Here is a 72,089-nt window from a genome sequence, read left to right on the forward strand (position 1 = left end):
GAAGAATTAATGCCCACCATAAGTCAGCCCAATATATGCCCCAATAGTATGCTCCATTTGGGCCTAATTTTCTTAACTCCAAATAGGTTTAACTCTTTTGCTTTCACCAAGCCCATGCAATCATAATGAAATAGTTTCCCATGTTCTTTCCATCTTACATGCTTATGATGAACATGCTTCAAGGTTCTAAAATTGATGAAAATTCTTGACCCTCTTGCAGGCACATCATACCCCCCTTCTTGAAAAGGATTTTTCCTCAAATCCTCGCCAAGGACACTAAGAACAACATCTGAAAGGTCCACTCCTCTTAATGCTCGGTTCATCATTTGTTTGGACATAAAATGATCTCTTTGGGGTAGAGTAACAAAAGTGCCAAACACTTTTGGTACCTGGACTTGCACCTCTTTGAACCTGCAATTTAACAAAGATAATGAAATTTCATTGGGAATTGTTAGTGATAAAGTCATTAACTCCTCAGGCTCATTATCTTGTGCTATAGAATCCAAGGATAGTAATCCTCCCTCATCAGCATACACAACAATTTCTTCCGTGAGGTCATTTTGCTCCTTCTCCATTAAGACTACTCCATGCTTGTTCTCAATTTCTTCTTGAATAGGTTGCAAGCTTGTCTCCACTTTTAGGTTGGAATTTGATGATGTAGAAGCTAATTTGGTATCACGCACACATTGCCATTCTGCCTCATGTGCAAGTTGAATTAATTCATCCAAAGAATCAAACTGCGGCAATTCAACTAATCCTGCAATATCATCCCTCAAACCCATAAGAAATCTCGCAATTGCTTGCTATTGACAATCATAGCATCCAACGAACTCCACCAAATATTCTTCCACACACTTGTCACCTTGTTTCAATTTGCACAGCCTAGTCATTCTGTCCGAAGCTTGAATGATGTTGTGAAGTTGTGACAACACATCTTCATAACCTGTTGCAAATAATTTTTTTTTTTTTGTATGTATACATAAAACACTCAATTCACACACCCCCTCACGTGTTTGCACTCTGAAGATCACAAAATGCTACCACCTAAGCTCTGATACCAAACTGATGTGCCTTTGTGAGGGAGGAAATAACTCAATTGAATTGAACAAAAGAAAATTCAAATTAAGAGAAAGAAACAAGAAAACTAACGTTAAACAAATAGGAAATAAATAAAAATCAAGCAAGAACACTCAAAATACAAGAATTCAATTGTGTCAGATTTTAACTCTTTTTGTATTTTCTAGTTTTACTTGCAACAAAGTAAAAAAGGAAATGTTAAAAGAAAATCTTTTTTTGTGATTTTGATGTATATGAACTGAAACTAAGAACAAAACAAGAAAGATAAAAGGATAAGTAGAAGAGAGAAATTCTTTGATAAGTTCATAACGCCACAAAGAACCCGATCTTCAAAGGTAGACGCCACACAAGGAACCTTGTGATAAGTCAAGTAATTCGCCACAATCAAACTAGATTGATAAGAATTGAAATTTGGTAGCACTTATGCTAAGCTTTTCTCTTCATTCTCTGAAGTGTCTGAAATCTCTTAATTGTGTTTAAGCATTACCTATGTGAGCCTATTTATAGGCAAAGATAAGAAACTAAAGAGGGAAATTACAAAGAAATTAATTAGGAAATAAAGAAATATAGATTTGGAATAAATCCTAATAGAAATAGGAAAAGAAAAGTAAAAGATTTCTAAGTAATAAAGTGCTAGCCAAGATCTTCCAAGATGGTAATAATCTCTCAAGATTCTATTCTGAGTTGACAAGCCAAAATTCGTCCATATTATTGCTGGCCATAATCTTAAGATCTTGGAGAATATTTGATGGTCAAATATGCCAAATTGACTCCCAACCCATATAGGAACATAAAAGTCATTAGAAACACTAAAATCTCCTCATTATGGGCTTCCAAAAGTGAATAAATAGTATCATATTATAGACCCACGAATTTTGAAGAATTAATGCCCACCATAAGTCAGCCCAATATATGCCCCAATAGTATGCTCCATTTGGGCCTAATTTTCTTAACTCCAAATAGGTTTAACTCTTTTGCTTTCACCAAGCCCATGCAATCATAATGAAATAGTTTCCTATGTTCTTTCCATCTTACATGCTTATGATGAACATGCTTCAAGGTTCTAAAATTGATGAAAACTCTTTACCCCCTTGTAGGCACATCATACCCCCCTTCTTGAAAAGGATTTGTCCTCAAATCCTCGCCAAGGACATTAAGAACAACATCTGAAAGGTCCACTCCTCTTAATGCTCGGTTCATCATTTGTTTGGACATAAAATGATCTCTTTGGGGTAGAGTAACAAAAGTGCCAAACACTTTTGGTACCTGGACTTGCACCTCTTTGAACCTGCAATTTAACAAAGATAATGAAATTTCATTGGGAATTGTTAGTGATAAAGTCATTAACTCCTCAGGCTCATTATCTTGTGCTATAGAATCCAAGGATAGTAATCCTCCTTCATCAGCATACATACACAACAATTTCTTCCGTGAGGTCATTTTGCTCCTTCTCCATTAAGACTACTCCATGCTTGTTCTCAATTTCTTCTTGAACAGGTTGCAAGCTTGTCTTGACTTTTAGGTTGGAATTTGATGATGTAGAAACTAATTTGGTATCACGCACACATTGCCATTTCGCCTCATATGCAAGTCGAATTAATTCATCCAAAGAATCAAACTGCTGCAATTCAACTGATCCTGCAATATCATCCCTCAAACCTATAAGAAATCTCGCAATTGCTTGCTATTGACAATCATAGCATCCAACGAACTCCACCAAATATTCTTCCACACACTTGTCACCTTGTTTCAATTTGCACAGCCTAGTCATTACGTCCAAGCTTGAATGTTTTTGTGAAGTTGTGGCAACAACTTCATAACCTGTTGCAAACAATTTTTTTTTTTTTGTATGTATACATAAAACACTCAATTCACACATCCCCTCACGTGTTTGCACTCTGAAGATCACAAAATGCTACCACCTAAGCTCTGATACCAAACTGATGTGCCTTGGTGAGGGAGGAAATAACTCAATTGAATTGAACAAAAGAAAATTTGAATTAAGAGAAAGAAACAAGAAAACTAATGTTAAACAAATAGGAAATAAATAAAAATCAAGGAAGAACACTCAAAATACAAGAATTCAATTCTATTAGATTTTAACTCTTTTGGTATTTTTTGGTTTTACTTGCAACAAAGTAAAAAAGGAAATGATAAAAGAAAATCTTTTTTTGTGATTTTGATGTATATGAACTAAAACTAAGAACAAAACAAGAAAGATAAAAGGATAAGTAGAGGGAAATTCTTTGATAAGTTCATAACGCCACAAAGAACCCGATCTTCAAAGGTAGACGCCACACAAGGAACCTTGTGATAAGTCAAGTAATTCGCCACAATCAAACTAGAGTGATAAGAATTGAAATTTGGTAGCACTTATGCTAAGCTTTTCTCTTCATTCTCTGAAGTGTCTCAAATCTCGAATTGTGTTTTAAGCATTACATATGTGAGCCTATTTATAGTCAAAGATAAGAAACTAAAGAGGAAAATTATAAAGAAACTAATTAGGAAAAAAAGAAATATAGATATGGAATAAATCCTAATAGAAATAGGAAAAGAAAAGTAAAAGATTCCTAAGTAATAAAGTGCTAGCCAAGATCTTCCAAGATGGTAATAATCTCTCAAGATTCTATTCTGAGTTGACAAGACAAAATTCGTCCATATTATTACTGGCCATAATCTTTGAAGATCTTGGAGAATATTTGGTGGTCAAATATGCCAAATTGACTCCCAACCCATATAGGAACATAAAAGTCATCAGAAACACTAAAATCTCCTCATTATGGGCTTCCAAAAGTGAATAAATAGTACCATATTATAGACCCACGAATTTTGAAGAATTAATGCCCACCATAAGTCAGCCCAATATATGCCCCAATAGTGTGCTCCATTTGGGCCTAATTTTCTTAACTCCAAATAGGCTTAACTCTTTTGCTATCACTAAGCCCATGCAATCATAATGAAATAGTTTCCCATGTTCCTTCCATCTTACATGCTTATGATGAACATGCTTCAAGGTTCTAAAATTGATGAAAATTCTTGACCCCTTTGTAGGCACATCATACCCTTCTTGAAAAGGATTTGTCCTCAAATCCTTGCCAAGGACATTAAGAACAACATTTGAAAGGTCCACTCTTCTTAATGCTTGGTTCATCATTTGTTTGGACATAAAATGATCTCTTTGGGGTAGAGTAACAAAAGTGCCAAACACTTTTGGTACCTTGACTTGCACCTCTTCGAACCTGATAAAGACAATGAAATTTCATTCGGAATTGTTAGTGATAAAGTCACTAACTCCTCAGGCTCATTATCTTGTGCTATGGAATCCAAGGATAGTAATTCTCCCTCATTAGCATGCACAACAATTTCTTCTGTGAGGTCATTTTGGTCCTTCTCCATCAAGACTACTTCATGCTTGTTCTCAATTTCTTCTTGAATAGGTTGCAAGCTTGTCTCCACTTTTAGGTTGGAATTTGATGATGTAGAAGCTGATTTGGTATCACGCACACATTGCCATTCCGCCTCATATGCAAGTTGAATTAATTCATCCAAAGAATCAAACTGCTGCAATTCAACTAATCCTGCAATATTATCCCTCAAACCTGTAAGAAATCTCGCAATTGCTTGCTGTTGAGGCTCTTGACAATCATAACATCCAACGAACTCCACCAAATATTCTTCCACACACTTGTCACCTTGTTTCAATTTGCACAGCCTAGTCATTCTGTCCGAAGCTTGAATGATGTTGTGAAGTTGTGACAACACATCTTGACAACCTGTTGCAAACATTTTTTTTTTGTATGTATACATAAAACACTCAATTCACACACTCCCTCACGTGTTTGCACTCTGAAGATCACAAAGTGCTACCACCTAAGCTCTAATACCAAACTAATTTGCCTTGGTGAGGGAGGAAATAACTCAATTGAATTGAACAAAAGAAAATTCAAGAGAAAGAAACAAGAAAACTAACGTTAAACAAATAGGAAATAAATAAAAATCAAGCAAGAACACTCAAAATATAAGAATTCAATTGTGTTAGATTTTAACTTAAAGTAAAAAAGGAAATGATAAAAGAAAATCTTTTTGTGGTTTTGATGTATATGAACTGAAACTAAGAACAAAACAAGAAAGATAAAAGGATAAGTAGAAGAGATAAATTCTTTGATAAGTTCAGAAAGCCACAAAGAACCCAATCTTCAAATGTAGATGCCACACAAGGATTTTCGTGATAAGTCAAGTAATTCGCCACAATCAAACTAGATTGATAAGAATTGAAATTTGTAGCACTTATGCTAAGCTTTTCTCTTCATTCTCTAAAGTGTCTGAAATCTCTGAATTGTGTTTAAGCATTACATATGTGAGCCTATTTATAGGTAAAGATAAAAAACTAAAGAGAAAAATTACAAAGAAACTAATTAGGAATTAAAAAAATACAAATCTAGAATAAATCCTAATAGAAATAGGAAAGAAAAGTAAAAGATTCCTAAGTAATAAAGTGCTAGCCAAGATCTTCCAAGATGGGAATAATCTCTCAAGATTCTATTCTGAGTTGACAAGTCAAAATTCATCCATATTATTGCTGGCCATAATCTTTGAAGATCTTGGAGAATATTTGGTGGTCAAATATACCAAGTTGACTCCCAACCCATATAGGAACATAAAAGTCATTAGAAACACTAAAATCTCCTCATTATGGGCTTTCAAGTGAATAAATAGTACCATATTATAGACCCACGAATTTTGAAGAATTAGTGCCCACCATAAGTCAGCCTGTAACACCCCTCACCTGACTACAGCAGCCGAGCAAGTGCTACATTCAAAGGTCGAGCACCCTAACTTATCTTACTTTATTTCTTTAAAAATTTTGTTCTCGTTATATTTAATATCGATTATTTTTCGACGAAGAAACTAACGGAATTTTCCCTATTTTATTATCGTTTGATGTGTTTTACTATTCATCTGCTTGAAAATTTCAAGAATATTTTACAATAAAAATCTCATTAATTATTCTCATAATCATTCATAATTCACATCTCATTCATATATCTCAATTTCATATTCATTTCCATGCATTTTCATTCATGCACAATTTATATATATAAATTCTTAAGTTTCATTAATTTACATGATTTACAGACTGATTACATAAATTCATAATTTACATGATCTACAAATTAATTACAGTTCCATAATCTATATTTCAACATACAATTCATAGTTTACATTGCAAATAATAACTAATTATAATGTACAAAATACATAATATGATTTATATGGGGCCTATCTACATGCATTGCTGAGGAGGTGATAACCTTGAACAATCTGCAGATCAGAACTCCAAAATCTCTGTTTGGTATTCGCTGGGCTTTAACTTTTGTACCTGCGCGAGGAAACAAATCCATCGCGCTAAGCATTGCTGCTTAGTGGTGCAATAATATAATAAGAAAATAATATAATAAATAAAAATAATTAGAGCATATTTTCTATATTCAAGAATTTTACTCGGTTCATATGAAATTTTCTATACAATACATTTTCTTTTGTCATTTATGTAGTACATTTTTTTATTTTTTTATGTTGCTCTCTAGAATCACTTCTTTCATAAGTTTACAATAATCATTTATATAATATACAAATAAATCTAAAATATATACTTTTCTTATGAAAATCACATTTGTAATATTATTTAAGTTATAATTCTTCTACCAGTTTTTTTATCACTTCTTTGATACTTTCTAAGTTGTTTACAATCATTTCGTAATATTTAAAATTTTTAGAACTAATTTAATTTATTTCATATCATTCTAAGGAACAAATTTTTGGAGCTAATCTAATTTATTTCGGAACTTCTTCTCATTTATTTACTTTCTAGCATTTTTAATTGCTAATATTCATAACTTATTTTAATAAATTAGACTGTCCAAGTAATCTATGATAGGCTGACTAAACTGGATAACTGGTCATTGGCACTGGATATTGCGGTGCCTCGGGCCGTCATACCATGGGACGCAGAACGTCAACCACATACGCTGTCAGTATGGCTAAAAAGCCATGATATCACATAATCAGACATAAAAGTCATGAGTGCGAGCATAAAGTCATGAGTGCGGGCATAAAACCATGAATATGGGTATAAAGCCATGAATATAGGCATAAAGCCTTTCGCAGTACTGCTAAAACAATACCTTATTAGCATGCCAAACTGTCCAATCTGACACATATGTCTAAGCAATATAAGGACACATAATATCATTAACTATTAATATATTGTGTTTTATGACTTTATTATTTCATAATAATTTTCAATTATAATGCATACATTCATTTGATCATATATATGATTACAATTCACATCAATTATCCATTTATATCATTGTACACAAACTACTTTTCCTTTCTACAATAATGAGAACTAATGTCTCATTCATATATTAATATGGTTCATTTATTCATTCATTATGTTATTCATATTGATCACAATTTAAAACAATGGTTCACATTTACCATTGTATTCAAAATAATTTTCCTTTCTCATTTATACATTTTATGAATTCTATTTGTGATGAACATATAAGCCCTAACAATTAAAATTGAAATCAAAATTTAAAAAAGGAAATAATTTGAATATATATATATATATTCAAAATAAAAATGAAAAGGAATAAAAATAAAAAGGATAAAATTGCCCTTTTAATGTTTCTTGGATTGTTTGTTTTAGTTATATATAATAATTATATTACAAGCTGCAAATACCCCGCGCGCGTTGCTGCGGATATAATTTTTTATTGTCAAAACTTTTATGGTGTTATAAATAAATAAAATTACATATATTAAATAAAATTCTTATTTATAAATTATTGTAAAATTTATTTAACTATTTTCATTTCTAACATATATATATATATATATATATATATATATATATATATATATATATATATATATATATATGTTCTTCTAGAGATCATATATATTTTAACATTAGATATTATAACACAAAAATTATAGAAAATAAGATGGTTGAACTAATTGAAATAAGAAGGAAAAGGAAAAACAAAGGTTCCTAATAAAGATTGAGCAATTGTAAGTATGTGTGTGTGTGAAACTAATTATGTAATGTTATAACTTGCGTCACTTTTTAATAATAATAATAACAATAATAATAATAATAATATAGATTATTTTTAACTTTTTATAAATTAAAAGATTGTACTTTTTAAATTTATGCTGATAAAATATTTATTTATAAAAAAATAAAAATATTTTTAAGTCAATTTGTAATTTAATTATGTTTTATTTGAATTATATTAAAATTTTTGAAATTACATTATCTTTTCTTTTATGTAAATATGCAATAAGTTTAAAAATAAAATATTTTAATAACTTAAAATTAGAAAAATTAATAAGAGTTAACGGTTCTAGAGTTTTATTTAAAACTATGACGTTTTAAATTTGAATCATAATCAGAGCTAAATAATTTAAAAATTAATATAAAAAATAGAATATGAACATATAATAGCTAGAAATAAATTAATATTAATAAAATTACTTTTATAAAAAATTAATAGTAATATTAGGGCTTTGATTAAAAAAAGCGTGAGTTTGATAGATGAACAGTGCCAACACTTTTTTTTTAAACTGTTGTAGTAATAATTAGTGTAAATCTATTAAAAAAAATAAAATAAAACAAAAATAAAATAGATAGTGTTACTATTTAAAAATAATAATTAGCATAAATATAATAATTAAATATTAAATAAACAATTAAATGAATATAAAAAATAATTTAAAAAAATAATTTTAATTATTATATAAATTATATTTAAGTAGTTGAGGATTTAAAATAAATTAAAATTAAAAAAATTGGAAAATGGAAAAAAGTGAGTAAGTTTTATACGAAAAGAATAAATAATTTTAAAAAAATTTATAGAAATAAAAACATTTTAGAAATAATATTGTAGTTATTGTCAAACTAAAATGATTTAAGAAAAAAAAACTAAATGAAAAAAAGGTGTTTGCAAGTGGAGTGTGACATATGGAGAGTCATGGGAAGTAGGTACTGGATGGATGTTGTAAATAATATTAAAAAATCATAAAAATAAAAGCAAAAGGAAAATATAAAAAAAGGAAAAAAAAAGCCAGTAAAATAGCAAGGTTACTCCTACTGTAAGTTTGCAGACAACAAAAGCCAAAAGAAAAGAAAAAAAAAGGCGAAAACAAATAAATATAAAAATGTGTTTAGTTAATGCGATTTTTTCTGTCTGCTTTGCCTTCGGTGCAAAGAAAAGAAAAAAAAAAAAAAGGATAAAATTATATTTTGACTGTTCTTAAAAATAATAAAAATCTGTCCTCTTTTAATTATATAGTATATTATAATTTACAAAGGGGAAAAGAAATACGTAAATTTAGAAGTTTGATAAATTGGTTCATCTCATCCATCTTCTTTCTCTCAATGTGCAAGATTGCAATCTTTACAGCCTTCTAAGAAAGCATTGGTGATCTGAGGAGCTCAACAGGTCGGTACTTTTTTTGATTTAGTGGATAGTCAATGATAGGATTATTAAAATGTAATTCATCTTTCGTCCAGGTAGAGTGTAGGATTTTAGAAATTAAGAATTGAAAAAGAAGGCGGCAAACAGCTTTCTTTACCTATACGTGTCAATATTTATTGTAATTTTCCCTGCTGAAGGGAAGAGGATTTAGCACAGCGTAATGCGGTGGATTAAAATGATTTAATAAGAATTCTATTGCATAAATTCAACAACTACAATTATTTAATTTTATTAAATAAAAATTGCATCAAAGATTTTATAATTTTATCATCATAAAAAATAAATTTGTTTTCATTTGAAATATTATTTTTAATTATTTATTTTATTATAAAATATTAAAATTTGATTATTTTAAATTTTTTAATAAAAAATTAAAATATCAAAACTTAATTTGAGATATTTCTGTAATATATTGATAAAACTTAATAAATATTACTATTGTCAGTATATTTTTAACATACATATATATAATATAATATATTTATGTGTGTATATACACTGCACCAATTGAATCTTAAACCTATGAATCTTTGCCTTTCACCGATTTGAAGGCCGGGTCAAATTTGACAACCAAGGTCTAACTTAATCTAAAATTAAATTTTATAATTATTTATAGTGAATTTAACCTAATATTTGATAGATCAGAAAAATTGATCTCGTTGTAAATGGCTGATTTAATCCAAAATCAACTGCGATTGAAATCGTTTAATTTAAAATTTCATTATGAATACAGTTCTTTTGTATTCAATACTAATATTGAAGGAGAGGAATATTAACATAGGTAAAATTTAAATTCTGGCAACCATACCTTACTGCTAGATTAAGATACTAGTTGTATTGAATACTATTGTCTGTTTGTCATGTTTGTCAAATGTTAACCTAAACATGTCATAAATTTAAAATAGTTGTTAATTAAATTATGAAATTAATTTTAGAGACAAATTGAAATTAATTAATTATATATATATATATATATATATATATATATATATATAAAATCATTAATTTGCATATGGAAAAATTATAGCTCAAAGGCCAAGACATTAGGTGTAAAATCTTGGTAATTTTAGAAACAATCAAATTCAATAGATAAAGTTGGCGTTTCTTTGATCTGCTTTGCTTGACATGTCAGTCTGACTGGAAAGAAACATTTTTGGCATTTTCTTGTGCCTTTTTAATTTAGAAAGGGCGTTCAATTTATAATCTGCCAATCAAAGTACTTGAAGACTGGCAGCTAGGTAAATCTCAAATCACGAGAAAAATTAATTTAGGCCTATTTTATGGTTGCTTGTATGCCGGTTGAGAAACATCTAGCATGTATATTTTTTTTCTCAGCACTTGTGGTGGTAATTTATCCAATCTTCGGGACAACTTCTGGAGCTAAACATAGTTTGAACGATAATGCAATCTTCTTTGACTTTTTGGTGCATGGCTTGCATGAAACGTCTGGGTAGAAAAATCTGCACTCAGCTTCTAGAAAATGGGCTCAAATTTAATGGACTTTGGCTTGGGCCGAATTAAGTTTAATTTCCAACAAATTCCGCATTCTCTGTAGTAAGTTGACATTATTCAAGCGAGTGATGTGACATTAATGCGCTCCAGAGAATCCTGACTTGAAGTTGTAAGTATAATTTCTATAATTCTAAGAGAAGATCGACAAATGTGAAAGACATCAAAGCTGAGCAATCTGTTCCAACATTCCATGGCTTCAACCTCCATTTCTGCCACTTCACGATGGAGTACTTACGATGTGTTCTTGAGTTTCAAAGGGAAGGATGTGATGAAAGGCTTCACTGGCCACCTATACGCTGCTTTGTGTCGGAGTGGAATCAACACTTATGTAGACGAGGAAAAGATGGAAGACAAAGAGAAAATTGAAGCAGCATGCCTCAATGGCATCCAGAAGTCGAGATTTTCACTAGTCCTTCTGTCAAAAGACTATGCCTTGTCTACTTGGTGTCTGGAAGAGCTTGTCCAAATCCTAAAGTATAAAAAAGCAGATGATGTCTGGCCAATTTTTTATGATGTAGATACATCTCATGTTGAAGAGATCCAAGGAAGCTATAAAGAAGCATTTGTGGAGCATGAAAAGCATTTCAAGGAAGATGTCCTCCAGAAGTGGAAGGATGCTCTCCGACAAGTTTCTACCTTGAAGGGTCTTGATCTACCAAAGCGCTTGGATGGGTACATCCGTCATAGATCTAACTATATATGCTTCGATCTGTTACTATTTTCTTTAATTATTTTTTTAGCATTTTTTTTTCCTTTTAGTCCTTTGATAATAATAGATTTAGAACGTCTTATTATACATCTGTGTTGCATTTTGTAATAATCCAATTAAAAATAAAACGAAAACCCCAAATTTTGTGTGTATGGAGGTTTTTGAAGGTAATATAAGATTTATAAAATTTCAAACTCATGATCTCTTGTTTGTGTGATGATACCATTATTATTGGTTTAACTATTATGTATTATATAATATCCACTTCAACTTTTTGACTTGCAGGCATGAGGCAAAAAATATTGATCATATCGTGAAGAGATTTCAAGAAGACTAAATCGAACAATGCTCAATGTTGCCATCCACCCAATTGGTTTACAATCTCGAGCGGAAGGGATGATTTCTTTGATGGCTAACGAGTTAGAAGACATACGCATAGTTGGGATATATGGGATGGGAGGTATAGGTAAGTCAACCATTGCAAAAGAGGTTTATAATTGTCTGTTCCAGACATTTGAAAGCAGCTGCTTCCTTGAAAATGTTAGAGAAGCGGCCCATTTCAAGGGTATACCCTACTTACAAAGGCAACTTCTGACTGAGACCTCTAAAAAAAAAGCATGAAAAGATATATAATCCTGAAATAGGACTGAATTTGATCATACAAAAACTACGTAACAAAAAGGTTCTTCTTGTATTGGATGATGTTGATAAACAGGATCAAATAAATAAAATACTAGGAAAATGTGATTGGTTTTCTCCAGGGAGTAGAGTGATTATAACTACTAGAATGAAGGATTTCCTAAAACCATCTGAGATGTATTGGCAGTATGAGGTTAACAAAATGGGTGACAATGATTCTCTTCAGCTCCTAAGTTTACATGCCTTTGGCAAAAACCATCCCACCGAAGCCTACATGGCTTGTGCTAAAAAAATGGTTCACTATTGCGGGGGAATTCCTCTAGCTCTTGAAGTTCTGGGTTCTTCTTTGAGTGGCCAAAGTGTTGATGTGTGGAATAGCAGGTTGGAAAAACTGAAAGTGATTGCCAATGATGATATTCATGGCAAGCTTAAAATAAGTTATGATTCTCTTGGTGATTTTGAAAAGTTTATATTTCTTGATATTGCATGTTTCTTCACTGGGTATGATAAGGACTATGTCATAAGCATACTGGAAGAATGCGGCTTCTTTCCGGTTAACGGCATTAATTCTCTGATGAGGAGGTGTCTAGTAAAAGTTGGCTCTAATAACAAGTTGTCGATGCATGATTTGCTTCGGGACATGGGAAGAGAAACCGTTCGGAAAGAGCATGTTGTAGATCCTGGAGAACGTAGTAGATTATGGCATCATGAAGATGTAATTGATGTTTTAACAAATAAAACGGTGGGAAAAGTTCACAGTTCCCCCGTTGAATATGCATGTTTATATGTTGTCTTTCTCCAGACACGTGATGAATTGCTCCTCTTTATCAGGGTACAAGAGCAGTTGAAGGCCTTGTTCTGAACATGCCAGGATTAAAACAGTACTCATCGAGTACCAAGGTGTTCAAAAAGATGAAAATGCTAAGACTGCTTCAGCTCAACTATATACACCTAGCAGGAGACTACAAGCATATTTCTAGTAAGTTAAGATGGTTGTGTTGGCGGGAATTTCCATTGGACTCTATACCATTTGATCTCAGTCTGGAAAATTTGGTTGCTCTTGATATACGCTATAGCAACCTAAATCAGTTTTTTGAGGAAGGAAAGGTAGATTAAGACATCATTTAATTTATGTGCGAATAACTTATTTTGTCGTTTTCAGAAACTGATATATTTTTAACTATTTCATCTGTTGCAGTCTCTAAAGAAGCTGAAATTCCTTAACCTTAGCCACTCTCACAAGCTTACTGAGACTCCTGACTTTGAAGGCTGCCCCAATCTTGCGAAGTTGATGCTCAAAGATTGCATTAGATTGGAAAAGGTTCATGACACCATTGGACTTCTCATTCATCTTCTTTTCTTGAATTTTCAAGATTGCAAGAACCTTAAGAATCTTCCAGGAAGCATTGGTGGTTTAAGAACACTGGAGAACCTTAATATATCAGGCTGCTTGAAACTGGAAGAGATGCCTGAGTCCGTAGGACTACTAACTCACCTTATTTTCTTGAATTTACAAAACTGTGAGAACCTTAAGAAACTTCCAGGAAGCATTGGCAATCTAAAATCACTTCAGGAGTTAAACATGTCAGGCTGCTTAAAACTTGAGGAATTGCCTGAGTCCACTGGATTTCTAATTTGCCTCATTTCATTGAATTTGCATGATTGCGAGAACCTTAAGAATCTTCCAGGGAGCATTGGGGATCTAAAGTCACTTGAGAAGCTAGACATGTCAGGCTGCACAAAACTTGAAGATTTGCCCGAGTCCACTGGACATTTCACTTCCCTTCTTTTCTGGGATTTGCAAGACTGCAAGAATCTTGAGAATTTTCCTAGAAACATTGTTGGTCTGAGATCACTTAGGGAGCTGAACATGTCAGGCTGCTCAAAAGTCAAGGAATTGACTGAGGATTTGGGGAATTTGAAATCCTTGGTTGTGCTTAATCTCGATGGTACTGCAATAAACATCCTACCTGAAACAATTAGAAATATGAAAAATCTTGAAATTTTGTCTTTATCTGAATGTCCTCTTATCTTTTCACCCGAAAACTGTCCTCAGATCATCAGCATTTTACCTTTTTCTTTAAAAGAGTTGGATATCAGATATTGTAACATATTAGATGGTATAATTCCCCATGCTTTTCGAGGCTTGTCTTCTTTGAAAGTGCTGAAATTATGTGGCAATGGTTTCACAAGCTTTCCAGCTAGTATCATTAGCCTTCCTAATCTTGGACAGCTTCATTTAAATTCATGCAAAGGGCTTCGATCTATACCCCAACTTCAGTCAAGTGTAAACGGTTTGTATGCTAATGATTGTTTGTCATTGGAAAGTATTAATCTAACAAATTTTCATGGGGAATCAGCTCTGGAGGTCAAAGGTTGGGTGAATTTAAAAGGAATTGAAGGCTTTTTCAACTTGGAACCATTGGAAGTTGATATTGCTGGAAAACTTCTTGGAAGCAATAGCTCATTCATCCAGGAATCAGTTACAAACTATTCTGTCCGCAAAATTGACAATCTTGTAGTAGCCAATGCGATGTGTCCACTGCAGGTACTGCCTGCCTCCCTTTCTCCGTTTTTGTTAGAGCGTGCTGCAAATTTCCTTAATTTAATTATTAACTAAGTTAGTTTATTTATTTCACTTTGTGCTTTTTTGGTTTATGCTTTAGGCAGAGCAAGTTGGTCTTAAATGCAGTTTATTTTCTAGGAAAAGAAAGCCACAACGCAGATTACATCTAGATATCTAAGGAATCTGCAGAGAATGATTAAGTTGATTTGAGAATGGGCATTTTAAAGTAGTTGATTATTTTTAGTTTTCTTGTGTGTTTAAATGCCTGCAACATTTCTTCTCTCTGTCACACCCCTCAGAAATTTAAGAAAAGGCTGACCTATAATCTAGCTGAATTACTTTATAACTTAAACAACTAATGCCCATTCCTCTAATATTATTATGAATCAATCTGTTATTGCTAAGGTATCATAATTCAAACATATTCACAATCCAAAATTAGCAATAAAATAAGTAAAGCAGGATTAAATAAATCATTTTATATAACAAAATTTCTTAATAATCAAAAACAACAGAATGAAGAACAAAACTCAAAGTAGATAATGAAAAATTCAATTGAAATTTTATTTAGAAAAAGTTCGGGTTGGGCTTGAGGTAAAATTCAATTTACCTCAAGTTGCCTACGTACCCCTATTAAATGGGAAATCAAACCTACGTAGTTCTTAAAATAAATATTTGATTAACTGTTCTAAATTTAAAACAAATGAAATATATTGAGCATATAATCTCAATCATAGTATTAGTATATGTATATATATAATATTCTCAACCATTCACATTCAACCATCATACTAAAATTTAACATTACATTCATGACCATCTAATACTTACTATTTTTTTTCCCCAATTAAGTATTTATGAAGCTAATAACCTTATAAAAGAATAACTTTATATGCTAGCTAACTCAAACTTATCACTTAGTCTACCCACTTTCACTTAATATATATTATTTAACACAGAGTTTAAATAGAAATCAAGTTTTTATTCTAAGAATCTCAACACAAATTAAATTAGCATATTAATCTAATTATCAAAATATTTAACGAAAGTCCGGCAACATCTATCCTGTAACTGAGTGATTCCCCTTGCTAAAAATTAACAGTTCACAATAAATAACAAACTTAGCATTCGTTTTAAATTCACAAACGTGACTCGGATGACAATTCGGAATTGGCAGTCAATGAATCCAAAATAACCTTCACACACATGAATTCATCCTACAACCAATTCTTGTTCCTAAACTAACAGCTCCGTGACAATAATCCAGAGAATCAGTCATTAACTGATTCTTCTTAAAAGCCAAAATGTTAACATAATGAATATTACTAATATAGTTCCAGCTTAACATTCATCTAATTTAATTACACGTCTTATTCTTTATCTTCTTAATCACTTACCTATTTTTATTTATTTCAACCTTTACTGTACAATTTCAAATATAATATATAAAAAGCATATTCTGCCCTCAAATATCACTACAAAATATGAATTTGTCTCCAACCTTTAGGACACAACTCCTCATAATCAGCCATTTAACAAGATCGATCTAGAAAATGCAAAACATCACATGAATTGACGCACTTCCATTTGTTTACCACTAAATCATAATAACACTATCATTTATAATTTCAATATCATTTATAATTTCAATAATATATCAACATACACATATATGTATATATTCATTTTCAATCAACTGACAATATTAAGCTTCATTTTAATTTATTAAATCTATATTCTTATAAAACTATGAATATCCGCTATCTAATACATACTTAAAATTTTATTCCCCTAATAATATACCACTTGAAATTAAATTCTAATTTCACCAATATGCTTCAAACCTTACCATATAATTTCTCAAGCACAAAGAATCTTCTAATTTAACCAAAATTTTACAGTTATACACATACTTGGTCTCCAAAAATCAACAATTCTAACTGATAATTCATCATTTGAGAATCTAAAGATATTACCTAATTTTGGTGAGCAAGAAATTGAAGTTTAGCAGTGATTTCTAGCCCACTAAAAATTTCTACCTTTTATTATTTTTATTATTATTATTATTATTATTATTATTATTATTATTATTATTATTATTATTATTATTATTATTATTATCTCTCTAGAATTTTCTACAATATCAAACCTAATATAACCAATCACTAAAAATTTAATCCAATTAAATTCTAAAGCTATTAGTTAACTTAATTAGCCAAATATTTTGGCAGAAACTGAAATTAAATTTATAAAGACTCTTATTAATCTCTTACTCAAATTAAATAGAACTTGCTTAATTGTTAGAATTATAACTCAAAATCCTAGTAAGATTTGGAGAGATACTTTTCATAATTTGAGTGAGAGAAATATTCCTCAATAGGATAGAGGAATATTTCCTATATAGAGTAGAACTCCTATTTTAGTATTAATCCTAAATTGAGTAGGACTCTTAATCAGATTAGAATTGAGGGAATTAACATTATAAATAGGAGAATGGTGGAAAAGATTATTTGACTTTTGCCCATTGAAGAGAGTGGCTTTCAGCTTATGAAATGAGGCTGTCGCCCATTGTAGAGAGGGCTTTGTTAATTGCTGCGAATTTGGCTTTGCCCATTGATGAGGGGCTTTTGCCCATTGCAGTGAAGAGAGGCTTCGGCCTAAGGTGGATAAAGGACAGAATTCAAGAGGAAGGGATTTTTGTCTATTGGTGAGAGGGCTCTTGCCCATATAGTTGAAGGCACCCTTTGTGGTATACTGTTGTAATAGTAAATATATTGGGTTATATCTAGAGGAGACTGAGAGAGACTAACTAATATGTTTTCTATGAGCAGATTGATGTAGTATTGATTCTCTTGGGTGTAATTGGGTTGATGGGTAGTATAGTTATGAGCTTGTAATGATAATTTATTTATTATTAATAGTGGAAGATTGCATATCCGTGGATGTAGCCCTATGTTGAGAGGGTGGACCAAGTAAATATTGGTGTTTTGTGTGTTTGTTTTATTTTTTTGCAGTTTACATGCTTCCATGATGCATAACATTAATAGTATCCCAAAAATAAAAATTTGCTAAATTAAAATTTTGGGTTGTTACACTTTCTTACCAATGCCTTGATTCATAAAGGCACCTGATCACTAAACCATTTTAATAACAATTCCCTAATGTCATGTTTTTAGAGGGAAGTTCTATTCTACATCCCATTTTATGTTTTTCACTTGAATCAGAACTTGTCCAAATTTATTTACATTTCTCTTTCACTTTTCCTGACTTTGACTTTCTTAGCAGGCTCTTTCTGAGAGGGGCTTATACAGCATCTTCCTACCAGGAAATGAGATTCCAACGTGGTTCGGCGATCTACATAAAGGCAATATTGTATCCTTTAACGTGCCTCGACTTGATCCAGGTTCAACCATCATTGGAGTTGTTACATATGCTACTTACGCATGGGGAAGATATCAAACGGACCTCCTAACAAAACAGAAATCTTGTTACACTTGTCCTCTTCTCACGATCACTAATAAAACCAAACTGTTTGAATGGATCTATGATCCTCATATCACCTTCTTTTCAAGAGATGTTGAGCAAGATATCAGTTGGTTGTGCTATTGGATGTTTGATAATCATAAAAGGGGAACTGATCAATATGATGGGGGTTGGCGATTTAAGGATGAGTTGGAAGAAGGGGATGAAGTGGAATTTTCTATTGACTTGGGTTTTGGAATTAATGTAAAAAAGTGTGGCATCCACTTGCTTTACCAGGCTAAAGACCATGGCTCACAATCAGATGATCTAGCAATCGTTTCTTATGCCTCATCCAGACATCATAGAAGGTTCTTACGATCTCGTCCTCGATTGTTAACAATGAAGAGCAACCAAGAAATAACAGTTGATACAGGAACTCCCATCATGGATAAGGAATTTTTGCAGTAAGCACTCTTATACCATTGCTTTTCTTCAGGTCTTTGTCGTGGTTCATTATCTATGAATTCTGTGTGTTTTACTATCTATGAAAGGAAATTAATTATGAAAAAAAAAAGGGAATCTGGAAGATTAGTTTTGACGTAAAATAGAATAAAAATAAAATCACTCCATTTCCTTTTGTTCTTTAACAGGTGGACAAAGTATAGGGATCAAAAATCGGACGAGACTGTTGTTATGAATAGGACAATATGAAAGAGGCTAACTGAATAGGCTATCAACCTGAAAATAAGGATCTGGAAGCTTCCTTACCAAGTTTCTCCATTTGGTGGATTTGCAAATACTTCTGGCAAGGGGAATTAGGAAGGTAAACAATTGCTTATTATTCTCTCCATGTGACTTTCTATTTCTCTCTTGTATTAGTGGTTGGTTTGATTTTGATGCTAGATTGCTTGAATTATTTAAAACTAGTGGTGAGGTTTAACTATAATTACTAATACCTCTGCTATTTTGAAATTGAATTATAACCCTCTTAATATTTAATTTTATCAAGGATCTTCGGTTTTTTAAAATTGAATTACAATTCCCTAATGAAGGGGTCTTCTAATTTGATAAAACTGAAATAGCAAGGGTCATAATTAAATTCTAAAATAGGAGGTATGCTAATAATTATGTTTAAACCTCAAGAGCTTTTAGTTATTCACCTTAAAACTAGATGAGATCTCTTGTTATCTCAAACTGACCAATCATATTATAGATGGATATTAAATCTTTGTTATAACTTGTAGTGAATAAATAATGTAATTATCAATAGCTCTTTTTTCCAATCATTGAAGGAAAATTGCATTGCTAAATTATTTCTAATTGATATATATTCGCTATACAAATAAATTACATTCTATGAAAAAAATTAGCTATGCGCGAAATAAAGGGCAAGGCTTATCAGTCCTAATTTTCTTACCTAGCAGTATACTAAACGTGGTTCAGAAATTGTTTTAGATGTATATGGGAGAAAGGAAAAAAAAAATGATGGAAGATGTTTTATAAAACTAAGAATTAAGAAAATCAGAGAATGTCTTCTTTTAGAATTTTTTTTTTTCTCTCTCATATTCCTTTTTTTTTTTTTTTTTACAAAAAAAAAAAACAATAAAAGCAAGTAGCATTTGCTTTGACGAGCCTTTTCAATTCTTATTGAGATTGAGATGCATTAAATTTTAATTTAAATTAGAGATGAAATTTCACCAATTTGATTACATGCCAAAAAAATTGTGAAAATTTTTGTCAGCTTTGATTATAACTTGAAACTCCAGGCATCCGCGGTATATCCACGAAAGGAATTAACTCTTGAGGGAATATTCAAACGAATTCATAAAGTAAAAATAATAAAAATAACAAATGAAATATATCAAAATAAATCTAGATGATATGTATTAGTTTAATAACATTTTAATGAAAACAAAAGAAAAAGAAGGCCATCAATGGCTTATGAAAAAGACTGACAATAGTCTAAAACTAACAAGTTTGATGAAATATAAAAGAGAAGAAAAGGAAGAGAGGAGACGGCAAGGATTTGGAGTATATGTATTTATTTACTTATAGATGATTAATATTACAGGTGTAAAACCTTTTAGGATGCCATGAAAGAAGACAAAATTTGTGAGCAAATGAATTTAGAACTTTTTCTTATCACCATAGATTTAAAGTATAAAATATAATAATGATTTGCTAAAAATTAAAAATTAAGAGAAAATATGTTATGCCCTTTTTTATTAGTTGATCACAAGTGTACGAATAATTTGCTCACATACATGCATGTTATTGAAGGCTAGCATGTGTGTAAGAGAAAGAGAGAGAGAGATATGGTCTTGCAGGCGGCTTTATTGCATAATTTTTTGAACAGAATTTGGCTTTATTGCATTAGAATTCGAATGGGACACTGAGCAATGATTTGCCTTCTCATGGATTTAGTTTTTATGCGCAGGCTGAATTTATAAGAGAAAAAATTGAGTTTGTTATTGAGAGGAATGCAGATTTTATTTTTGAAGTCTTGGAGGGAAAGTCAATTTCCATCAGCAAAGCTAGCAGGAAAGGAAAATTTTTGAACAGAAGGAAAAATTTTCCCTTTATCATTTGTCAAATGACAGGAAATGATTACATCAAGTTATATAGACATTTAAGGTTAACATTCACTATATTTTATTAGCATTTAGTCTCATTTTATGTTTATTTTTATGTGTTTTCATTATTATTTTAGAAAATATGTTAATCCAACTCAATTCACTGATTTTTATATTTTATCAGGTATTTTTATGTGGTTCTAGAATCAAAGATGAGTTTGGAGATGAGTTTGGAAGAGATTTAGATGTCAAAACGTGAAGAATACTGAGGCAGTGGTACGGGGTGCGTAACTCCCTCGTGTAACTTCGATTAGTGCAACTCTGGATCAAGAAAACTTGAAAAATGAAGTGGTAGAAAGTTACATGGGGCGTGTATTACTACACGGCCTGTGTAAAGTCCCCTAACAACAATTTTGATACGATTTTTCTTGCTTCCAATCCTACCAGGATGGACCCCTAATGTTTTTAGCACTCTGAAATTAGGGTTTTTACACCAGATATAAATATAATAAGTCAAGAATTAAGAAGAGGAGCCAATTTACATTTAAGGATGCACATCAACTTCAAGGGAGGCAAGGGAGAAACAATATCTGCAAGATTGCTAAAGGAGATTTTCAGCTGAAGTTTCAAAAGTCCAAGGCTGCAACACTCTTTCTGGATTCTTTTACTCTATTTTCTTCTCATGTCTTCTCTTTATCTTTTTATAAACTTGATTGTAAAACTCATAATGTGTGAGTAGTCACTTTATTCTATGATTAGGTGTAGCACTCTCAATTTAATTATGGATATGATTTGATTTTATTTAATATATTGGGGGTTTTGTTCTTTGATTCAATCTCTTGTGTTCTTAATGCATGCTATGTATTGGTACCCACCTAGCTATGATGTAAGATACTAATTGGAGAACTAAAAGGCGAAGATTAGTATTAGAAAATCAAGATTTTGAATCTAGGAAATCTGACTTAGAGATAGGCTGATGATCTTTGTAGAGTTTCAAAATTAATCAAAGATCTTAAAGAGTTTTAATTAATTTAATCACCATGAAAGTAGGGTTTAGGTTAATTAATGAGCGCCTTGAGAGAGGATTTAAGATAATATTGGATTAATTTTCATCAAAGTAATAATCTCCAATTTATTGAATGAATTAGATTGATTCTATAATTGATTGAAGTGTGAACTCCTAGCTCTAGAATGCTTTTATCCATTAATATTCAAGTTTTGTTAATTGTTTTAGACTTTGTTTCTTTCAATTTAGATTTAATTATTATTTCCATACAATTTGATCGTCTAGATAATTAAAATCGCTATAGTTTGGTACTCAACACGGCCTTCGTGGGAACGATACTCTATTCATCACTTTATTACTTGTTAGAGATCTTTACACTTGCGGTGGTTGTAAAACATGCAAACAAGTTTTTGACGCCGTTGCCGGGGACCGATACTTGATATTGAACGATTTGTGATTTGATTACTCTAAACATTCTTATTTCTTTTATAATTTATTTTTTGTCTAATTTTATTTTTACTTGTTTTTCTTGTGAGGTACTTTGAGATGTTTCATCAACAAATCTTCACAAGTTTTATTCAGCAACACAATGAACCATTTTACAATGCTTGGAGAAGATTCAATGAATTGGTAGAGCAATTTGCCAATCATTGTCTTTCAAATTATGAACTCACTCTCAATTTCTACAATGGTCTGGATGAAAGTGACAAGGAATTGGATAGATTATGAAACTTGGACTACCGGTGATCATGTTCTTCAAATAAACCATGATGATGCCATTCACTTGTTGAATGACATGGCATATTTTGATTACTATTGGCATTGGGATCCTTCACTGTAAGGTTGGAGCCACCAATATCCCCAATACACCTATCAACATAATATTTCACACCAATCATTCGAGCTGTAATTAGAGAATAGAGTGGGACTTGAAGAGGCAGTAGCTCCATTGAAAAATTTTGACAATCTAGTGGTAAACAATGAGCTATCACTTTATAAGGAGGAATCATATGAACAAAGTTGGGAGAATAAAGAAGTTTCATAGGAATTTGAACCTATAAAAGAAGTTGAATCTCAAGAACAAAATTCCTATAAAGATGACTTGCTAATAGAGTTCCCACAAGAGCAGGAGTTACTTGAAAAAGAAATTGAACCTAAAGTTGAAGAAAACAACTCCTTTATTATTGGTGGGTCATTGGAAGAGTGCCTACATAAAGACAAATCAGAGGTGAAGGTGGTAGATAAAGAAATTGACAAGACTATCAACTTGAGCTCATTAATGATGTTTACACATACACCACTAGAAGACCTTTTTCTATCATGGACACCTCCTAAATCATCACATGTCCTCCATGAGCTAAAGCAGTTCTTTTCCCAAGCACATCATTCTAAACTATGTGTTGTTCATGCTATGTGAAATCTTATTCCAAATCTTGTCAATCTTGAGGGTACCACAAATTAAGACCCATATGTGGTGTTACATGACAACTACTATGAGCGAAAATCACTTTTTGATAAGCAATTCTAAAAGGGGTCAAGCTTAAGACCTTAAATTAGCGCTTCTCGGGAGGCAACCCAAGTTTTAAATTTTGCATTTGTTTATTTCTTTTGTTTTATGACCCTCTCAAACTTGAAGGTGTATGCTACATTAGTGGAGATAGGAAATTGAGATATGCCTATAGAGTTGGAATTAAATCAAACTTCATCACAATTATCCACAGTAGAGGCAATTTGGGGGAGTAAGTGTTTCTCAAGTCTATCTTGATAAAACAGGTTATTTGTGACTTATTAATGGTCTTGCATAGAGGAATAATTAGTTGAAGCACCACGAAGACAGTGAGGTTCTAGTGGGCAACTATTGAGGTCCCTACGCTCTAAAAGTGAGAATTGGTATGAAGGTTGAAGAGTGTCTAATTATGTGTAAATTAAGTTTTTTGTTATATTTCTAAGTACCCATGAGTTTTTATAAAGTTTTATTTTGCTTGAGGATAAGCAAATGTTTGAGTTTGAGAGTATTTGATTATATCAAATTATATAGACATTTAAGATTAACATTCATTGCATTTTGTTAGCATTTAGTCTCATTTTATATTTATTTTTATGTGTTTTCTTTATTATTTTAGAAAACATATTAATCCAACTCAATTCATTGATTTTTATATTTTATCAGGTATTTTTATGTGGTTCTAGAATCAAAGATGAGTTTGGAAGAGATTTAGAGGTCAAAACGTGAAGAATACAGGGCCAGAAGCAGTACACGGGCCGTGTAACCTGCCTCGTGTAACTTCCTGGACCCTGTGCAACTCTCTGGACTGAAGAAAACTTGAAAAATGAAGTGACAGAAAGTTACACGGGGCGTGTATCACTACACGGCCTGTGTAAAGTCCCCTAACAACAATTCTGATATGGCTTTTCTTGCTTCCAACCCTACTCGGATGGACCCCTAATGCTTCTAGCACTCTGAAATTAGGGTTTTTACACCAGATATAAATATAACAAGTCAAGAATTGAGAAGAGGAGCCAATTTACATTCAAGGATGCACATCAACTTCAAGGGAGGCAAGGGAGAAACAATATCTGCAAGATTGCTAAAGGAGATTTTCAGCTAAAGTTCTAAAAGTCCAAGGCTGCAACACTCTTTCTAGATTCTTTTACTCTATTTTCTTCTCTTGTCTTCTCTTTATCTTTTTATAAACTTGATTGTAAAACTCATAATGTGTGAGTAGTCTCTTTATTCTATGGTTAGGGTGTAGCACTCTCAATTTAATTATGGATATGATTTGATTTTATGTAATATATTGGGGGTTTTGTTCTTTGATTCAATCTCTTGTGTTCTTAATGCATGCTATGTGTTGGTACCCACCTAGCTATGATGTAAGATACTAATTGAAGAACTGAAAGGCGAAGATTAGTATTAGAAAATCAAGATTTTGAATCTAGGAAATCTGACTTGGAGATAGGCTGATGACCTTTGTAGAGTTCCAAAATTAATCAAAGATCTTAAAGAGTTTTAATTAATTTAATCACCATGAAAGTAGGGTTTAGGTTAATTAATGAGCGCCTTGAGAGAGGATTTAAGATAATATCGGATTAATTTCCATCAAAGTAATAATCTCTCATTTATTGAATGAACTAGATTGATTCTATAATTAATTGAAGTGTGAACCCCAGCTCTAGAATGCTTTTATCCATTAATATTCAAGTTTTGTTAATTGTTTTAGACTTTGTTTCTTTTAATTTAGATTTAATTATTATTTCTATACAATTCAATCGTCTAGATAATTAAAATCGCTATAGTTTGGTACTCAACACAGTCTTCATGGGAACGATACTCTACTTATCACTTTATTACTTGTTAGCAATCTGTGCACTTGCAGTTGTTTTAAAACATGCAAACAGGAAACTAGCAAACAACAAAAAATTTTCCTCTCGTCTGGAAATCAAGCAACAGTGTTTATGACAATTAGATATTTTGTGTTTAAAAACCAGACAATCCCATTTTATATGAAGCGAGGCAATGTATAGAGAGGTTAATACGCTTTCGGCCTCTATTTTTCTCTCCATTTAGACAAATCAGTTTGTCAGTTTGTTAATTTTCATTTTATGATCTAAAATTTTGAATGAAACATCATTTTAATGACAAAGCATATCAGGATGAATTATTGCTTCTTTGATTTCTTTGTTTCAATTCTACAGTATGTTATTTATAATCTTATCCCCTCCCTTCTTACATTGAGTAGAGGTTGGTGTGAACAATTTCACCCATGAAAAGGAGTTTCGTACAGGAGTATTGTATATTTGAGGATCCTACCACAATTTGTGTTCAACTCATATATTAGAATCTCAAGCTATGATTTACCAAAAAAATCCATTAAAAAGAGAATTGTTTGTTTATAAAAAGAAGCTTTTACTTATGGTTATTATTTGCTGGTTTTACAACAACCGCAAGTGCACGGATCGCTAATAAGTAATAAAGTGATGAGTAGCGTATCGTTCCCACGAGAACCGTGTTGAGTACCAAACTATAGTAATTTTAATTATATATGCGATCAAATTGTATAGAGAAATAATAATTAAATCTAAACTAAAAGAAATAAAGTCTAAAACAATTATCTAAACTAAAATAGCAATGGATGAAAATAACCCAAAGTTAGGGGTTCACACTTTAATCAATTATGGAATCAATCTAATTCATTCAATAAATGGGAGATTATTACTTTAATGGAAATTAATTCTAAGGTATCCTAGATCCTCTCTCAACGTATCTAAGGTGTACTTCAATTAGAGCCAAACCCTACTTTCGTTGGTGATTAGTCCTAATCAAAACCCTTTTGAGATCTATGATTAATTTTGGAACTCCATAAAGGTCATCAACCTATCTCTAGGTCAGATTTCCTAGGTTCAAAATCCCTATTTTCTAATATTAATCTTCACCTTTCAGTTCTTCAATTAGTATCTGCAATCAATACTAAGTGGGTACCAATACATAGCATGTATTAAGATCACAAGAGATTGAATCAAAGAATAAAATACCCAATGTATTAAATAAAATCAAACCAGATCCATAATGAAATTGAGAGTGCTACACCTTAACCCTAGAATAAAAAACCTACTCACCTATGGTGAGTTTTATAATCAAGTTTATAAAAAGATAAAGAGAAGACATGAGAAGAAAATAGAGTAAAAGAACTCAGAAGGAGAGTTGCAGCCTTGGACTTTTGGAACTTCAACTAAAAATCCCTTTTAGAAATCTTGCAGATCTTATTTCTCTTTTGCCTCCCTTGAGTTTGATATGCATCATTGAATGTAAATTGGCTCTTGAATGTAAATTCTCCTCCCTCTTTTAATTTTTGACTTGTTATATTTATATCTGGTGTAAAAACCCTAATTTCAGAGTCCTATAAGCATTAGGAGTTCATCCGGGTCGAGTTGGAAGCAAGAAAAGTCGCATCAAAATTGCTGTCAGGGGACTTTACACGGGCCGTGTAGTTATACACTCCCCGTGTAACTTTCTGCCACTTTGTTTTTCATGTTTTCTTCAATCCAGAGAGTTTCACTGGTCTAGGAAGTTACACGGGGCAGGTTACATGACCCGTATACTGCTTCTAGCCTTGTATTCTTCACGTTTTGACCTACAAATCTCTTCCAAACTCGTCTTTGATTCTAAAACTACATAAAAACACCTGATAAAATATAAAAATCAATGAATTGAGTTGGATTAACATGTTTTCTAAAATAATAATAAAAAAACATAAAAATAAATATAAAAAGAGAATAAATGCTTAACAAAATGCAATGAATGTTAACCTTAAATATCTATATAATTTAATACAATCAAATACCCCCAAACTCAAATCTTTGCTTATCCTCAAAAGTTAATAGAGTGAAAGAACCTAGAAGGAGAGTTGCAGCCTTGTACTTTTGGAACTTCAACTAAAAATCCCTTCTAGCAATCTTGCAGATCTTGTTTCTCCTTTACCTCCCTTGAGGTTGATATGCATCCTTGAATGTAAATTGGCTCTCTCCTTCAATTCTTGACTTGTTATATTTATATCTGGTGCAAAATCCTAATTTCAGAGTCCTACAAGCATTAGGAGTCCATCCGGGTCGTGTTGGAAGCAAGAAAAGTCGCATCAGAATTGCTGTCAGGGGACTTTACACGGGCCGTGTAGTGATACACGCCCCATGTAACTCTCTGCCACTTTGTTTTTCAAGTTTTCTTCAGTCCAGAGAGTTGCACGAGGTCCAAGAAGTTACATGGGGTAGGTTACATGGCCCGTGTACTGCTTCTGGCCCTGTATTCTTCACTTTTTGACCTCTAAATCTCTTTCAAACTCATATTTGATTCTAGAACCACATAAAAACACCTGATAAAATATAAAAATCAATGAATTGAGTTAGATTAACATGTTTTCTAAAATAATAATGAAAACACATAAAAATAAACACAAAAGAAGACTAAATGCAAATAAAATGCAATGAATGTTAACCTTAAATGTCTATATAATTTGACTTAATCAATTATCAAACCAAAAAAAAAAGGTTTTTCTAGTCAACCTCTTAAATGATACTTCCTCCTTTACATATTATCTGTCACTTTACACAATTTTTTTTTTGTTTTAAACTGTCCGTTACTTTAGAAAATCAAGAAAGTATTAATTATTTTTTTGTCAACTTTACCCTTAATCTCTATTAATAGAGTAAAGGAGAGAATTAATAGAGTTATAATTTGAGTACTTCAATAAAGACATAATTTAGTCATAAGGTGTATTTTTTTATTATAATTAGTATTGTTCAATCATTTTCTTAATTTCTGTGCAATTGTCCTAAGTGACAAACAATATGTAATGGAGGAAGTAGTTTACATCAGAGGTGGGTTGTTTATAATCTTATCCCCTCCCTTCATATATTGAGTAGAGGTGGGTTGTCACACCCCTCCATGAAATCTCAAGGAAAGGCAGTCCCATAAACTAACTGATTTATTCTATGGCTTAAGTAGCTAATGCCCATTCATCTAATAAAATTACAAATCAACTAGTAAGGCTAATACATCATAATTCAAGCAAATATTAAAACAATATTCACAATCTAAAATTTGTAATAAAATGAGTAAAGCAAAATTTAAATAAACCTTCTTATGTAAAAGAAAAAATTTCTGAACCATAAAAAATAACAGTTTGAAGGACAAAACTCTATAGATAATGAAAATTCAATTGAAGGCTTTAAGTAAAGTTCAATTTACCTTAAACTGCCTACGTACCCCTATTAAAAAAGGGATTGAACCCACGTAGTTCTTAAATAATTAATTAATTAGCTAATTAAAACACTTTGTATGAAATAAATAAAAATTCTACTGAAATTTCTACAGCACTTGCCCCCTAAAATTTAAATATTTTCCCCTATTAAAACATAATAAAACAATAGAGCAATTCATAATATATATAAACACAGCCCATCCGGGGCCTAAAATAATACTTCCCATTCTCCATTCTCTCACATTACTCATTGGAAGATTTAAAACAATTTCACTAATGCTCAAATAATTTCACCATATCAAAATAATTCAATTAATGGAAACTAAACCTATTTAAATTACACTTGAAAATTGAAGAGTTAAGATCACACAAACAAAAAGGAATCAAAGCCCAACAAAAAGGACGACAACACTATCAAAGAATGCAAAAGCTAAAATAATTACAAAGTGCAACATACACTGAAAATATAACAAATAATTAATTACTAAAACAAATTTTAACTAAGAGAAAAATGGTAAAATAAATTCATAATGACTTATAAAAACCTCATATCAAGGCTATCATTTACACCAAAGGAGTGACTCATGCCCCCAATTCAACCTTAACTCTAATATAGTATATACCTATACTCAACTCAACTAAGCATTTATCCCAAATTTATTGGGGTCGGCTATATGGATTTTCTTTATCCACTCTAAATGATTTTGGGTTAAATCCTCAGAAATGTATAATACTTCTAGGTCATGTTGTACTACTCTCCTCCAAGTCAGTTTAGGTCTACCCATTCTTCTCTTTCTATCCTCTAACCTAATATGCTCCACTTGTCTAACTGGAGCTTCCATATGTCTACGCTTCACATGACAAAACCACTTCAATCTCCCTTCTCTCTACTTATCCTCAGTTGGCACCACTCCTACCTTTTCTCTAATACTCTCATTAAGAACTTTGTCTAGTCTAGTATGGCCACTCATCCAACTTAATATTCTCATCTCCGTAACTCTCATCTTAGACACATACGGCTCCTTCATTGTCCAACACTAACTACCATATAACATGGCCGGTCATATGGGTATACAGTAAAATTTTCCTTTCAACTTATTGGAAATCTTGCGATCACATAAAACTCCTGTGGCACGTCTCCACTTTAATCATCCAACTTTAATTCTATGACTAACATCCTCCTCACATCCCTCATCTACTTGAAGGATTGAGCCAAGATATTTAAAGTGATTACTTTGGGGCAATACCACTCCATCCAAACTAACTCCTTCTTTATCACTAGTTCAGCCTTCACTAAACTTGCAATGCATGTATTATGTCTTCCTTCTACTTAACTTAAAGCCCTTTGACTCTAGAGTACTTCTCTAAAGCTTTAGCTCTCTATTAACTCATTCATCTATCAGAACTATATCATCTACAAACATCATGCACCAAGAGATACTCTCTTGTATATGTTTCGTCAATTCATCTAGAACTAATATAAAAAGGCAAGGGCTCATAGTTGAACCTTGGTGTAATCCAACTAGATAGGAAAATCTCTTGTGTCCCTTTTCACTATGCACATATTGTAGTTGCTCCTTTATACATATCTTTCAATATTTGTATGTACCTAATAGATACCCTCTTTTGTTCTAACACTCATCATAAGACATCTTTTGGAATATTGTCATAAGTCTTCTCCAAATCGATAAAAACCACATATAGATCTTTTTTCGCATCTCTATATTTCTCCATCAAGCTCCTAAAAAGAGAGATCGCTTCCATAGTTGAACGACCGGACATGAAGCCAAATTGATTAGGAGTAATAGAAGTGTCATGACGTAGTCAATGTTTCAAAACTCTCTCCCACAACTTCATAGTATGGCTCATAAGTTTAATTCTCCTATAGTTTAAGCAACTCTGTTTGTCTCCCTTATTTTTAAAAATAAGGACTAAAATACTCATCTTCTATTCATCAAGCATTTTTTTTTTAGTCTAGAATCTTATTAAATAATTTAGTTAACCATGCCACTCCCACATCTCCCAAACACTTTCACACTTCAATTGATATTCCATCAGGTCCATAGGCTTTATCCACTTTCATTCTCTTAAGTGCTTCTTCACTTCTAAAGATCTAATTCTTCTAGTGTAATTCACATTCTTTTCTATTGCTCTATAATCTATATTCACGCTATTACCACTTTGACTATTATTAAAGAGATCATTAAAATAATTTTTCCATCTTTCTTTAATGTTCTCATCTTTCACCAATATATTTTCCTTCTTTATCCTTAATGCACGTAACTTGATTAAGATCTTAACATTTCTTTTCTCTCCTCCTTGCTAATCTATAAATATCTTTCTCCCATTTTTTAGTTTCAAGTTTCTCATACAACTTGTCAAAGGCCTGCACTCTTGCTTGACTAACCGCCTTTTTTGCCTTTTTCTTTGTTATTTGGTACTGTTCACAAGCCTCATTATTACTATACTTAGGTAATTTCTTATACAATTCCCTCTTTCTCTTCACCACTTTTTGTAGTTTCTCATTCCACCGCCACTCTCTTTTGAGGGTTCTTTATGTCCTCTAGACTCTCTAAGTACTTTTCTAGCTACTTTTCTAATTTGATGTCATTCGTATCCATATACCATTGGTCTCTACATCCAGCTTCTATGTTTTAGACTCAGGAAACTCTTTTTTAAACTTCACTTGCTTTACACCTTTGAACTTCTACCACTTTATTCGAGCTACAATATTTCTTCTAGCCTTACTTGAATTGTTCCTAAACTTGACATCCAAGACCACTAACCGATATTGATTTGTTAAAGTCTCTCCCGAAATAACCTTACAATCCTTACATAAAGCTCTATTTGTCTTCCTAGTTAAGAGAAAGTCAATTTGGCTTCTATGTTGTTCACTTTTAAAAGTCACTAAATGCGACTCCCTTTTTATAAGTAGGTATTTGCTAATATTAGGTCATATGCCATGGCAAAATTCAGGATGCTTTTCCCCTCATTTCGGCTGCCAAAACCAAAACCTCTATAAATATTCTCATAACTTTGCCTATCACTTCCTATATATCCATTCAAATCTCCACCGATGATAACATTCTCTTCATTTGATATACTTTGCATTAGATCATCCATATCTTCTCAAAATCTTTATTTACTTTCACTATCTAATCCTATTTATGGGACATAAGCACTAACTATATATATTGTTTCTTCTTCTAGTACTAGTTTTACTAGTATAATTCTATCTTCTACTCTTTTCACAGTTATTACGACATCTTTCAATGTCCTATCTATGATCATGCCCACTTTGTTCTTGTTCCTCTCCTTCTGGTAAACCACAGTTTGTATCATGAATTACCCACTTCCTTACTTTTCTCTCCTACCCATTTAGTCTCCTGAATGTAAGCAATATTCACTCTTCTCTTTTCCAAGGTATCCATAAGCTCCATTAATTTTTTTATAAGTGATCCAACATTCCAAGTACTAACCCTGATCCTCCTCCTATCCTATTCCTTCATAATTGATCTTCTTTTATGATATCTTTTATTGTTCTCTAAGCCTATCTTGTGTTCTATTCCACTAACTGTTCTACTATCTGTTCTATGGACTAACTTCTTTACCCACACTCGTCTATAATGTGGGAACCCTTGCTCATTTAACACCACACCCATGCGTCGACATAGCGCGTTCCTTTCTGCGAACACCCTACACCCATGCATATTTCTCCCTACACCCAGGCTCCAATGTGGCCCGTCATAAATAGAGGATGCCCCAACGTTTATATTGTAAGAATCCATATCATGAGGTATGATGAAATTTTTATGCTAGTTGTCACCTACCGCAACCCTCCTCCTTTATTCGGGCTTGGGACCAACTGAGAACAAACTACTTAGATGGAGTTAAAAGTTGATGTAGAGTATGCAAAATTTCTTGCAATGACTCTTTCCAACAACTCATCAAAAGCTGCAACTAAAGAAACTTCTTAAGAAGTCAAGCCAATGCAAAATCCTGAAATACCAAAGAAAAAGTAAGGTTCATCAAGAGAAAAATAGATTTAAATATTTAAAAAATCCAAAATATTGGATTTAATATATTGTGCTTTATGATGTAATGGACTTTTTAAACTATGAATAAAATAGACTTTTGGATATTAAATGTGCTCAAAAGCATAAAAAAAAAATGCGAGAAAATTAGCACGAAATGACCAAAATGCCTCTACGTATAAGATATGCATGCAGGTCACAGGGACATACGCTCACAAGCATTGACATGTGCACCCATGTCTCTAAAAACGGTGCAATTTTAAGAAACACGTTATGTGTAAAAGGGAAAGGTCCCTTTCACTTCCCACACAACCGCACTCTCTCTCTACTTCTGCCCTTTTTTTGAATTCTAAACACTCTCAAACACTCTTCCAACATTCTTAGATCCAAAAACAACAATGGTTCACCCTACTCCCATAAATCATTGATGTTGCGTTGGTCAGCATTTTCTGAGGGTGTCCAATGCCTCTTCATCCTAACCCAAAGTCTCATTGCTCTTCAACACTGGTAAGCCTCTGATCCAAACTTTTTATTTTTGCCTAAAATACATGAAATTAAAGAAAATGGGTTTGAATTTATAAAATGGCATAATGTGAAAAATAGGGTAGATTTGCGTTTATAAGTGTTGTAGACTCCACGTTTAGGTTGTTTGCGTATAAAATATGTGATTTGAACTAAAAGTCGTTAGAAAATCGGCTTGGAATAGAGCCAATGGTGAAATGTCACTCACCCTTCGCACACAAATGGACCTGTGTGAGCAGGTCCTGGGACCTGCAAGTCCCACATACTCAGGTTTGGACCACACATGTGAAGGTTTAGTCTTGAACGCGTTCTTCGCATGTTCTTGACCTGTTCTCCATCCATTCCTTGCGTATGAAGGTGGTTTGATCCATATTTCAACCCCTACAACTTTTAAACTTATTAAATTATGTCAAACATCAAGAATTACCATAAACACATTGTATTTAACTAAGATTAAACAACAAAACCCTGAATTTAATGCAAAATTCAAAAATTCATAATTTGTGACAATCTAATTTATAAATGCATATCATGACATAGGTGCGTGTATGGGCAATCAGAAGACTTAAGTCACTTAAAAATTAATGAAAGCCACATTAATATAAAGTCAAATTAGAATGCCCTAATTATTTCTAGTCTTTTCAATATGCATTGCTCAACCTATTTATGCAGACTTAAAGATCTACACATAAAGACTAATAACTACTTAAATAAAGTTCATTATTATTTTTAGCATAATTAAACTCTTATTGAAATCTACACAATCTAGAAAATGCATGAGCATATTATTTGAAATGTAGACATAAAAAGGAAAACAATAAACATCAATTATTATAAATTGAAAATTTTTTACTGAGTTTTTTTATTATTTCAAATAGGCTAATGTGGCCTTTATTCGGGGTCATGGGAATGTGATTGATATCCACACCTTTTATGAGGGCTTTAGCAATGCGATGAAGGCTCGCATTGCTGTGACTGGTTTTATAAAGTTTGTCTAGATGCTTTCCACCCGTTATCGCTTCCATAGTGATTGGTGCATCTTATCTGCCTTATGTGAGAGATGGTGGGAGTCAACACATGCATTCCGCTACCCACGGGTTAGGGAGATCACCTTCACTCCATTAGATTTTGCAGCACTTACAAGCCTTCCCTACACCGAGGGCATTATCCCTTTAGACACTGATTATAGGGGCTCTGATGCCCAAGTGCAACACTTTGAGAAGACAGACATTATTCTCAATTTATTGACCCATTCCCAGGAGTTTGCTGGGACTGAGCTCGCAGAGAAAGATCACATTGTCAAGTGCTTTATTCTATATACTCTTGGGGCCACATTATTCTGTGATCATGGATCCACTATAAATTTGGCCTTTATTACAACTTTGGAGGATATCATCCTCATTCCCACCTACAATTGTTGTAAGGCCTCCCTTGCTTATCTATACAAAGGTCTCGACATGTGTTGTAGGGATATGATTAGTATGGTCAGGTTTTGGCACCTATTGGAGGTATGTTTTCTTTCCCCTTTTTATTTCTAATTTCTTGTCTATTCTAATCCTTATGTTGACTTTATACCTTCTTTATTCTATTATTTTCCTGTTATAGATTTGGGAATATGAGCTAAGGATCGTGCCTAATCCTAACATGGTTGATGGATTCCATACCAACTTCCCCCATTTTGGTGCATGGCTTTGGAGGAAAAAGGACAAGAAAGCTAAAGCGCATAGTCTTCCCAGGATGTGGCGATATCTTGACCTTCTTACTTATGATAGAGTATCCAAGTTCCCATATCCTATTCAACATAAGTTGTTGCTATTCTTTCTATATCTAATTCCCCTTTTTATTGCTTCATCTGTTCATATTGATAGGGGATACTAGCTTTAGGCTCTTGATGCATGGCTAGCTCAAATGAGGGCCGCATTCACTTATACCCAGTCGCAGGTTCTTTTTGAGGATCCATGCTATCAGGTTTGGTATTTGGGCGAGCGCATCCACCATTGGTACCGTGGCATGCAGGAAAGGAAAGTACCATTGGACCCCCCTTTGGACATGTATTTCAGGCATCTCCTTACACAAGACGCTTCTGCAGAGGGTCGAGAGGGGACTGACTTTGGAGCATTGTTAGCTGCTGATGGTGGAGACTACACCACCTTCGTGGAGTGATTCATTGTGAAGAGATTAGTAGCCATTTGTGCTCCTGAGGATCTAATTCACCCAAACCTACTGGCCCTGTTCGTAGAGCCTCTAGTTCTGTGAGTATCTCTCTATTAATTTTTCTCATTGTCCTTTTTATTTTGACATTGACTGTTCTTTTTATTTTTCTAATTACAGCAGACCACCCACAATAAGGGAAAGAAGAAGAGGGGTGCTAGCGGATCAGCAGCTAATGTGGTGCTTGGTGACCTCTATTCCAAGCAGGATACATGCATCTTTGCTCACAATGTCTAGGGGCATTTCTTGCAACTTCACCTCCAGATCAGCCCATCCGACTATATACTCTTCTCTAGCAATGATATGACTCATGTGAGTATTTTTGAACTACTTTCTAATTTCCCATATTTCATTGTTGCTTGGTACACTTGTTGATTATGTCCATTCTAGTATAGATCCCTTGTGAGACTGGCAAGTACTATTACAAGCATGCTTTTCTGCAAATGAGTCCATCCACTCAAGTACAGCTACATTGTAGATAAGTACAATTTATATAATTATGCATGTATGCATGATTTTACTCACAGTGAACATTTATTTGTTGTACAGACTACTTTGGAGGATAACAAGCATGCTTTGGATGACAATAGGCACCAGTTATAGGAAACCCAACAGACACTAGAGCTCCGAGAGAAAGAGCGTGTAGATCTTCGGGCGTAGATGGTGAGGACCACTAGTGGAGGTCCGTCAGTTCGAGGTGGGAAAGCACAGATGAGGGAAGCCACCACATCAGGTGCTGCCAGTCCAAAAGACAAATTAGGATATGAGTTTTTGTTGGACGTGTCCGCAAACCTGCAAGTCATATGTCAGTCCTACACACAGAGTTCTTTGAGAGTGATGATGAGGTGACCCAGACTGAGCCATAGTTGCTTTTTCCTTCTCCTGAACTTCTGAAACACTTGGTTTTGTTGAGTATAGATTTTACTTCAAGATTTTTTGCATAGTATTTATTTTTTTGCTACATTGTTGCACGTGTTATTTTGTTTCCGGATAATTTTGGAATAATGAAAGATACAAGTGATCGAATGGTTTGCTTTTTTCTTTTTTTTTTTTAAGTGCATATGTGAAAATACATCTTAGCAACTGAATGCATACATAATTAACAACAAAATACCCAAGACTACTTGAAATTTGGCCTTCACCCTACCTTGCCAGGATCTGCATGCACAAGTGGGTTACTGTTATGGGTAGGTCCTCAAATGTGCACGCATGTCGAGGTCTGGGTTTAAAAGGCAACCCAACTCTGTCTTTCTCACCTCAAACCCATTTCAAAAACTCCTAAAGCTTTCGCTTCTTCTATTTTTCATCCTAACATGACTGAACAAACCCATAAACTCCTAAAACCTCTAGTTTCTTCCATAAACACTAAAAAATGGGAAGATCTAGCTTGGACCAAGCTAGGAGAACTTCATTATCTTTTTAACATCAACCTCAACTATGCCTTCCTCCATGCTACAGCAAGCTTATGGTGCCTAAAAGATCATGTTTTTTGCTCCAATGGGAAGGAAATTTCTCCATTAGTGGAAGAATTTGAAGCCATTTTAGGGATCCCATCTTCTTCCACTACACCCATGGTGATTCCATCTCTCAACTTGCATTTTCTCAATGAGATGGTTGCATTATTTAATTTGAGCCTTACTACTGCTAGTTTGTTCGCAATAAACAAGTCTGCTATTTTATATTCCTTGATTCCATGGTGTGCCTCCATTGATCATTCTATGAAAGCATGGAACTGGGTCTTTTGCTTCTATCTGCTTGCCTAGTATCTTCTGGTCTCTGAAAATGGTAATGGCTATTATTCCATCATGGGCATGGTGTCTCAAATGGAATAAGGGCATTCACCAATGACTGTTATCGTGGCCAAAACACTCATAGGCTTAGACAACTTTGAAGTTAAGCAAATCAAATCGCCTGACTAGGAGCTTGATTCTCCTTCAGGTAACCATACCTTTATTTTCTTTTTCTTTTTGTTATGTTTTGCCTTAATTGTTGCTTGGACTGCCTAAAAATTAATTTTTTAGCCTAATAGGCTTTTTTGCTCTAACTTTTGCCTAAACTGCCCTTTATTAGAGAACACTATTATTTTTTTACTTTTGCTCTAACTTTTGCTTATATCGCCTAAATGCCTAATGAGCTCTCTCTCTCTCTCTCTCTCTCTCTCTCTCTCTCTCTCTTATATAGGTATGGCTACAGGAGAAATTTTGTTTGCTTGCCCCTCCTTCTGTAGACCCTGCTAGGTATTCAGCAAAGCATCACCTGGCTCGCATGATTTTTAGATCGTAGATTCTTATGACTAGGGTTGAGCATTTCTCAGTTTGAATTGAGAAACCAAACCAAATTGATCGATTTCGATTCAAATGGTTTGGTTATTCAGTTTTTGGTTTCAATTCGGTTAGTATATTTAGGTGAATTTTGATTTTCGATCAGTTCAGTTTGATTTTTGGTTATAACCGATAAAATTAAATAAACCAAAATTTAAAGCCCAAAAGTTTAACCTTTACATATACAGGCCCTTGTCCAAGCCGAGCCCAAGAGATAAAAACATAACCCTAAGCCTAAATATAGTCATCTATCCTTATTCCCTCTCGTTACCGTCCTTTCCTCCTCTGACCTCTCTCCTGCTTCTTCTTCTTCTTTTTTCTTCATGTAACATTGCCATCTCATATTCTCATCATATTCATGGCCTTACAGCTTGTCAATGGAGTCATCCATTTGCCTTGCATGTCACTTTGTAGCATGAGATTTAGTCGATCACCACTCATTAACTCACATATCGCTATTGCTATTGTTTATAGACTTCTTCTTCATCATCTTTTGTGCTAGAGCAAAAGGGAGATGACTGAAGCAAAGAAGAAAATCTGCTATTGCTCAAGTTCCTTCGGTTTCTCATGTAGGTTTGAATTTTTTTTTTTAATAGAAGTTTGATGTATTTTGCTGGGTATTGTTTTTGTAATAGGTATTGCAAAATATGGGCATATTGTGAGAATTTGTAATTTCTTGCAAAATGTAGGCAAATTGTAAAAGGTGTTGCAAAATTTGCTATTGAAATTTTGTGTAATTTTTAGTTTTTTTTTTCAATAAATTGATTAATGGGTACTACATCTGGAATTCTATTCTTGCATCTGGAAGATTGAAATTGATTATTGTGTTTTTGTTCATGAGATTGTTTGAGACTTTGAGCATTTAGGATTTAGGAACTTGATTTGAAAGTCTTTAATTTTCTATTGTAGTGTTGGATTTGAGGTTTGTTCTTATTCCTGTTTAAATTGTTTGAGATTTTTGAGTTGCTGGGATGGAATTTATGTGTAAAGTGTGTGTGATGTTGAATTTTTGGAAAGTTCAGTTTAATCGATTCCGAATCGAACTGAACCGAATTAAGTCAGTTATTTTGGTTTAGTTCCATCTTAATGTTCGATTCAATTCCATCTTTAAAAATCCTTAGCTTTGGTTTTCAATTTATTTGGTTCGATTCTGTTTGGAACCAAACCGATCGTTTGCACACTCCTACTTATGATAGATGGGTTTAATGGATTGGGACCCTCCCTAATGCAACCATCTAGTGGATGTGCCCTTGGTGCCATATTATTCATGTCACTACTCGTACATATGTCCCATACCTACCACTTGCAAGTTTGCATTTCTCTACTTTCGATACTCCTGACCATCTCTGTAAGTAGTTTGGATGCTGACAGGACATCTTATTGCTGATTCCTGAGTTCCAGGGAGGTCCATTGTCCAAACAGTTCCTTGAGCATTAGGAGTACATTTGGCCTTGCCGTACCATTGAGTACCATATCGAGTCTTCAGCTAATCAGAGCACTAGTGATGAGTATAAGAGATAGGCCTCCCTCATTGATCAGGATGCTTACTTTTTGAGGCAATCCAGGGAAGAATCTTCATCATCTGCATTTAAGAAGCACAAAAAATAGTAGATAGCACAATATAAAGAAGAAACAATTCTATCACTAAAACAATAATGAATGAAACTAAAACATGAATGAATGTTTTTTTTATTAAGACTTATCTATGTTATGAATCTATTTTTAGAACTATTTATGTCATTTGTGTAATTCTATATCATGCCACTACATTCAGACTTAAGCAAGATTGGTATCATATTAGTAGCAGCATACTTTACTCCTGTTATTAGCTAGCCTTTGCAAGTTTTCTAACTAAATATTTTATTCTCACATGCCTTTATTGTTGCCTAAGCCGTCCTTTTGAGTTTTCAATTTAGAAGGCTTTATTACTTCTAATTTTTGCTTAAGTGGCCCTTTTAAGTTTTTCACTTAGCGGATATCATTTTTCATTATCCCTAATTTTTGTCTGAACAGCCCTTTCGAGTTTTTCACGTAATAGGTTTTTTTATGGTTCTATTTTTCTTTTATTTTTCTTTAGAGAAAGTATTTCCTAAGCCTGTCCCTACTGATTAGCTCCATAAACTCATTGCCTTCCATATCAGATAGCTTCACAACACCCTTAGGTAATAGTTTCTTGACAAGATACGATCCTTCCTAGTTTGGTCTGAACTTTCCCCTAAGATCAGGTAGAACAACTTTAGACTATTTCAGCGCCAAATCTCCCACTCAAATCTTTAAAGGCTTTACTCATATATTATAGGCATGAGCTATCCTTCTCTAATAAAGCTGAGTATGAAATATAAACTTAAGTCTAGCTTTATCTAATAATGCTAGCTATTCTTACTTATCCCTCTTTCATGCATAATCAAGAATTTCGGCTTTAAGCGTCACCCTTAGAGATTTGACTTCCATCTCTATCGGCAACACGGCCTCTTTCATTCATAATAAGGAGTAGCCCCTGTTGAGTATCACTCAGTCGTCCTGTGCCCCCACAATGCCAAGGGTAGTTTGTCTGCCCAATCCCTGTAGGTTTGTGTCATTTTGCTCAAGATCCTTTTCAAATTCTTATTAGCTGCCTCTACTGCACCATTAGCTTGTGGCCTATATGGTGAGGACTTATGATGCTCCACTCCATATTTCTGTAAAAGCTCTCTAGTCTCAGCCTGAAATTGTACACCATTCACCTATTTAGTGATTCTCTAACCTTGTCTGCCCACTTTGCTCTTGGGCACAGGAATTTCTACTTGACAGGCTTAGCATCAGGGTACATGGGAATGCGGTGCTCCACCATGCTCCTACCTATCCCAGGCATATGGTCATAAGACCAGGCAAATACTTTCTCGTATTTTTTCAAAATTCTCTCAAAATCTTTCCTCTCATCAAGAGTTAGGTCTGCTGCTAACAATATGTTACATGGCTCATCAATTATGCCTAAATTGAATGGAATGTTATGCAAAGAATCAATGTCAAATATGCTTGTGTATGCATCATGAATTTCATGCATAGTTTCATCTGTTAAGAATATGAGTAATAGTATTTCTAGCATAAAGTATCATAAATTGGTTCACAATCGAGGATACTTCACAAAGGACATGACTTATCCAGAAAGATTGTAATAATGTTTGTTCCTAAAGTATTAATATGAGATATAAATAAGTTGGAGTGGTAAGTCTCATGCCACATAACAAACATGATAGGCACTTATATATGATAAGTAGACCGAACCAGTGATGCTTATGACAAGCACGTGGAGTTTACTGTTTGAAGGAGCGGAAGTATGTTGGTAGGTGAATTAGAACATTGAATTCAAAATTTTCTTCTAGGGTTTCATGCATTATGCCATATCCATTATGTGCTTAATTGATTTCAATGTTCAATTGCATATTAAACACTTTTAATATGTATTAGGATCTACATTTTCCATTTAAGATTTTTGAATTAACAAATTAATTCATTAGAACCATAGATCATAAGAATAATATGTGCACTAACCTTTTGATGCACTGTAGATGTAATTGGTACCTTTGTGAAGCACCTATGACCCCAAGAGTTGTCCCTCTAGCTTGTCCACACCAAGATCACCAATGGCAGCCCCTAAACCAGCTTCTCAAGCCTTGCCAACCAATTAGAAATTAGGGATTTGCCTTTAGAGAGGTTGTAGATGTGTATAGAACACTAGAAATAATTTCTAGCAATTTTAATTCAAATGAATTTGGGCAATTCTCTTTGAATTGATGAGAGAAGAAGAAGAAGAGGAGAGGGAGCCAAAGGTGGCGGCACCTTGTGGAGAAAGAAGTGTGTATTTTGTTTTTCTTTCTTTTCCTTTTTATAATTAGGTCATCACTTAAAACCCTTGCCACATGTCATTATCTTATTGCATCTTATTTTTAATTGACCTAATCACACTAAGCCAAGTGTCAAAGCTAGACTTAATCTTGACTTTGATCACCTTGCATGATGGAAAGACAAATGGCAAACTTATATGGTGCCATGTGTCACCATCTCATGGTGCCACATGTCACCCTGTGAAATGACCAAATTACCCTTGTGTTGTAATTTTGAGTTCTCAACCCAAAATCATTATTTCTCTTCTTCTAATCAATTTATATCAAATATAAATTAATTAATTAATCTCCAATAATAATTTCTCATAATTAAATTCATATTTAGATACTTTAAATATAAATTTAACTTGTACTATACATCCAATAATCTAGATTTGGTTTCAAGCCATGCTAGGGACTTTGCAATTTTATTGCAAACCAAACCTATTTAATAAATCAATTAAACTCTTTAATTAATCAATTAAATCACTTTTAACTTCGTGATTATCTTGTGTATGTGTGTGACTCATTAGGCTCATCACTAATTGGCAATGAGATATGATATCAACTCTTAATATCATCAGAACTCTTTCTTACCATAAATGATTTCTCTAAATCATTTTAGGCACCTCATAGACCATGATTAACACCTAGCATAACATGTCATGGCCACCCAATCAGTAATAAGGAATACCTTAAATGAACCTATAATCATATGTTACCATGTACTAAAATCTCTCTGTTACAAAATCCCAATCCCAGCTGGAGCCATGGTTAATGTCAAACTTCAATTGCTATGAACATTATGTTCTCTTTTAATTCCAGTTCTTGATTAATAAGATTTTCTTATCAGGAACTTTTTTCTGATTAAATCTGTTTGTCCTGGTCTGGAACTTGAAACATCAAGAACAATTAAATGAACATAGGATTTTATCCCTATTTACTTAGGGTAAAAGATTCCATCTTGATCAACACCTACCTCCATATATAACTAGTAGGAGCCAACACATGCCCATATACCCATACACCCATACACAGTACAAGTATAAAAGCAGTATCAAACTCAAACCACCTATATACAAGACAAATGTGTTATCTCAGGTCTAAAGATTATATGCACTGATATGATTTATGACAATACATTGACAAGAGTAAACTCCACGTGTTTGTCATAAGTGTCACTGGTTCGGCCTACTTATCATGTATAAGTGCCTATCATGTTTGTTATATGGCATGAGACTCACAATTTCAACTTACTTATATCTCATATAAATAACTTGGGAACAAATACGATTACAATCTTTCTGGATAAGTCATATCCTTATTGTGAAGTATCTTCGATGTGAATCAATTTATAATACTTTGTGCTAGAAATACTATCACTCATATTCTTAACAACTTAAGAATAGAATTTCTAACAAAATATCAATGGACCTTTTCTATTACACATAAATATATTATGTAAACAGAAAAGTGAAATTGCCCTTTATCAATAAAATGTGCACTAGATACATACAAAATGATATGCTCTAGGGCATACTACTAACACTCTTGTCAATGCATTGTCATATATCATATCAGTACATATAATCTTTAGACCTGAGATAACACAGTTACTTAAGTTATTTAAGGTAAATAGGGATAAAATCCTATGTTTATTTAATTGTTAATGATAATTCAAGTTCCTGGTCAGGACAAATAGATTTAGTCAGAAAAGAGTTTCTAACAAGAAAATCTAATTAATAAAGAATTGGAATTAAAAGAGAACATCATATTCATAGCAAATGGAGTTTGATATTAACCATGACTCCAACTAGAATTGGGATTTTATAACGAATAGATTTTAGTACATGGTAACATATATTAAATGTTCATTTAAGGTATTCCTTATTACTGATTGGGTAGTCATGGCATGCTATGCTAGGTGTCAACTATGGTATATGAGATGCTTAAAATGATTTAGAGAAATCATTTACGGTAAGAAAGAGTTCTAATCATATTAAAAGATAATATCATTTCTCATTGCCAATTAGTAATGAGCCTAATAAGTCACACATCTACACAAGTTAATCACCAAGTAAAATGTGATTTAATTGATTAATTAAAAAGTTTAATTAATTAATTAATTAGATTTGGTTTGCAATAGATTACAAAACCCCTAGCATGACTTGAAATCAAATCTAGGTTATTGGATGTATAATATAAATTAAATTTATATTTAAAGGGTTCAAATATGAATTTAATTGTGAGATTAATTAATGGAGATTAATTAATTAATTAATTTATATGTGATATAAATTATTTTGAAGAAGAGAAATAATAATTTTAGGTTAAGAACTCGAGGATATTCATAAGGGCAAAATGGTCTTTTCACATGGTGACACGTGGCACTATGAGATGGTGACATGTGGCACCTATGTAATTATGCCATTTGTCTTCCCATGATGGAAGACTACCTTTTAGTGATTTAATTGGACCTTGACACTTGGCTTAATGAGATTAAGTCAAACAAAAGTAAGATTAAATCATATGGTGACATGTGGCAAGGGAGTAAGTAAAGTTTGACTTATGTATATAAGTGAAAGGAATAAAGAAAAAGACAACAGTTTTTCTTCCTCCTCTTCCATTTGGACGGCAACCCATCCATTTCTCTCTCTCCTTTTATTCTTTCCTTCATTGATACAAGAAGAGGAAGCTTTCTCTTTCTTGAATTAAAACAACTAGGAAGAGTTTCTAGTTTTATACATCCATTCAACCTTCACCAAAGCAAAACCCCTAAGATTTAAGTGGTTGTCAAGTTCTTAAAGGGACATTTAGGGGCTGCCATTGGTGCAAATGGTGAGCTTGTGGTGGACAAGCTAGAGGGACAACAATTGGAGTCCTAAGAGAACCCTAAGGGAGGAAGATTGATTGATTGTGCACCTTGGAGGTTAGTATTCAATAATCCCTCTTTTAGTTAGAGTTTAATGAATTAAATTTCTAAAATTCAATTCTTGATGGCAAATGAACCTTTAATGCATGCTAAAATGAGTTTTAGTATGCTTTTGGGCATTGAAAATTAATTAGGCACATAACTCATCAAGTATGTTGCATGTAATCCTAGATTGAATTTTAAAATTCAATGCTCTAATGCCCTTAAATTCATGCTTCCAAGCCTTCACCATCCACAGACACATCACACAAATAAGCAAAAACATTAGGCATTACATTCTTTTTAGTGGTAAAAATAGAGTCTTCCTCAAAAAGTGAGGAGATTATTACATCATCAAGGTTCTCAAAGATTACATCAGAAAGACTCTGGAAAAGTATTAAAAGTGACTTTAAGCACTTCAATGGCTTGTTTTTAGAAGGACTCAGTAACATCTTTCTCTGGTGTGGCAGGCAGAGTAAGGACAATCTCCCTTGCTTTAAGATACTCGTCAATAATGAGTAGCTACTCGGTTAGCCCTTCACCTTTCTTCTCCTCTTTGATTAACTTGACAATGTTTGAGAAAATTTCAAAACTCAGCTCCTCCTTTCTGAAATACCAGATGAGTTCGGGATAGCCATTTAGTGGATGATCCTCTTGATCTTGGACAAATGTTTCATGTAAGGGAGGGATATGATCACCATCTCCTATCATTTTCTCTTCTTTAGTAGCCACATAACATAAGCCACTCTTATTTTATTGACCGCCGAACTCTGGCAAAGTAGTAGCTCTTTTGCAAGTTTTACCTAATCCTGTTCCATTTGTCCAGTTCATCTTCTTCATCATTACTGAGACTCTCTTCCATGCTCACTTCAACACTTGCTTGCTCGGCCTTGATCATACCAACCATTTGAAAAACCATTCATGTGTTGGCCATGAGCTGCTACAAGGTTTACTACATTGTTCTCCTCAGTAGAAACAGTGATTACAGAACTACTCATAGGCAACTTGATCTTCTAGTGCAGGGTTGATGGAACTCCTCCTAATGGGTGATACCATGGTCGACCCAATAATAAAGCAAAGGTTACTGGTATGTCAATCACGGTGAACTCAACCTCAGTCTCAATCGGCCTAACCTTTATAATGGCATTAAAAGTGCCTTCCACCACACGTTTTGTATCATCATATGCTCTTATAATAGTAGAACCTAAAGGCAGGGAAGCATGGATTTGAGGGCATTAGAACATTGAATTTTAAAATTCAATCTAAGGTTACATGCACCATACAAAGTGTTTTATATGCCTAATCAATTTCCAATGCCCAAAAGCATACCAAAACACATTTTAGTATGCATTAAAATTTCATTTGCCATTTAAGATTGTGAATTAAAAAATTAATTCATTAAACCCTAACAAAAAGAGGGATTTTGAGTACTAACCTCCAAGGTATACAATCAATGAATCTCTCTTCCTTAGGTGCTCTTAGGACTCCAATTGTTGTCCCTCTAGCTTGTCCACCACAAGCTCATCAATGGCAGCCTCAATCTTAGCTTCCCAAGCCTTGCCAACCACTTGTAATTGGGGTTTTTGCTTTAGTGAAGGTTTGGGGATGTATGGAAAACTAGAAACACTTTCTAGCAATTTTAATTCAAAGGAAATCAACAATTTCCTTTTGAATTAATGAAAAGAAAAGATGAAGAGGGAAGAGAGCAGTGTTGCCGTCCAAAAGGGAAGAGGGAGAAGAAATTTATTTTCTTTCTTCCTTTTTCACTTATATACATAAGTCAACCCCTACTAACTCCCTTGCCACATGTCACCTTAGGATCAAATCTTACTTTTGAAAGACTTAATCACATTAAGCTACTTGTCAAAGATAGACTGAATCTTGACTTTTATCATCTTACATTATTGGAAGACAAATGGCAAGTTTGTATGATGCCACATGTCACCATCTCATGGTGCCACATGTCACCATATGAATTAATCTTACTTTTAAATTTTAATTTTAGTTCTCAACCCAAAATTATAATTTATCCTCTTCAAATTATTTTATATCAAATATAAATTAATTGATTAATTAATCTCCATTAATTAATTAATTTCTCACAATTAAATTCATATTTAAACACTTTAAATATAAATTTAATTTATATTATACATCTAATGACCTAGATTTGGTTTCAAGTCATGCTAGGGACTTTGCAATCTTATTGCAAACCAAACCTAATTAATTAATTAATTAAACTCTTTAATTAATTAATTAAATTACATTTTACTTTGTGATTAACTAGTGTAGATGTGTGACTTACTAGGCTTATTACTTATTGGCAATGAGAAATGATATTAACTCTTAATATCATTAGAACTCTTTCTTACCATAAATAATTTCTCTAAATCATTTCAGGCATCTCATAGACAATGGTTGACACCTAGCATAGCATGCCATGGCCACCCAATCAATAATAAGGAATACATTAAATAAACTTTTAATCATATGTTTCCATGCACTAGAATCTCTCCGTTACAAAATTCCAATTCTAGCTAGAGTCATGGTTAATGTCAAACTCCATTTACTATGAATATTATGTTATCTTTTAATTCCAATTCTTGATTAATCAGATTTTCTTGTCAGAAACTCTTTTCTGACTAATTCTATCTATCCTGGCCAGAAACTTGAATCATCAAGAATAATTAAATGAACATAGGATTTTATCCCTATTTACTTAGGGTAACAGATTCCATCTTGATCAACACCTATCTCCATATATAACTAGTAGGAGCCAACACATGCCCATATACCCATACACAGTATGAGTATAAAAGCAGTATCAAACTTAAACCACCTATATACAAGATAACTATGTTATCTCAGGTCTAAAGATTACATGCACTGATATGATATATGACAATGCATTGACAAAAGTAAACTCCATGTGCTTGTCATAAGCGTCACTAGTTCGGCCTACTTATCATGTATAAGTGCCTATCATGTTTGTTATGTGGCATGAGACTCACCACTCTAACTTATTTATATCTCATATAAATACTTTTAGAACAAATATGATTACAATCTTTCTGGATAAGTCATGTCATTTGTAAAGTATCTTCGATTGTGAACCAATTTATGATACTTTATACTAGAAATACTGTTACTCATATTCTTAACAACTTAAGAATAGAATTTCTAATAAAATATCAATAGACCTTTTCAATTACACATAAATAAATCATGTAAACAAAAAAGTGAAATTGCCTTTTATTAATAAAAATATGTACAAGATACATACAAAATGATATGCTCTAGGGCATACTACTAACAGAACCATCGTCCACCATTATGCAACTAGTGACTTTCCCTTGAATTTGAACTTTAATGAACAGAGCTCTATTGTGGTTTCTCCCATCTCTCAGCAAATCGACATCAGTAAATAAAATTCCTTCTTTGTTCCCAATTTGTATAGAGTTTGCTAACTCTTCTGGAGTAGAATCAGTATTCATAGTCATAAGCATCAAGGCAATAACTAAACTTCTTCAATGGACTTTTGATTGTTTCAATAACTTCCAAAGAGACACACTAACGAGAGTCCTCCTTAATTGCTTCACGAGTGAATTTTGCTTTATTGCATTGTCTCCTTCATCTCTTTCCACAGTCTTACCATCATCTTTCTTTTGATCAGCATCTTTATAGGCTATTTCTTTTCCTTTATCAACATCAATTCTCCCATAAAGGCATCCACTATGTGTTACATTTTCCATAGCCAAGATATCATCACTAAAATCTTCCCAAACATCAACAAAGACCTTGCATACTTTGCTCTCGTAATCGTAGTCATCCCAAACATTAACAGTCAAACTTCACTGTAAGGCCATAATCTCGTCTGAGCATTCCTCTCTAATTACCCAATCTTCCCCATTCTCCACTTTCACCTCCTTGATCCCTACTTCCACGTCTCTAAAAGAATCCATCACTTCATGATCGGTGAATCAGATCGATCATATTGATGTTTGCAGGTGTAGGAACGTGGTTATAGTTAGGTAAAGGTTTGGTTTGGGCACTAGGTTTGGAAAGATCAGTGATTTGACCGCTATCAATCAAGTCATGTACATCATGCTTGAGCGAGTATAGTTGTCTGTTGTATGCCTGATCATTTGGTGATAATGGCAAAAATCATTCATATTCCATTTTTCTAGTGCAAGGTTAGGAATGGGTCTTAGCTCTAAAGGCTTAATGAATCCTATCTTATGGAATTTTCTGAAGACATGGGATAAGGGTTTCCTTAGATTGGTGAATTTTCTGGGTTGTTTAACATTGTAGGTGGGCTTGACTAGGTTGACTTGGGGTTATTCCTTGGTAGGATTGTAAAAGGATGAGCTTGGGTTGAAATTCTTTCTGATCGAGGTATTCTTATCTCTCAATTTCCTTCGCTCGCACACCTCTATCATATACATCTTTGAAGGTATGGAGTGTCATGTTATCCAGTCTCTTCTTGATATAAGGGAGTGAGCAAATTTGGTGAATCTCTCCCCTAAGAATTTTTTTTTTCAATTCTGTATATCAACAGAGGATATCAAAATTCGCTTATTCTCTCAAAAAGGAAAAAAATCATGGTATACAAACAAGGCGACCTACTATTCTCATAAATACAAATCAAGCTAAATAGTACACAGCCACTACTTCATGTGGCAAATTACCCGTGACCTCTAGTGGTAGGTTTTTCTTCTTCTACTTGCTGGTTGCTAAATGGGCCATGGTAGCGAGGAATTGGAGTAGACTAAAAGGCAGCAATAGACTCATTAGAGGAAGTGGTGGTGGCAGCTTGGTCAGTGAGGCTATACGAGGCACACTATTATGGTTGGAGTTGTCATCAGAAGAAACTCAGCCCGCAATCCCAAAAGTCCACAAGTTCATCAACCAAAACTTGAAGTATATCTCAATTGTTTTAAGCACCAATTTAAAACACTTCAATTTCAAAAAATCTTAACTCATTTTGCTTCATAGGTCTAATTGGAGACTGAGAAAACTTGAAGCATATCCTAATCGATTTGAGCGCCAATTTCAAAATGCTAACTTTATTTTTCCTTGAAAAGTCTTGGTTCCTGGAATAGTTTAATTAGAGATTGAAAAAATTGGAAAAGCTAAAGTAGAAGATGATGAAGGGTATAACTCACTTATTAAATGCCAATAGTTAATATAAAATAAATAAGAAGACCAACTAGTAAATGAAACAAAAAAGAATAACTAAAAAAATAATTTTAAAAATATAAAAACCAAATTATTAATAACACTATAATTCAAATTAACAGTTGATAATAACTTAAATATATTAAGTGTTTAATAAAATTATGTATAACTAATAAAAATATATATTATGTTATTTATTTTACTATTAAAATAGACATATAGTTACTAATTTATTATAAACATATATAAAAATTAAAAATTTATTTTTTTAAATATAATTATTTTTCTATTCATATACATAATTTTTATCATATAATGATAAACATTTATTACCTAGTTCAATTATTATTATAATATATTTATGTTTATCCATTATTTCTTATAAGCATAAATAACTTGTTGATTTAAACATTAATTTAGAGATATAAAAACTCTTTAAATAATAAATTTTAAAAGGATAATATAATTTAAATTAAAAATAATTTTTTTTATATATACACATATGATCCAAAGAAATTCATTGCTGCTCCTTTTAATAATAAAATAATTTCTAAGAATTAAATCTCAATTTTCCTTCACAAGTGCAGTAAGCAGCAGTTAGATTCATAAATTTTATCAAATACATACCATCAACTACCCCAAACCGCTGAACCAAGCAAGGCCAATGTGGGCTTTTCTCACAATGTCAATAATTAGGGATGCAGCAAATGTTTTCGAAATATTGTTGAAACGCAACAATTATAAAACCAAACACAAAACAGCCAAAACTTTGTTTCATTTAAACACTCTGACATCAACCAAATAGACAAGTAGGCCAAAAAGACGCCATTATTACAATGCTGTAAGAACAAACTTTCCAAAAAGAAATGTCTGAGTTACATAGAATTGAAATGCCAAAGGCTTGGACTTGATCTATAAATAAAACTATTTCATTTTAATTAGTCCACTAAATTAACAGCTCCATTAACGTATAAAGGCTCACCTTCCCAAAGTCCACACAGTTCATTTTGATTTAGAGTGAGCCAAGATAAAATAATGCAACAAACCAGCCAAAAGGGAGCTCACACTGAAAAGCAACCATCATTGCCATATCCACACAGAACCTCAAATATGGCCATACAGAAAATCAACATGAAAAAACATATGTTATTTTGCAAGATGACCACACTTCATACAGAAGCTAAATTAGAGTTGCCAGTTTGCAAATCATATGATTTACTTTCTTATTCTAACCAAATTTCAACTAGGTTCCCCCAATTACTCATATGAACTGCCAAAACTTGTAACTTCCTCCAATCACACGTTTCGTCATTGTTTGTCCCTACCAACTTCTAATTATCAACTCCACTGTCGCAGCTCAAGTCATTCGCCATTGCATCTGAATGTGGATCACTGTAGACATGCACAAATAATTGAACAATGGACATAAATAAGGAGAATGGCATCAAGGTTGCTGATGCCATTTCAATAGCAATTTTGGACATTTGAACATTGACCCCTATATGCATGCCCAAGGCAAGGATATAATACCAATTTGCCAGCCATTTCTGATTTCGCACAGAAATGAGATACTTTGGCACTGGGGTACTTCCATGTCTTACTGTTATAATTTTATACTCAAAACATACAAACTAATTGAATTAAAGTTGTTGTTTAGTTAGTAATTACAATATCTAACAATTTTGATCAAATGACCACCAAAGACCAAAATTTCACCAGCAAATCTAAGTATTTCATCCTTTTTTAAATTAAAAATCTATAAAAGTGAAGTTCAAAATAAAATTAAAGACCATAAATGGCAGCATTCATTTTTGTAACAGCAAATATACTTAAAAAAATGGGAAAATACAAAACAAAAACAGAATGTTAACATAACAGAAAATTTTAAAAAATTTCTAGGCCGACTTCAAATGGACTTGATCAAACAGTGTTACCTAAATCACTCCTACTGACCTTGTATCACATTTCTGACTCTTTGTATCCAAACAAAGATACTTTTACATGCCTAAACACTTAAATTGGCGAATTCTATAAAAGAATATGCTTTATCACAATAAATTAAAAGTTAAATCAAGATGAATTAGAATTACTGAATTTTTTGCTTTTACCATTTGAATTTACATATACATATAATTTAAAGTTTATAAAATAATTACATTGAATTGTATATTTTTCACGCTTATAATTCATAGTGATCCCATATTGCGTGTTAATTAAGTCTACCCTACCTTATCCCGTACCCATATCCACACCATGAAACATTGAGAACCATACCCATACCACGATACATGGCAAACCATGAATCAGGCAATACTGGATCAAGTATAGGCCAAATCATAAAAAGGTTGGAAAGGCAAAATGCCATTTTGTCGCGCAAAAGATGGTTCACCAGAACCAAAGGAAAGGGCTAAAAGGACTTGGGTGGTTTATTCTAGAAGAAGCAAGAAAGATCTAGAGGCTTCTGGAATGAGCAAGAATGAACTAGAAGATTCCGTCCAGTCTAGCAACAATTGGTTAGCTCAAATTCGGGAGGGACATGTGATGCCAGGTGCTTGAGAGGGCTATTAAAAGCATAAGGTATAGTGAGGTAAGGCAGGGAATTTTAAATTGTAATTTTCCAGCTTTGTTTGAGCTTGGAGGCAGTAATCATTACTGCTGGGGTGCGAGAAGAGTGAATTCTAGTTGATTGATCCAGATTACTTGTATCCACCTGGACTCTTGACATCATTTTGAATAAAATCTCTCTTTTTCCCCACATATTCTTTTTCTCGATTCCATTTTTCTGCTTATTTCCCCTGAACAGGTTCCTTACTCTTATCACATTTCAGCTCAATGAATATTGAAGAGATGCCAATCCGGAAAATAACTATGATCGCAAAGAAGGAAGAATAATCAACTTACAGAGTTACAATATTGAGTATTTCGACGCCTCTGATTGGAAAAGCCCTGTTATCCTCAAGAGTGGCAGTGGGCTTAGGTAGATCATAAGAAACTGAGAATCTAGTATAATAAATGCATATTTCATTGACATCATAACCATTATCATGCCATATAACGCAGAACCTGTCCTTAGCAAGGACAATGAGCTCGACATCTTCCTCATGACCAAACCAAAAGGATCGGGGAAGATCAACCGAACAAAGTTCTTTTCTGTTTGCAACATCATAGGAATCCAAGCGCATGTGTATAGTATCGTACGTATAAAGAATTCCATCATCTGAAAGTGTGATGCAACCGAGAAACGGATAAGAACCATAAGGTAAGTCCTTCTGGTAGACACTCCAAGAGCCATTTGAGCAATCTAATTGATACAAATTGCGTTCATCCCCCATATAGGCAATGAGTGTACCTGGGGACAAAGATGCTGAAGCAATTGGATAAAAACGAGATAAATGCGGTTTGATTATCTTTCTTACCTCGACTTCACCTTCGTTGCTGTCAACAACATTCAAAGCAAAACCCCAAGCGTCCGGGTTGCGAAGACCATCATGGCGATTACCAGCAAACAGATACAACCAACGACCGTCAACAACAGTAGATCTACCTCCACTGAAAGCGAATGGCAAAGCAAAACAAGTCTTCCAACCATCTCTAGCATTTCTCGTGTCTAGACACCGTATCTACTTGCAGCCATCACCGCCACAGCGCACCAAAAATATGTCAGTCAGGTTACTGCGGCCACCGATGACGTAAATAGAAGAACCAATAACTGCACAATCGGCGTCCACAAGTGCAGGACCTGGGTGGTTAACTTGATTTATATCCTCGAAAACTCTCGAGAATTGAATCTCAACACCATTATTACCATCGGTTTGTTTCAACAAATACCAATCGTTTATTGCGTCCCTATAGCCACTATCTACATCATCTGATTCATACAAAGATTCTCCCAACCTCAAAACGTGAATATAAATCAACTTCTCCATCTCAAATATTGAAGAAAACAATACCAGCAACCAAAAATTCTGCGGTTAGGGTTTTTGAGTTATCAAACCTCAGTTTCTGAGAGGTGTTCTCAGATCTGAAAGAAACCTCAACAAATCTTCTCTGAATCAATATTCACCCTGCAGCATTCATACCCAATTAATGACCAAAAAAGAATGTACAGAAAGCAGCGTACATCTTCAACAAATTTTCTCAGAAATTAAAACCAATCAACAAACCCAGATAAAAAAAAAGGGTTCAGTGCGCAGGTTGCTCTTCGTCTGGCGATCTGGTACTGAGAGGAGATCTGGTATTGCGATGGACAATTAAGCAGATGAAAATAAAAAAATAATAATAATAATCGGACGCTCGGGCATCGCCGATGGTGAGGGACAAGGACGAGGAGACAGACATCAGGTAGCAACTGGTGACTGGATGGCGACGGAGGGAGAAAGGGAGAAGGAGGAGGCGCTGCCGTGACAATAAGCAGGGAGCTGGAAACGCAAATGGATTGCAAATAATAATAAATTAATAAATTAATTAATTTTATATATATATATATACACACACATAGATGGCCACGTTTCAGAAATAGCCTTAAAAAAATTAGTAAAAAGTGTATAAATTTAGCTTTACCTATATATCCGTTTAAAATTTAGGGGATAAAAATTTTTAATTTTATTATTTACTTTTTTTTTTAAATTATATAATAATTGATAATTAAAAAGTATAAAAGAGAAATAAATTAAAATAGAGTGTATTGAAAATTTTATTGAGAATTTAAAATAATAACAAAGTAATTGAGATAGTATTAAAATTTTTAGTAAGTATATAAAATAATAAAGTAAGAAAATTAAGAGAATATTAGAAATTAAAATGAGTGTAGAAAATAATTATTTAGAGAATTTGAGAAAAATTGAAAAAATATTAAGAATTGAAGAAAATGCAGAGAATAATTGTGTAGAGAATTAATGATATATATAAATGAATTAGGAGTGACGTAACATATTTATTAAATTTTTTTATATTTAAATTATCGGTTTAATCAGGTTCAAAATCGTCGGTTCAATTCGGTTTAAAATCACCGATTCACGGTTCTTAAAAAATATAAACCTGAATCAAAGCGTAGAAAAACGATTTGGATCCGATTTGAGACCAGTTTCGGTTTTGATCTGGTTATGACCGAACTAGTTTCGGTTCAAAATCAGATCGTGGCCACCCCTCTATATATATATATATATATATATATATATATATATATATATATATATATATATATATATATATATATATATATATATATGCGCACATATAAAAGATAGATTGAATTTATTAAAATGTCCCTATTTTATAAACTAATTATAATTATAATTTTATTATTTAAATTAATTTTAAAGTCTTTATAAATTTAAAATTTTTAATCTTTTTATATTTAATTTTAATTAAATATAAAATTTTATAAAAATTATTTAATTAAAATAAGAAGAAATTAAGATGTAAAAAATAAAAAATATTATTGATATATTCTATAATAAATTAATGATAAAAATATGCCACAAATTATCTTTAACAATAATAATATCAACGTTAATAGTTTTAGCAATAAAAGTTATTTTATATAAAATTGTTGTAAATACTTTATTGAAACTTATTTATCACTAATACTTTCAAAAATGAGATTCTATACAAATTGTTTGCTAATGATTTTTAACAATAAATTATTCATTGCTAATATTCTCAATAATTATCTATTCAATATAAATTTATCGCTAATAATATTAGTGATGACTTATTCATTGTTAAATTGTAAATAATTTTAATTTATAATATTACTATAATTAATATTAATTAAAATTTTAATATTGTTTTAATAGTAATTTACTTATAATAAAAATCATATTATAATTCTATATTCTTAATTTTATACGTATTATTAATTCATTAAAAAATATTTACTTTATCATTGATGCTGTCATAGGAATCTTCATGGATACGGATCTGTAAATTAAGAGAGCACCGGATGGGTTAGTTAATCACTATTATAATGCTTAAGTCAGTGTTGGATTATAGAGAATGAGAATGAAGAGCTGAGAGATTAAAAATCAGATCCCATGTACTTATCAATCCTCCTATATATATAAGCATTGGTTTTATTTTTTCAAAAACATAGCCCACTTGGTTTTATTTTTTCAAAAAAAACCAAATCTCCTCTCCCTCTTTACAGTACTATTACATGCAATGGTATGAGTGAGTCTTTGTTAGGGTAATTATGTGTTTGAAGGCTTGGAATCCTTGGGACGTTTTAAGATCAATGGTGAATTAAAGACTTCATTCATCAATTCTCTTCTTTCTCAAGCTTAAGGGAAAATAGGTAATTCTTCTTTTCTTTTTGATCTTTTAGAAGGATCCAAGCATGTTTATGAGTGTTAGGTTGTATAGCTTTATTTGCATGTAAGGTTTGAGAAGCGTTAATCTTGGTATAATTAAGTGAGAGTTGATGCGTGTTGGGGTTTTTGACTTTTTTTTATTGCAATTGTATCATTTATTGTGAGAATTTGGTCAAAGTTCCAAATCTTAAAGGCCTAAACTAGTTAGTTCTTACATAGTCTAAAGTAATATAGGTTTTTTAGTTAAGTTTGGTATGTGATCCTTAATGTTTTCTTGAGTTAAGTTAGGAGAAAAATTAATTCTTATCTTTGATGGTTGCTTGTAAGCTCAATGAGATGTTTTTAAGTTGTTGTTGTATGCTTTAAAAATTTACTTTAAGGTTTGATCATGTTTTTGAAGCCTTGAGATTGAGATTGATGTGTTTGTGGGCTAAAGTTATGCAAAATTCAACTTGAGAATTCTGAACATGCCCAGATTTAACTACTAAAAACCAATGTTTCGGCAGCTATAGTAGCTTTTATACTTCAAGTGAGTTTGGGGTTCAAGACTTCAACAGCCAAAGTCTAAGACTTCAACTGCTGTAGTAGCTACCACTTGAAAAGAGTAGCCAAAGTCCAAGATTTTGGTCACCGAAGTGGGTTCTGCCAGGCTTATTTCCCCTTCTTTCCTAAGGTTCCAAAACTTTATTTTTGGGTCCAAAAGGATCTAGAATAGATTGTTTAATTTATGTATAGAGCTTTAGGGTTTCGAATAACTCCTTAAGTTCCAATATTTATGTTAGTAGTATACCCTAGAGTATATCATTTTGTATGTATCTAGTACATATTTTATTAATAAAATGCAATTTCACTTTTCTGTTTACATAATGTATTTATCTGTAATAGAAAAAGGTCCATTGATATTCTGTTAGAAATTCTATTCTTAAGTTGTTAAGAATATGAGTGATAGTATTTCTAGCACAAAATATCATAAATTGGTTCACAATCGATGATACTTTACAATAAGGACATGACTTATCTAGAAAGATTATAATCATGTTTATTCCCAAGTTATTTATATGAGATATAAATAAGATGGAATGGTGAGTCTTATGCCATATAACAAACATAATAGGCACTTATACATGATAAGTTGGCCGAGCCAGTGACACTTATGACAAGCACGTGGAGTTTACTCTTATCAATATATTGTCATAAATCATATCAGTGCATATAATCTTTAGACCTGAGATAATACATTTATCTTGTATATAGGTGGTTTGAGTTTGATACTACTTTCATACTTGTACTGTGTATGGGTATATGGGCATGTGTTGACTCCTACTAGTTATATATGGAGGTAGGTGTTGATCAAGATGGAATCTGTTACCCTAAGTAAATAGGGATTGTAACAATCGGGCTCCCACCACTAGAGGAATTGTTCGTTTTGGCCATAAGTCTCACGGTTTTGTCCCATAGGTGGAATGGAGAACTTCCCAGGAGGTCACCCATCCTAGGATTTCTCTCAAGCGAGCACGCTTAACCCTGGAGTTCTTCCAACTCTTCAGGCCATTCCACTAAAAGGCGCCTCTAGTGATTAGTTCCTCCATTTTATATATCATTACTTTTGAACCCAAGACCAACTCCGTGCTTTGCCGATGTGGGATTTACCTAAGGGACCTTTCTCCCCCCCTTTCTGCCGAATCTCATAATTCTCTTCCAAGGAGAAACCTTGAGGAAAACTTTCTCACCCATTGCATACTAAATATCCCTTCTCTTCAGATCAATGTAGGACTTCTTCCAACAGCTTCTGATACCTTTCATCACTCTTTTCAGAAAAAGGTCCCTTAGGCAAATCTCACATCGGCAAAGCACAGAGTTGGTCTTGGGTTCAAAAGTAATGATATATAAAATGGAGGAACTAATCACTAGAGGCGCCTTTTGGTGGAATGGCCTGGAGAGTTGGAAGAACTCCAGGGTTAAGCGTGCTCGCTTGAGAGAAATCCTAGGATGGTGACCTCCTGGGAAGTTCTCCATTCCACCTATGGGACAAAACCGTGAGGCTTATGGCCAAAGCGGACAATTCCTCTAGTGGTGGGAGCCCGATCATTACAATTGGTATCAGAGCCGCTCGCGTGTCCTCTTGGGCGATGGTGGGGCAAACCTCAGTGAGGGCGCTGAGTCCCAAAAGGGGGGGAGAAAGGTCCCTTAGGCAAATCCCACATTGGCAAAGCATGGAGTTGGTCTTGGGTGTGACACCCCTTACCCGACTACAGTGCAGCCGAGCAAGTTATGCCACTCAGTGTGCCGGAGCACTCTATTTTTTCTGATTTCATTACAGTCCTTGATTTATTTATTCAAAAACTTTATTGAAGATTTAGGCTATTTTTACTTTTATCAAAATCTAACTAAGTTGAAAATTTCAAAAATTTTAACGATAATCCGACAAAGTGTCGGCTGTAATTTGGACTAACAGTTCTTCTGAACTTGCCAAAGACAATTTCAATATATACTCAATTTCTCAAACTTAATAGTCTCAAAAATTTTCAAACATAATGTATCTCAATGCAGTATCCAGATTTCTCAGAAATCTCATTAGATTTTCAATATCTCAATATTCACAAGTATAATCTCATTATAACTCAAATTCAATTCACATACTAAAATAATTACTTTGAATAGCTTCCATAATTCATAGGTTAATTACATGAGTTTATTTTGTACAAGATATACAAATAATTTACAATGTGCTAGGAATGAACAATATACATAACATGTATAAAATGAGCCCTATCTACATGCATTGCTGAAGAGGTGACAATCTTGAACTCTTCTGACACTTCTGCAGATCTGGACTCCAAAAATCTCAGTCGACAGTCTACTGGTTTTACCTTCAGTACCTGCGCGAGGAAGCAATTCCATTGCGCTAAGCATTTCTGCTTAGTGGTGCAATAATATAATCAAAAATAATATATACAAGTAAAGAAAGAAATAAATGATAATTCAGATACTCAAGAATCAATTTAATTTGGTATGGTATTTCTAGTATCAACGATCTTATATACTAGTTTGTTCCTCTTTGGAAGTGCTTAGTTTATAACTTTTCAGTAATACTAGCAGGTATATAATTTATTCTATCTGTATTGTATTTCAAGTCTGTACGGTTCTGTAATTTATATTTTTGTTATGTTTCTTTTGCTAATCTCTTTTGCTTATTCATTCAATACTTAATTTAATTGTACTAGATTTTCATTATACTTAACTTAACTTAGCTGCCTGAATTGAATAATACTTTAATTGACTGCCCAAGTAACCTATACTAGACGATCGATCGATAACGGGTCGTTGGCACCGACACCGCGGTGCCTCGGCGTCATACCATGGGACGCAGCGTCAACCATGTATGCGATCGAGATAGCTAAAAAGCCATGATATCACATAATCGGGCATAAAAGCCATGCATACGGGCATAAAGCCATGAATACAGGCATAAAGCCATGAACACAGGCATAAAGCCTTTCGCAGTACTGCTAAAACAATACCCTATTGGCATGCCAAACTATCCAAACCAATCTTGTTAGGTATACTAGGGCACATAATATCATTAAATGTTCATAAGTTTTATTATTTCATTTTATGTTCCAATTATCGTTCATAGTATTTTAATTTTATTTATAATAGAAGCATAAATCTTCAACTCTCATTTTTATATAATTTATGCATTCATCATACCATTCACGTTAATTGCAATTTACATCAATCGATTTCCATGTACCATTTGTACATCCAAATATTTCCATTTCTCTCATGATGAGAGCAATTAATCCCATTCACACATCCATGTGATTCATCTAATCGTTACAATATTTATATGAATTAGTATTCACATTATTACCTCTCATGTACCAATTTTTGTACAAGGTATTATAATCCTATTTGAAACAAAGACGTAAATCCTAATGATAACTTTATCTCATTTATACTCTAAACAATCCATTGTGTTAATTACATTTTATATTTCAAGTTGTATTACTTATGTAATATGTGTCATTTTGTTTACTATTCACCTTACTAGTCAACCAAAATGTTGACCTTTTTATACTTAATGGATATATTAATTCTAATTACACCAAGATCCCGCATTTTGAGTTTTACATTTACTAGTATTAATTGCCAATTGCAATTTAAAGTCCCCTAGATGCATTTCTAATTTCAAATTTTGAATTTCAAGTTTTGGTGTCACTATTCACCCCATTGGTCAACAAAAATGTTGACTTTTGCATAGACAATAGGTACATTGGTTTTAACACTCCCGATGTACCACATTTTACATTTAAAACTTGTTGGAATCAATTACCAAATCCATTTCCAAACTTATTTCAAGTTTTCATGTCACTATTCACTTCATTAGTCAACTAAAATATTGACTTTTGCATAGAAAATATGTACATTGACTTTGGCACTTCAAACATACTACATTTTTCATTTAAAACTTGTTGATTTTGGTCACTTTCTCAAAGCTTAGGTCATTTTGGCAAAATTGCCAATTTTCGGTTTTGGTGCTCCGAAGTAGCACTGTTTCATTGGTCGATTTACTGTTGGAATTTGACAAAACTTCCTTCATAGAAAATGTTCCTTATTTTTTCTAGTTGAATTTCTTTTTTTGAATCACTCCATTTGGAGTTTTGTAGCTCAAGTTATGGCCAAAATAAGTTTACTGTTCACATGTACTGTTCCTGCTGAAATTTTGGGTTTTGGCAGATTTTGGTCCAACTTTGGTCAGTAATTTGACCAAGTTAAGTTCATAATTTGGTCTAACTTTCTTCATATGAAATGTTCTACCATGTCTTAGGTTTCCATCGGTTCAAGAATCGCCTAAATCCGAGTTTTCTAGAGAGAGTTATAGCCATCCAAACATTACTGCTCAAATGAAAATTCTGGAAATCTCAGTACAGTAAACTTCATTTTGCTCAATGATTTGATTAGGTTCTGGTCATAATTTGGGGTAGGTTTCTTCATGAAAGTTGTTTGTCTATGTCTTAGCTTGTTGCTGTAAAAATTTCAAGTCAATTGACCAAATCTACAGTGAGTTATGGCCAAATGAACAGTTACTATTCATTTGGTCATTTCTGCAGGTGCTGTTGCAGGGTGTCCGGATTGGGGCCAACTTTTGGTCCTCTTGATTTGGTCTTTTGGGCATGGTTTCTTCAGCAAAAATGTGCCATTATAAGCCTAGTTTTATGTCCAATTGGCCAAACACCAATTGGACCTACACAGCCAAAGATATGACAGTCCAAGTGGGCTGGAATCACAGCCTCCCTACTGGTTACCCTAGGCAGCATACCAATTAAGTTTGCATCACTCTAAATCTCTTCAAATTATGGTGAACTTACCTCAAATGGTCACTAATTGACCCTTAAAATGTTCTTTCACCATTACCTAAGCAAGGTCCAAGTTTCTCTCTAAAATTTCCAGCTCATGCAATATACATGTTACTAGAATGAATAGTGCACTCAGTGCACAATCAGCATGCAGAAACAGGGTGCAAAAATAATCACTATAATTTATAGAAACAAGATTTGAAGACCATATTTTCCAGAACTCAACCTTCATATGTCTAACTCAATCTCCAATTGGAATCACATCAAAATCAGATCGGAAATTGCAGAACTAATTAAAAAGGTGCAACCTGTCCAGAATACAGTACATGCAGGATAGTAGTAAGGAAATGTAAAAATATCACCCAGCAGCTACCACAATTAGCTCTTGGCCATAACTACAAGGTTTTAGAGCATTCAATAAGCGTTTCAAGGACTCAAGAATCACATCATTTCGAGTTTTATAGCTCCAGTTATGATTTATTGAAGGTGGCTGTCATGTTGCAGGAAATCAGCAGAACAGAGTCCACATCTGAGCAATAAAATGTTTTGTCCTCAAACCCTAACCTAACATTAGAATCAAGTCTGACATAAAACTACAAAGTTTTAGAACATTCCTTAAGGTTTCTTTTGACATAAAAATCACCCTGATCTGAGATTCCTAACTCCAGTTATGAATTTTTAAAATTTACTGTTCACGCATACACTGTCTGATTCAGTTTTCACTCATCTACAAGTTTCTATGGCATCTAGTTGTAGGATTTACTAATTTCTTCTATAAAACACAGAAATAAACATAAGTTAAAACACTAACCTTGGTTGAAAATCCAGCTAGTCACTCCCTTTTGCTTCCTATCTCTCAAGCTAGGTCAAAAATCAAGTTTTTTTTTTTTTTTTTTTTTTGTGTTTGATGATTGAGAAAATATGAATGATTTTGATGGAAAATTAGAGCTTCAAAAAGCATCCATGGAGGAAGGCTCAAGAAGTGGTACGGCTAACATGAACCAAATGAAGAAGATGAGCTGATTTGGTTCTAAATAAGCTCTTTTTAATTGGGTTTTAGTGGCTTGTTGCAAGATGATTGGGTGGAAATGATTTAATGACATCATGTGATGTCAAAATTCATATTTTTATCCATTTTCTTTTCTTTTCATTTCTACTCATTTTCAATTCAATTTCTAGTAATGTTTATTCATATTTTATGTCATATTAATTATTTACTCAACTGGACAAGTCGGCCAAAAATCACCTCTGAAGGCGAAATGACCAAAATGCCCTCCGTTTGGCTTAACGGGTCAAAATTGTCTGTACCGATTGAAAAATTTTTCTAAATATTTTCTTGGCATTCTAATGCCATAGGAACCTCAATGACCCTTCTCTGGAGTCCCAATACTTATTTTATGAATTTTTCCCCGGGTCTAGGGCTCCTCGTTGCGAGAAACGCAACTTCCCTCTGGTTACCCATCGCTTGGGCACCGGCTCATTTAACTTGGTTGTATTTTATTTCTAAAATTTTTACTAAATTTTTCTTATTAATATTTGAGTTAATTATGGTTCCTCACTTTAGTTTAAATATTTTTCCGGACGTTCTAGGCAGGACCGACCGATCACCGAGCAGATGGTATGCGGAGTTGCTCTGGAGGGTGTTACATTGGGTTCAAAAGTAATGATATATAAAATGGAGGAACTAATCACTAGAGGCGCCTTTTGGTGGAATGGTCTGGAGAGTTGGAAGAACTCCAGGGTTAAGCGTGCTCGCTTGAGAGAAATCCTAGGATGGTTGACCTCCTAGGAAGTTCTCCATTCTACCTATGGGACAAAACCGTGAGGCTTATGGCCAAAGCGGACAATTCCTCTAGTAGTGGGAGCCCGATCATTACAGGGATAAAATTCTATGTTCATTTAATTATTCTTGATGTTTCAAGTTCCTAGCCAGGACAGACAAATTTAATCAGAAAACAGTTTCTGATAAGAAAATCTTATTAATCAAGAACTGAAATTAAAAGAGAACATAATGTTCATAGCAAATGGTGTTTGACATTAACCATGACTCCAGCTGGAATTGGGATTTTGTAACAGAGAGATTTTAGTGTATGGTAATATATGATTATAGGTTCATTTAAGGTATTCCTTACTACTGATTGGGTGGCCATGGCATGCTATGTTAGGTGTTAACCATGGTCTATGAGGTGCCTAAAATGATTTAGAGAAATCATTTATAGTAAGAAAGAGTTCTGATGATATTAAGAGTTGATATCATATCTCATTGCCAATTAGTGATGAGCCTAGTAAGTCACACACATACATAAGTTAAGCACCAAGTTAAAAGTGATTTAGTTGATTAATTAAAGAGTTTAATTGATTAATTAAATATGTTTGGTTTGCAATAAAATTGCAAAGTCTCTAGCATGGCTTGAAACTAAATCTAGGTTATTGGATGTATAGTATAAGTTAAATTTATATTTAAAGTGTTTAAATATGAATTTAATTATGAGAAATTAATTAATAGAGATTAATTAATTTATATTTGATATAAATTGATTAGAAGAGGAGAAATAATGATTTTGGGTTGAGAACTCAAAATTACAACACAAGGGTAATTTAGTCATTTCACGGGGTGATATGTGGCACCATGAGATGGTGACACATGGCACTATATAAGTTTTCCATTTGTCTTTCTATCATGCAAGGTGATCAAAGTCAATATTAAATCTAGCTTTGACATTTGGCTTAAAGTAATTAAGTCAATTAAAATAAGATGCAATGAGGTGATGACATGTGGCAAGGGTTTTAAGTGATAACCTAATTATAAAAGGGAAAAAAAAAGAAGAAACAAATACACTCTTCTTTTCTTATGTGTGGCAACACCAATTCCTCTCCATCTTCTCTTTTTCTTTTCTCTTCAATTCAAAGAGAATTGCCCAAATTCCTTTGTATTAAAATTGCTAGAAATTATTTCTAATGTCCTATACACATCTACAACCTCTCTAAAGGCAAATCTCCAATTTATAATTGGTTGGCAAGGCTTGAGAAGCAAGATAAGGGGCTGTCCATTGGTGATCTTGGTATGGACAAGCTAGATGGACAACATTTAGGGTCCTAGGTGCTTTCTAAAGGTGTCAATTACATATATTGTGCATCAAAGAGGTTAGTGACCAAATTCTTCTTTTAAATTAGGGTTTAATTGAATTAATTTGTTAATTCACAATCTTGAATGGCAAACATAGATCCAAATACATATTAAAAGTATTTTAATATGCAATTGAGCATTGAAATTAATTAGGCACATAATGGATGTGGCATGATGCACGAAACCTTAGAAGAAAAATTTTGAAATTCAATGCTCTAATTCACCTATCAACATGCTTCCGCTCCTTCAAGTTATAGGATTATTTTTGAGGGATTTGGGATGCTAAGGATCCAAGGCTAGCTATCATTCAAGTGAGGTATGTGATAAGCTACAAGAGGTGAGTAACACTGACTCCAATGAATGTAAATGTATTTAAATGAAACTCATGATTATCCACATGCATCATTTTATTATTTATTAGGATGTATGTATATAAAACACAAATATGTTGCATTTTTTAATATTTATTATTGATGCACGATGGACCTTGGATGACTCACTGGCCTTCCCTATTATATGGATATATTATGTGCTACAAGATGATCATGCATGATATGTGGTGATAAGACCAAGCTTGTGGCTCATTATTTTTAAGCGAAAGTCTTGAGGAGACTCTATATGGGTTTGAGCATATTGGATATGTTATTGATTTAAGCGAAAGTCCTAAGGAGCCTTTGTATGAGCCAAGCAAATTAGATCTAGGAGGCCACTAGTGACAAGTCTATCTTATGTGAAATATTTATGATGTGAAAATTCATTTGGATGATGTATTGCATATATATGAAATGAGAAAGATGATTGATGTATGATTAGTTGATTTACTCACTAAGCTTTTAGAAGATTACTCCTTTCCCTTTTCCCCAAATGCCAAGTTCTGGGATAGAGATGCTTTCTAGGAGAGCTAGTAGTAGGAGAAGCTATAGAGTTTCATTTGTGTAATTAATGTTTTAGATTAGACATGTAATTTTAAATGGGTAGATATTGTGCATGGTTGTAAGGATATGTACTAGAATTTGTTCAAGTATGTATTTGTTCCCTATGTATGTATGTAAAAATCACACTTGGATTTCTTTTTCGGATGATGAGAAAAGGTTCAAATTCTGAACCATTCTAAAAGAAATGTGTATTATGTTTTAATGTAAATATTCAAATTTGTTTGACTTAAGTTGCTAAATTTTTTTAGTTATTATGAAAAAAGTGTTATGTTTAACAGTTTTTATGCATGTTACAGGTTCTAACCGTCACACCTTACCCCTCTGTAAGGTATACATGATCCCGTAATATACCTAATGAATTACCGAACTTTGCTTATCGATAACCCATTAAATATACCACAAGAGATTTTAAACGAATCAAAACATTTTGTTTTATTTTATTTTGCGAAAAAACTACGTGGTGACGGTTAAAACTTTAACAAAACCAAAATTTATAACCTGTTGAAATCATCATATATCATCATTTAAATCTAGTAATATTCAACTAAAAGATTTTATTCATTCAAATTCAAAAGAATAACAATTCTTCATTTACATCTCAAGGAAACATTTGATTGCAAATTTACATTCATTGGAGATATTAAAATTAATATTACAAAAATTACATTTACATAAGTTTCAAAAATAACTTTACAACATTTATCTAAAACTCTTTTGATACAACTGCTCAATTTGTCCTTTACATACATATAACTATTCATTTACATCAATACTTTACAACAAAATGTAATTACAAGGGTATACCTAAAATATACCCGATGTCTATCCAAAACGCTTCTCCAGAACACAACTACAAGTAGCTCACTCAACTGCTTTATCATTTCTTTTACCTGCGATAGTATACAAAAGCTATCGCTGAGCGTTGAACTTAGTGGTGCACAACTAATTATTTAAAACTCAGTATAAAACACAATTTACCAAATCATAATAAAGCATTTACAATATTCATATTTTTCTTGAACCATGAAAACAATATAATATTTTTCAACTGTTGACAAACATTTGTTTCAATCATATTTTTATTAAAATATTCACAATTTAAGGGTATTGCTAACAATTCACACTGTAGGGCCATGACATAAAATTTCACGATCAATGCCGTGTTATACACCACCACAAAACAATCTCACCCTAATAGCCGTTACTAAAAGGGGACAAAGGCTGGCTAGTAATATGAGTATTCATTTTAACTCAACCTCACTAACCGTTATTAATGAGGGAGGTAATATAATCAAATGTCAAATCCCAATTAGCCATTACTAATGGTGATACCATAAGGGACTGTCATGCCAACTGTGGTTTCAAAATAATCTTAAAAAATATTCATTCAATAATCACATTGCAAATTAAATAATCATATCTCATTCATAAAAAATCCTCATATAGGGTTGGTAACACATAATTTCTCAAAACACTTCTAAAAACATTTAAAACCGACTCACCCCCTTAGTACAATAATTTCAAATAGCCAACATCCGCCATTTCACAATTATAAATCCATTTCGCAATTCAAAATTCTTAAAATAATGTAAATAATTCTCAAATGTAAGAGGAAAGTATCATTGGTTCATAAAAATCCATTCAATCAAATTGCAAATTTTTTAAAGCAAAAGAAGGCGCTAGTTGTGCACAAACCTTCTTTGAATTCTCTTTACTAGGCTTAGTCCTTCCTTTCCTTAGGAGGCTCCTTTTCCACTAAAATTATAAAATTTTAAAGTCTTAATACTCATTCTAACATTCACTAATAGCTAATCAAATAAATTCCTAAGTTATCATGCAACTTAATAATTTCTGGGTTTAGGGCAGTTCTGGACCCTGACTTTAGAACCAAATTCTAACCTAGTTCCAGTTATAATTTGGGAAGGTGATCTTAATGAAAGTTGGTTCTATATGTTTTAGTGTTATTTTCCTTTTTGAATCATTCAATTTGGAGTTCTGGATCTCAAGTTATGACCAAATTACTAGACATTGTTCCAAGTGCTATATCCTAAAGTTCCAGGTTTTCCAAGTTTGTGCCATAAAATTGCATTCTATATCCGAGTACTCTATGCTCAGAATTTGAACTAGGTCCCTGAAACAATGTTTTAGGTTTTTGTCTTAGGTTTTCCAAATCATTTTGAATCATTTCAATTAGAATTTTGTAGAGGAAGTTATGGCTGATAACCATCCAGAGGTCACAGGGCAAAATGGCTCAGGTGCAGAAATTCCTGATTTGGAATTCCTGACTTATCCCAATAGTTCCTTTACTTTGCCTTAAGAACTGGGTTTAGGTCAAAAGAGAAAAGTTGTAGTTCTATATTTTATGAGAATTTTAGCTTTAGAATTACTACATTTGAAGTTTTATAGCTTGAGTTATGGCAATTTTACCAAAACTGGTCGGATGCCTAATTGTTCAGGATTTCCATATTTAGTCCAGAATCAGGGCAGGTGTTCTGAACTAAATTTTTCTAGCAATCTGGTTAAATTAGACTCATAATTTGACTTTATCTTTTTTCATGTGAATTGTTCTTCTATGTCTCAGGATTCCATAAGTTCCAGAATTACCCAAATTGGAGTTTTCTAGAGTGAATTATGCTTAATTTACTAAGTACTGTTCATTTGGTCATTTTGTTCAGATTCAGAATTATAATTCCGGATTCAAGCCTTAATTAGGGTAACTTATGGTAATTTTTTGGGCAGGTTCCCTTCATGAAAATTTTAGCATTATGTCTTAAATTTCATTTTCCATTGGTTTCACACCAATTGGAGTTGTGTAGCTCAACCTATGAGCATTCAAGCACACTGGACACAAGCAGTCCAAATTCCAGCACAATGACCCCATTCCTATTCTATCAATTTCTTCCACCAACCAACTTCAATTCTCATTAATATAAATCAATTGGTTATCATGCAACATTAAAAACATCAATTGCTCTTCATACTACAAAAACCCTAATTCCCCAAAACCCTAATTACTCATCTTTCCAATTCATACAAACTCATGTAAGTTCAACATACAAATCCTATATACCACTTCACTTAAGCTAGAATTCATGCTTAATTTAATTCTCTCCCTCATGGTCAGATTTCATACTTCAAATTTTATGCATGATTTCTTTCATTTTTCATTTAAATTCCCATAATCAACCCTAATTCCATGAATATATAACCATTTCAAGCTTATAAGTTGACATACCTCTAATGGTGATTTTTCAATCTTCAAATTTCTTCAAGATCACTTGTCCTTCTTGTTCGCAATCTTCAAAACAAGGTCCAATTTAGGTTTTTCTACTTATTTTGTATGGAAATTATTGGAGAAAAGTGGGGTTTCAAAGCTTTAATCAAGCAAAAATGGAGGAAGAGGGTGAAGAAGGGTGGACGGCCAAGGGAGGTGGAAGAAGAAGAAGACAAGTTTTTAATTAATGAATCTTGTCTTCTTCTCAACTATTATTTATATATATATATACACACATATTAATAAATTTTAATTTTAATAATAATAATAATAATTATTATTATTATAACAATTTAATTAATTCCCTTCATGTCCCATTTGAATTTTCCATACACTTCTCCACTAATTTAATTTCATTCTAGTGTTTTAGTCTTGCTCATTTTAATTGGACATTTAGGTCAAAAGTCAACTCTTGAGATGAATTGACCAAAATACCCCTCATCGGGTTATAGTCCATCTTTTTCAATAATACTCAATGAGTCCTTAGGTTTTGATTCATTTAATTGTGCTTATTCTCTTTTCATTTCTGTAATTTTCCAATTTCCAATAATTTCTAAATAACTCCTTAGTCAAGGGTGCTATAGGGTCCCATACGAGTTTAGGGTAGTAACTGAACTTATAATCACTTCCCGGTTCGGTCACGCTCTTCAGGACTTAAGCTTATTTAACCGATTTGTACTTCATTTTTTTTATTTTCTTTCAATCTCATTTGATCTTTATCAATTTTATTTATGGCTTTTCTATGTAATTTGGTTCCAGTCATTCTAGCTGTCCGAATAGGCATTAGTCACTGGAACAGTAGAATGTACAGAACTACTTAGTATGAGGGTGTTGCACTAACAGCTTTAAGTTGACCAGATCTCTAGATCAGTAATGGTCCCTATCAGAGTTGTTACATTAACATAGTGAGAGTAGTCTTCCTTGGATGGTGAACTAAGTGTGCCCCCCTATGCTAGAAGTTGGGCAAGGAAATGGGTGATCGCTGGGGGCGAGTGGGCTTGGTAGGCTGACCCTAACTAGAGTGACTAACGATTGTGGCCCTATTGCCCTAATTTAGTTGAAACTAAAGAATAGTGCAATTCAATTATTGTTGAAGAAATATGATGTACTAGATGGTTACCTGTTCTGCTAAGCACGAGAAGACTTTCAAGCGCATGACCTTGTGGTTTGCCCCAACTTCTACATTATTTATGAAGAGACGTTCAAGGCTAGTTTTTGCCTTCCTTTGGACTGCTTTCTGTTGAAGTGTTGGAGTTCTTCAACATCTGTATTGCCCAACTAGCTCCTAGTAGCTAGTGGATGCTTGTGGCATTCAAGGGCTTATGTTGCCAAAATAATATTGAGTGTGGGGTGAGTGATCTTACAAGCTTCTTCCAACTATTAGATTGCCTGGGTCATAACTTTAACTATTTCCAAGCCAAAAAGGACAATCATCTTATCAAGGGTCTTCCCTCTTCCGTGAAAAGATGGAAAAGCGAATTTTTTCTTTTGGGGCAAGGCATAAGAGTTAGCTAGGGCAATTTCCCCCTATCCTGGTCATTAAGTGTGAAATCAAGGAAAGGATAGGCCAGGCTATCAGAGCATTAGTAAATTGATGTAAAGGAGCTCAAGATGTTAATTAAAAGGGGTAGCTTTTTGGTAAGCCTTGTGATCACCTGAGAGGTAGAACTCTACTAAGGTGTAATGGAGAGAGGAATTCCTTTAGTAGGAGTGGTGGCAGAGGATGCACCAACTAAGGAAATGCCTAGAGAGTTTAGGAGAGATGGTATTTCTTTAAAACATAAGCTTGTGAAAATAGTGACTTACTAATTATGTTTTTATTATACAAGTATGGCCAAATTGAGTGAATAAGAAAGGAGATTGTTGGCAGCTCAGGTCTCTCATAAGAGAAAAGCAAGAAGAGCCCCTTTATTAAGTAAGCCCCTATCCCAACGGGTGACGGACAAAGGTAAATCTTCTAATGCACTCGAGGCACCTCAAGCCACTATTGAAGTTGTTGTTTCTCCTGGTGATGATCTCCCTAATCGTTCATTGATGCCTTTATTGCCTTCCTTTTTGATCCCTCCTTATCCCCAAGGTTTAGATGTTGATCTAGCAAGGCATCGGACTATTGAGGACAACTATGCCTTAAACAGTGTTACTTGCCAAGAAGCTACTTCTTCTTGATAATAGTCTTCAATTTGATTGAGAGGACGATGATGACCTCATTTTAAAGATGGTGACTTAGAATCTGGAAGCCTTGTTCACCGCCTAGATGATTCGAGAAAATTTCAAATTATTGAAAGAAAGTTTTTAGGTTATGCAGTCTCAGCATTACTTCATTAAGATGGTGATGGAAGATGTAAATCACATGAATCAAGAGTTGAAGAGACTCCTGGAGGCGTTTGAAGTTCAAGTAGGAGAGTTAGAGGCTGAGCTCAAGTATATCCAAGTTGCCCATGCCCGTGAAATTGAACAAATGAATACTAAGATAAGGGACTAGGAAAGGGCAGCCATGGATAAACAATGGTTATGGTTAGGCTATCCAAGAAGCATCCGAACCAGGATTTCAACTGGGTGAAGGACTTACTCCCTAGTAGTGTTGACTTTGTAGCTATGGGAGATAGCAAGGAATAAAGGGCAGACCTAGATATTGGTGATACTGGGGGTGCTTAAGGCTTTTTAATATATAGGCGATTGCCCCTTTATGTTTTGCATTATATATATATATATATATATATATATATATATATATATATATATATATATATATATATATATATATTGTTGAATGAAATTAAACTTTTTCTATGCCATTTCTGTTGATTTTTCTATGCCACTGTCTGACTTGCCTTAAGTATTTACATATTGATTGGACAAGTGAACATATGCTTTAGTTGAGACAGTGGGTGATTAAAACCCTTAAGTCGGACATATGTGTGCCTCGTTATGCGCAAGAGATAGTTTGTTATCATTAGGCAAATATACGCTTTAGTTAAGTGAAATTAGCTTGATAGGTAGGCAGATAAATGCCTTAGAGAGGGCAAACAAGTGAAATCGGTTGATAGGGTGCACGAGTGAAATCAACCAGATAGGTAGTAGATAAATGCCTTAATGAGGGCAAGGGAGTGAAATTGGCCCGATAGGCAGGCGAATAAATGCTTTAGTTTTTTTATTAAGAAATCATATTTGATTATTCATTAAAAAGAGTA

At 33.1% G+C, this 72,089-nt stretch overlaps 3 protein-coding genes across 5 annotated transcripts; 2 read left to right on the forward strand and 1 right to left on the reverse strand.

Annotated features, from left to right (window-relative positions):
- The first annotated feature begins 11,331 nt into the window (after nucleotides 1-11,331).
- LOC131176848 (TMV resistance protein N-like) lies at nucleotides 11,332-12,445 on the forward strand. Its single transcript, XM_058141874.1, has 2 exons — nucleotides 11,332-11,813; nucleotides 12,361-12,445. Exons 1-2 carry the CDS (start codon nucleotides 11,332-11,334, stop codon nucleotides 12,443-12,445), a joined length of 567 nt encoding a protein of 188 aa, XP_057997857.1.
- On the forward strand, nucleotides 11,666-24,919 carry LOC110633334 (disease resistance protein RPV1). Its single transcript, XM_058141875.1, has 7 exons — nucleotides 11,666-11,813; nucleotides 12,136-13,231; nucleotides 13,321-13,596; nucleotides 13,688-15,037; nucleotides 18,341-18,981; nucleotides 19,168-19,340; nucleotides 24,267-24,919. The coding sequence occupies exons 2-6, from the start codon at nucleotides 12,638-12,640 to the stop codon at nucleotides 19,226-19,228; spliced, it is 2,922 nt and encodes a 973-aa protein (XP_057997858.1). The 5' UTR covers nucleotides 11,666-11,813; nucleotides 12,136-12,637; the 3' UTR covers nucleotides 19,229-19,340; nucleotides 24,267-24,919.
- A 2,744-nt stretch (nucleotides 24,920-27,663) lies between these two features.
- On the reverse strand, nucleotides 27,664-54,145 carry LOC131169048 (uncharacterized). 3 transcript variants are annotated; one of them, XR_009146702.1, is made up of 2 exons: nucleotides 39,240-39,640; nucleotides 27,664-27,963 (listed from the first exon to the last, which is right to left on the reverse strand). XR_009146702.1 is itself a non-coding variant. In XM_058141873.1 (2 exons), the coding sequence occupies exons 1-2, from the start codon at nucleotides 53,221-53,223 to the stop codon at nucleotides 27,915-27,917; spliced, it is 480 nt and encodes a 159-aa protein (XP_057997856.1). In that variant the 5' UTR covers nucleotides 53,224-54,144; the 3' UTR covers nucleotides 27,664-27,914. The 3 variants fall into 3 exon arrangements, 2 of the variants coding, with proteins under 2 accessions (XP_057997856.1, XP_057997855.1); XM_058141873.1 differs by lacking the exon at nucleotides 39,240-39,640 and adding an exon at nucleotides 52,793-54,144; XM_058141872.1 differs by lacking the exons at nucleotides 27,664-27,963; nucleotides 39,240-39,640 and adding exons at nucleotides 51,148-51,283; nucleotides 52,793-54,145.
- Nucleotides 54,146-72,089: the final 17,944 nt, after the last annotated feature.

The sequence above is a fragment of the Hevea brasiliensis genome, unplaced genomic scaffold, assembly GCF_030052815.1.
Source record: "Hevea brasiliensis isolate MT/VB/25A 57/8 unplaced genomic scaffold, ASM3005281v1 Scaf259, whole genome shotgun sequence".
Taxonomy (NCBI): domain Eukaryota; kingdom Viridiplantae; phylum Streptophyta; class Magnoliopsida; order Malpighiales; family Euphorbiaceae; genus Hevea; species Hevea brasiliensis.

Coding starts and splice junctions, on each gene's coding strand:
- LOC131176848 (XM_058141874.1), top strand. CDS start 11,332: ATGGCTTCAACCTCCATTTCTGCCACTTCACGATGGAGTACTTACGAT. Junction 11,814..12,360: donor CTACCAAAGCGCTTGGATGG/GTACATCCGTCA, acceptor TGTCTGTTCCAG/ACATTTGAAAGCAGCTGCTT.
- LOC110633334 (XM_058141875.1), top strand. CDS start 12,638: ATGAAGGATTTCCTAAAACCATCTGAGATGTATTGGCAGTATGAGGTT. Junction 13,597..13,687: donor AGTTTTTTGAGGAAGGAAAG/GTAGATTAAGAC, acceptor CATCTGTTGCAG/TCTCTAAAGAAGCTGAAATT. Junction 18,982..19,167: donor ATGGATAAGGAATTTTTGCA/GTAAGCACTCTT, acceptor GTTCTTTAACAG/GTGGACAAAGTATAGGGATC.
- LOC131169048 (XM_058141872.1), bottom strand. CDS start 53,223: ATGGGGGATGAACGCAATTTGTATCAATTAGATTGCTCAAATGGCTCT. Junction 51,284..52,792: donor ATACTCAATATTGTAACTCT/GTAAGTTGATTA, acceptor GCATGTCTACAG/TGATCCACATTCAGATGCAA.